The sequence below is a fragment of the Pipistrellus kuhlii genome, unplaced genomic scaffold (genome assembly GCF_014108245.1).
Source record: "Pipistrellus kuhlii isolate mPipKuh1 unplaced genomic scaffold, mPipKuh1.p scaffold_m20_p_13, whole genome shotgun sequence".
NCBI classification, from domain to species: domain Eukaryota; kingdom Metazoa; phylum Chordata; class Mammalia; order Chiroptera; family Vespertilionidae; genus Pipistrellus; species Pipistrellus kuhlii.
The window spans coordinates 12177872-12247002 of record NW_023425438.1 but is presented as its reverse complement, the minus strand read 5'-3'; the positions used below and the strand labels follow the sequence as shown (position 1 = coordinate 12247002).

At 56.7% G+C, this 69131-nt stretch overlaps 1 protein-coding gene across 3 annotated transcripts; it reads left to right on the top strand.

Moving 5' to 3' along the window:
• The first annotated feature begins 12895 nt into the window (after positions 1 to 12895).
• On the top strand, positions 12896 to 32411 carry FOSL2 (FOS like 2, AP-1 transcription factor subunit). Of its 3 annotated transcripts, XM_036434889.2 has the most exons (5): positions 12917 to 13854; positions 15953 to 16057; positions 23582 to 23833; positions 28842 to 28949; positions 31431 to 32411. In XM_036434889.2, the coding sequence occupies exons 1-5, from the start codon at positions 13753 to 13755 to the stop codon at positions 31941 to 31943; spliced, it is 1080 nt and encodes a 359-aa protein (XP_036290782.1). In that variant the 5' UTR covers positions 12917 to 13752; the 3' UTR covers positions 31944 to 32411. The 3 variants fall into 3 exon arrangements, with proteins under 3 accessions (XP_045436527.1, XP_036290782.1, XP_036290783.1); XM_045580571.1 differs by lacking the exon at positions 28842 to 28949 and having other exon boundaries at positions 12896 to 13854; XM_036434890.2 differs by lacking the exon at positions 15953 to 16057 and having other exon boundaries at positions 12933 to 13854.
• Positions 32412 to 69131: the final 36720 nt, after the last annotated feature.

The following is a 69131-nucleotide window of genomic DNA, read 5'->3' as shown; positions in this document are numbered from 1 at the left end:
TGCTCTCAGAGTCCAACCACGGCCTCCGCCTTGCAGCCTCCTCTGCCTTGCCATTTGGGTTTGCCCTGACTTTGCCAGGGACTGAGGGCGCGGGCAGGCGGGCAGGCGGGCAGGCGGACGTGTTACCGCTTGTCTCGGGGCAGAGAGGCTGTTGCGACAGAGTCCCTGAGTGCGTGTAAAAGTGCACGCGTGTAGCTCCGGGGAGCGGGCGGGCCTGCAGCTGCTATAGGTTGTTGGCCGGGAAGGGACAGCCTGCTAGCGAGGCCTGAGGAGGAGCCTGTGCTGGCGGCCACGGAAGCTCACCCAGGGCTCTGGCGCTACACGGACTCCCTTTGGGCCTTACACCTCAACGACTCCCCTCCTGGGACGGGGCGGGGGGCTCCTGGCACAGCTCGCCTGTACGGAACCAAGGGGCCACCAGGGTGATGATTGGGAGTGGGGGTTAGAGGGGCCCCACCCGGCAGCACCTGCCTCCCTCCACAGCATCCCCACCTCGGACCGTATCCTGTGGTCGAGACAGATGGCCACAGACCTGGGGCTCTAAACCAGCAGGGAGGTCCTAGCTCACAGCCCTGGAGGCCCGGCGCCCAAGGTCAGGGCGGGGCCTCCTCCGGTTTCTGGTGGCCGCAGCGTTCCGTAGCCGCATCGCTCCAACCCCTGCCGGGGCCCTTGCCTCGCCCGCTCCGTGGGTCCGAGCTTTTTGGCCTCCCTCTTATAAGGACACTGGTCAGGGAACGTGGGGTCCCCCCAGATAGCCGAGGAGGACCCCACGTTGAGATCCTGAACGTCATTACATCACATGCCCAGGGCCTGGGGGGTTTGGATGTGGACATGTCTCTTCCAGGCCCCTGCTCCGCGGCCTCCGCCACCCCGTGGTCAGTCGGTGGGCTGTGGCTTGGACCCCTCAGGGGCGGGGAGCTCATTGCGTCACACGTTGGCTCAGGTCACGTCCAGACAGGTGTCTTTATTTTAAACGTTCGCGCTGGCGTGGAGTTGAAATTCTACTCGGGAGGAACCTCTGCCCACTGGCCCTCGTCCTGGCCGGCCTGCAGAGCTCATGCAATACGTCCAAATACATAAACAATTCCCGCTACCGTCTGCCCTGACAATAAAACCAGAAAAAGGCCCTGACCCATTTGGCTCCGTGGAATAGAGCGTCAGCCTTCGGTCTCTGGGGTCCTGGGTTCGATTCCGGACAAGGGCATATACCTTGGTTGAGGGCACATCCCCAGAGGGGAGTGTGCAGGAGGCAGCTGGTGGATGTTTCTCTCTCATCCATGTTTCTGACTCTATTCCTCTCTGGAAAAAAAAAAAAATTAATATAATATACTTTAAAAAATAAATAAATAAAACCAGAAAAAGGATGAACCAGCTTCGACCTGACATCAGGATGGTGAATGAACCTTGGGGTCGGGAGACCTTGGCTCTCTGTAGGCTCTGTCCCTAGGACCTGGAGCCTCGGTTTCCCCACCTGAATGCCAGAGGGCTGGCTGAATCCCTGTGTCTGTGGGACGCATGTGGGAAATGCATCCTGAAGGTTCACCGTTTGTTTGTGCTGGCTTATGAAACGCTCTGGGAAGCCCTGAGTAAAGAGAGTCCTTAAGTCAGAATTTTCCAAACAATGAAAACACCACCTTCTTTTCTCAGCCCCCAGAACTTCCGTGGCTTGGAGAGCGCGGTCTCCGTGGTGTCTGGGGGTCTTGGCCAGCTTTCACGAGCTGCTGAGGTCAAACCAAACAGCGGAGTTCAGAGTTTCGAGTTCTCAGCCCGGCTTGTTGCTAAGCGTTTTGTTGGAGGTAACAAATGATCCGTTACAGGATGGGAGTCGAAAATCTGGGAAATGAGAAGGCCCTCCCGAAGCCGCAGACAGCCAGGGCGTGGCTGCGGGCCATGGCCTCCTCCCAGGGGCCCGGGCCTCTCTGGCCCCTGCCCGGCCCCGCCGAGACCTGCCTGTGGGAGGAAGCTGGGGTGGAAGGAGCGTTTCCACTGCTCTGCCTGCCATGCCCACTGGGATCCAGACCTCACCTTGACCTCAGACTCTACCTGCTGAGCCCTCTTTCACCAGGCAACACTGCCTCTGAAGCTGGCTCTTCCAGAGGTTTCTGCTGATGGTTCTGCTGAAGGTTCCAACTGACTCTCCTTCCTTTGCTAGGGAGGGATGTTGGACCTCATAGAGGTTGGATCTTATGAAATGGGAGCAAGAAGAATACCTGGATCTGCTGAGGGAAAGACTGTGCTGGTGGGAGGAGAATAGATGAGGGGGTGTCCCCGCCCCAGGAAAAGTTGAGGGTGAGTCCAAGTGGGGATGGGAGCGGGGGCTCCATCTCTGGGACCAAGAGTAAGACTGGAACCTCGAAGTGAACATTAAATACGAAGAACAGAGTGAGCTGAAGAGGCCACCGAGTTCATTGCCCTGTCCCTCCACAAGTGAGACGATGCCTGGGGTACTGTCTTCTGTCTGGAAGAACCCCCAGAAGGACAGCCCAACTGGGGTCCATGCTCACTACACTGGTTACCTGGGCAACAGGGGGTTCACCGAGCTCAGATACAGCTTCCGGGCTGTTGAGTATAGAGCGCCTGTTCACGCCAGTGTTATTTAACCCTCTCAGCCTCTGACACTCTACAGGGGCACGCACTGAAGTGCAGGGAGTGAAACATCTCGCCGGAAGTCAAGAAGCAAACCGAGTTGCAGGAGCAGCTCTGTCCGGCTCCCTGTCCCACCCTACAGCTCTCGGGGTCATTCAGTAACGCACGCGGCTCCTGAAGGTATGGGCAGTTCTCCCTGCGTCAGACCCGTCTCCCCTCTCCTCTCCTCTCCTCGCCTGAGCTGGGTCTGAGGGAAGGGCCCCGTGCTTCGTGCTTCGGTCGGATCAGCCTCAGGAGACATCGCCCACCCTCTCATGCAAGCAGTAGCCTTCAGGTATTGGGGTGGGGGAATGTTTGCCTTCTGTTAATGAAAAGAAATAGATGTGATAATAAGTCCATGCCCAACCCAGCGCCGTAATCAGAGTCCCTAACAATAGAGCTCTGTGTTTGCTCTCTGCTCTGGGTTTCGTTACCTTCATTGGCTGCAGCCGCAGCTCAGGAGCCCTGGCACGTCCTCCAGGGCGGGGCCGCAGGCACACTTACCTGGGGAAGGTCAAACCTGCCTGCCTTGAGCGCCCAGAACTCACCCTGGGAAGCGAGGTTCTGACAGCCTGCCTCAGGGTGTGCCAGACCAGCCCGAGGGAAATGTGCCCGGCTCGGGGGCTCCCGGGGCCGTGCCATGGTGCCCTGCACTTGGCATCAGGCGCCTGGCGTCTGGCCCAGCTCTGCCTCTGCACCGTGGATGACCCAAGGCAAGCCGGTTTCCCTCTCGGAGCCTCAGTTTCTACATCTGTCTAATGGGGGTTGAAACAAAAGGTCTCTCGTGTTCCTTCCAGCTCTGACGAGACAGGACCCTGTCGGCCCAGCTCTTCTCGGAGCTGCTTTATGCGTTAAGCACACGGGCCCTTGGCGAGTGGTGGCAGACCTCAGAGCTCCCAAGCTTTTCCTCTGGAAGGTGGCTGGCCATCCATTCCTGCCTCAGCTCCCTGAACCCTCCCTTTCTTTCCCGCTTCCTCTAGCTCTCGTGTGCCTGGGATCTCCCAGCTTGTGAGGCACCGGCAGAAGCGTTTTTCCCCTGAGCCTCACCACAGCCCTGAGGGGGAGAGGGGGGTGTGCGGGACACTAGCAGGAACTGCAGGCCAGACCTTCCCCCTGTTTCACTGCACTTTGCCCACAACTCCAGGAGTGCGTTTGGGAACAGGGCAGCGTACAGACAAATGGATGGCGCACGGATCTTTAGATGGGTGCACACATGCATACTCCTCCCCACAAGGAAGCAAAGTGAGGCTCAGAGGGAACCCGTAACGGCCCAGGGTCCCTTGGCTCTCAGCAGCAGAACTAGGATTGGGCCTGGGCCTCTTTGAACTAAGCCCACGGCCTTTCTGGGCATCGAACTCTACTCCTCTTTGCAGATGAATGGGTTACGTGTATAAAGATGAAGTAACTTAGTCAACATTTTGCAGCTCTGAGTGGCAGACCCAGGAATCAAACTCTCCATCTTTTGCCTATAAACTTAGGGCTATTTCTGGAAACATCAAAGCTGCCTCAAAAAACAAGTAGAGGCCTTTCCTCCCTCTCTCCCTCCCTCCCTCCCTTCTCTTCAGGAACATCCCCTGCCCTCTAAGAGCTTCTGTGTCCCAGGCGGGAAATCACATGATGTGCTCACTTGTGCAGGTAACAGAGCCACCACTCCCAGGCTCTCTGTGTCTCTAAAGGCACAGGGGAGGGGGTGCAAGTCCCATGTGGCAGCCCATGTGCCTAGTGACCCACCACTGATCCATGGAGTGCCCGAGTGGGGTGTGCTGACACCCAGAGGGTGCTCAGTTCGGACGCTGGTGGCACCTGGCCCCACTTGGGATGTCTTATACTTGGGGTGTCTAGCTGAGTCCGTGAGGCCTGTCTTTCCCATCTGAGCACACCCCAGACAGCTGGAGTGTTGGGAACTGCCTGAGTGTGAGCATTAAACTTGGACTCTTCCCATCCCTGGCTCTCAGGTTCTCCCCTTCCCCAACCTCTCCTCTCAGTCTCCCATTCTCTACCTGCCATCAGGGTGAGAGGCTTAAAGCTAGATTTTTCAGATTCAGGCCGCAGCCCATTATATTGGGGGGGGGGGGAAGGGGGGAGTCTTGCCCCAAGGACAGCATTCAAAGTCATTGGGAAAACTCAGGCTTATATGCATAGTTCAGATCATGTCCTCTCGTCTCAAAAAATTATCAGTGCTTTAGATTGCTCTCCCTTTCCTGCCCCCCCAAAATGTACACACACAATTTGAATAATTATAAAGGCAGTGTTTATTAAAATACATTTCATTTTCAAAATTGAGCTATCAGCTATTAAAGTATGTATATATAATTTTGGGACACACTGTACAAGTATAACACAATTCAGGTCTCACTTCCTCTCATAAATATACACACATGTGTATAAATACATATATATGTATATGAATATACATACATTTGAATATATATACACATATATGTGTGTGAAAATATCATTTCTTCCCCTTTCCTTGCTGAGATGTTTTGAATTGAACTTCAAACATTTCTATCATTTCATCTCTATTTCTTCAGTATACATCTAAAAAATATGGGTATTATCATTATATAAACACGGTGCATGCCATTATCCTACCTAACAGAATTCATGGGCATCATCCACTATACAGTCCAAAACTCCAAATTGTAAGTTTATAAAAACAAATTCACGGGTACAGGTGAAGCTCTGGCCCATCACTGTTCCCATGTCCCTTTCTCACTCCTCAAGTTGGAATGAAATGCAAGCCCCTCCAAGGTCAGCCCCGGAGAGTTCCATGGCTGGAGCTGAACTCACAGAACCATCTGAGTCAGCTGATTCCTATTCCCATCTGGCTTCTGAATCCTCTTGACGACGCCCACCAATCACTGCCTCCTGTTGAACCTTTCCCAGAACTTTCTGTGATATTTTCAGGCAGGATTTCTTCCCTTCCTCAAGCTGAGGTCACTTCAGCTCCCTCACCAGCCTCCGGACCACGTAAGCCTCCCTTTTTTTCCCCAGGGAATGCCTTCAGAGATTGGGAGACAGCTCAGGGGCATCCCCTCCTCCCCTCCCCCCAACCCAGACTATAAATCTGAGATCATTCCCCTGCTCTCAGTCAATCCCACCAGTCTCTTCTTGACCCACATTTGTATATTTTCCTGAACTTGGACTCGTCCTTAATGCTGTCAGCTCTGCAACCTCCCCCACCTTCACCTGTCAGCAGCCCATCAGACTCCCAAGGCCAATGTCCCTGCCACCACATTTACGAGGCCTTTTCTGATGTGTCCCGTCTGGTATGTTCTTACCCTCTGCCTTAACCAGAGAACCCTGGTAGCTGCCTTGTGGCATTTACTGTGTTCTGACTTGTTTTAAAGTTATTGGAGAATTTTTTCCTCCTTCAGCAGATTCCAAATGTAAAGACAGACACTTCCGTACTGGTCTCTGTTGCTGTCGTTTTTGGAACCTTGAGCAAATAGTAAGAGCCAACAGGAGGTGCTCTTTATGTGCTCAGGGTGCATCAGTGAAGACTCTTTTAGTTGTAGGTGACTGATACTCAACTCAAACTGGCTTGAAAAGAAAAAGGAGGTTCTTGTCATATAATGGAAAGTTCAGAAGTAGAACTACTGTAGGCACCAAGGGGTCCGTGGGATTAGGCAATGCCCTTAGAGACTTCTTATTCTCCACTGCTGGGCCCTTCTGGGTTGGCTTTCCTCCTTGTAGCCTCTCCTCGAATAGTAGCTAAGAGGTGGTCTCTCATTTGAAAAAGAGAGTTCTTTCCCAAGGGTTTCAGCCAAAGCCTTAGGTCTGACTCTCAGAGGCCATGCTTGGGCCCCCTGTACAACCCTGAACCAGTCAGTAGCAGCCACCAGGGAAGTGGGGTGTCCTGTCTGGCCAGCACTGGATCATGTGTTCCTGTGCCCATCCCTATGCCTCAAGGGTAGGGTCAACCCATGGCACACAGAATGGGAACATGGAGGTTCCCCAGAATAAAATCAAGGCACTCTTACCAGAAGGGGGAATAGCTGATGGGCCAGCCAAAAGGCAGAGAATCGGCAGAGAAGAAAAGCAAAAGGACTGGCAAGTGGGGGGTCAAGAGAACTGGGTGCACCATGCTCTGCATGCAAGGTTGGTTTGACATTGAGCCCATGACTTAACCTAACCTGAACCTCAGTTTCTTTCTCTGGTAAATAAGGCCACTCATGGGAGCTCTGGTTACTGCATAGGCTGTTGGAAAGGTCAGATGAACCCTTGTGCGGGGATGTGTCCGTGTGTGTAGACATATTTGATGTCATGCTAACAGGAAGATTTGTCAACACCTTCTATACAAGAATCTGGGGCCTGAGTGCACATGTTTGAATCCCAGCTCTATTTTTTTTTTTTCCTGTGCTACCTTGGGTGACTTTACCTCTCCTGACTCCAGTGTTCTTCATCTATTGAGTGGGGGTAATAATCGTAACAACCTCATAAAGTTGTTGTGAATATTAACCGAGTTAATGTGTGTGACTCAATTAAAGCACTGTCTGGTGCGAGGGAAGCCCTATAAAAGGCTTTTATAGGTGTCCTCATTGTTAATTGCTTCATGCCCCCACTATTTTGTGTGTTACCCTTCATTCTTCCCAGCAGGATTGTAAGCTGCCTGAGGGCAGGGCACATTCAGACTTCAGGCTTCTCTTATGCTCTTCCTTCTCCCCTAAGTGTTTGGTCAGAACTTGGTGGCTGTGACAGCCGGGCAGGGCCCTGGTTGACCAGATTAGAAGTGGGCAGAGATCTCCTGGAGCCTCTGGCCTGGGCATGGAGCAGGAGCGGGGAAGCTCCCTCCGGATAGCCCCTCCCCCTGGGTTTTCCGGTCCTCAGATGCTCAGAACAGGAGGGTGAGAGAGATGTGTTTCCAGGCGAGACTTGAAGGTAGCTGGGCAGGAGACCGCTCCCGATGGAGGACCAGAGGGAAAGCGTTTCTCCCTGTAGGACCTCTGTGTCTCCCTTGCTCCATGACAAGCCCATCCTCTTGGTGGCAGGTGAGGAAGCAGAGTTCTGGAGACGTCAAAAGACACCGCCCTGGTCACACAGACGGCCGTAGCGGGGCCGCCCTGCGACCTCTGCTTCCAACTTGAAGCTCAACCCAGAGCTTCTCTTCAGTGCAGATCTTAAGCCCAGAGGGGAAGCAAGAAAGCTGTCTTCTTCCTCTCTGCACCCGAAAAGCATTCCTACCGGGGGTAACTTCTCTTCTGACTCATAAAGATATTTCTGAATAAGATCACTAGTCACTTTATCTCTGGAATGTATCCGGCTACACACACACACACACACACACACACACACACCACAGGAATAACCCTGTTCCTGCCTGAGTCTTTCTAGGGCAACGACTGCTCAGAGTCTACAGAGCTGCAAGCTGGTGGCCAGGAAGGCCTCATTTGCATATATGCTTTCTGAGAAGTGTTGCACAAGCTGCAGTATACTCCTGAACGTAATCGAAGGGAGCTCAATGGTTTTCGTTGTTGTTTTCTAACGCACAGCAAAAGTCAATAAAGTGCCCTCATCTGAGGGGTGAGCTTGTTGGATTTTTTTAAATTCATACCCGTGTAATCACCAGCCAGATGCAGATCATTCGCATTAATATTACCATGACGACCGCCTCTAAAGCAATAGTATCTTGACGGCCCCGTTTTCATTTCTTCTCGTTGGTGTATACCCCATACCAGCAATGGGAATCACTAGTAATGGGAATCATGGTGGGCAAAGGTACATGCCAGGTCTCAGAGCACCTCAGCTGGGAGGGTGCCCTTGGGATGTAGAGGAGGCTGAGGAAGGCCACAGGGGAGGGAGGGAGGGAACACTGCTTATCCACCCAGCGGTGTTCCCCAGATGCTCATCTCTCTTGATCAGCATCTCTCTTTTTTCTGCTCCCCACACCAGAGGGACACAACCCATTGCCCTGGATTAGTGGCTGGGTGTATCCGCGCCGTTTAAAGAGAGGGGAGGCCCAGTCTGAGAAAGCCATTGTTTTAATGCCCACCCCCACTCGGGATGACGTGGGAGACTCCCTGATGGACTGTATTTCCCCATGAGGAGATACACCGGGATTTAATAGCATCTATGCTGGTCATCTCCCATTTGCCGAGTGTGTGCCTTCCCCCTCCACCACAAGACCCACTCTCCACACCCTTCCTCGCCCTTCTCTGTGCGCTCAGAGGCTGACCTCCCTGGACGGCCACTGACCAGAGATGGGGGAGGAGGTGGGAGAGACGGGCCTGCATCCCTTTGCTCCTCCCCTTCAGCTCTCTCTCCCGCAGTGGCTGCCTTTCCCTCCTGCCGCCTGGTCCTCGGTCATGGCTCCCGTGCACACAGGGCTCTTACATCGCTGTGCTCTCCCCTGAGCCACAGCTTCCAGCTGCTGTGAGGCTCTGAGTGTCACAGGTCCTCCAGGTGCTGTCTTAGTCCTGCCCACACCTCAGTCCGGAGCTTCTCCCTCAAAGCCTCTCCCTTTGAACCACTGGGCTGAAGTCTGTATCAGGACTCCGGACGAATCCAGAGGTTTCTGGACAAACAGAAACGCCTCCATATTAAATAGTCACTGATGATCAGGGGCCCCCGGCTTTCAGAGAGATTAAAACGCCATGAAAGCGTATGGCTTACTATGGAGAAAGGACGGCAGGTTCGCTCAGGTGTGGTGGGTAGAGGACTGTCGATGGTTAAGGGTTTGCTTCTAACCTGCCCAGGCTGGTTGCAGGGGCAGCCTGCATGCAAAGTCAGGTGAGCTGGGTCTGAGTTCAGGCTCTGACACCCACAGGCTGGGGGACCTTGAGAAGGCTGCCTTGCCACTCTGTTTGCTCAGCCTCCTCTTTGGCAATCCAGAGTCACTCCAACCGACCAGGGTGTTGTGAGGACAAGCGAGGCCACAGCTGTGGAAGGGCTTCATGAATTATCCAGCCTTCGGACATGTGGGCCAGGGCAGTCCCAGGGAGGCGGCCATTCTGGGGTTCTAGTCAGGAGCCACCAATTGGGCTGGCGGGACAAAGGAGGAAGCTGGCAAATGCAGGCACGGAGGCCCCAGAGATCCAGAGACAAAAATGAGAAAACACGATTCCTGCCCCTCACCCCTTCCCTCCCTTGATGTGAGCTTTCCTTAGGCTGAGTGACTGATGGGTGCAAGACTGTTTATTCAGCAGAGAATTAGGTGCATGACAAAGCCATGGACCAACCGGGTGAAGTCCATGCTTGCTGGAGACCAGTAAGAGAAACAGAGGCTGCCAGGGGCAGGCGGGTCCTGCAATGTCATGGAGGCCCAGCGGCTCTTCCAACCGGATCACTAGCCCACTCATCAGTTCTCCCGGGCAAATGCCTTCACCTCACTTTCTTGATCTTTGACCAGGAATAACACTCCCCTCAAAGGTTTGCTGGCAGGACTGCCTGAGCCAGTCCCTGCACAGTGTTCAGCCTGGTGCCTCTTGGTAAGCTCTCAGGGAAGGCTGGCCTCTGCTCCTCTTATTATGTTATTCCGGGGAGCCAGGGGACCCCTTCGCACTGGGGCGATCCCGCCCTGATCCCCCACAGAGGGAAGCTGGACTGGAGATCTGGCAGACACCCTTGGGCCAGACCAGCGCCGCTCAGCCCCCGCAGCACCGGGGCTCAGCTCTGTGCGTCCGGCCCTCGGAGGCCTGCAAGGCGAGGGCAAGCTGCAGGAGGCAGCACGAGGTCTGGAGCAGGGGAAGGCCGGGATCAAAGCGCTCCAAGGCAGGCCGGGGCGCAGCCAAGGGAGGCTGGCGACTTGCATCAGCACAGATTCCGTGATGCTCTGCAGACTTCTCGGGGCGGCCGGGCTTTACGGGAACCCACAAGAAAGGAAAGGGCCGGGGACCGGCAGGGCGGGGGCGGCGAGGGCGCGCCGGTGCGCTCTCCCGCCCGCGCGCTCCCGGCGGCGCCGGCCGGGCTTGGGCGCGCCCGAGGCCGCTCCCGCTGCCTTTCCCCTCCTCCTCTCCCCCGCGTTACTGGAAGGAAGGGCTGTGTGTGTGGGAGAGACCCAGAAGCACCCGGATTTTGGAGTGAGGGGCCGGGGAGGGCCGGGCGGCCTCTGCAGGCCAAAAGAAAACGAAAAGTGCATCTGGTTCGCGCCTCTTGGCCAGGCGGCTGCACTCTGGGGAGCCCTGGACGCCGGGATTGCGCCTCCCTCTGCCGACCCGCTCCCCCTCCCTCCCCTCTGACTTCGCAGAGGCTGCCTGGGCCCGCGAGGCGCGGGCGGGAAAGGGCAGAGAGAGAGAGGGAGGGGAGGAATGAGAAAGTGTCACGATTTCTTCGGCAGCGCCCTCCCACACGGTCCCCACCCCCGGTTTTCTGGGTTCTGCCGCTGCCGCTGGGGAGAGGGTTGATTGGTTTTGCGTCAAAGGACTGCATTTACTCAGTCCTGCTGGGAGAGGCACGTAAACAGCCTGGCAGGCGGAGCTCAGGGATTTGAAGACACACACACCTACCCCCCCTCCCCCCGAAACCCCGCGGCCAACGCGTTCCCCGTGTCCCCCGCGCCCCGCCACCGAGCGGGGGACCCCGCCCCGGCAGTCACGGGAGATCGGGGAGTCTGGCTCGCCTCGCCTCCCCGCGATCGTCCTTGGGGATGGCGCTCGGGACAGAATGTGTTTTATAACTGTAAACAATGACCCCGACTATTGTTTGGGATTACCGTATCTCGGGGCCACTGGGGCGGCCAGATGCCGCCAGCCGTCCCGGAAACGCCAGCGCTTTATATAGAGGGCCCCCGGGAGGGCTCTGAGTTCCCGGCTCTATTTTCTTTCCTAGCAACACCCCCACTTTACAGATAAGGAAACTGAGGGGCCGGAACCGTGATGTGTTCCAGGGCACGACGCGTCATCGTCCCCGCGCACCTCCCCGTGCGGTCCTCGCAGGGATCTGTGGGGGTGAAAGTGGCGCCCCTGGAGAGCTGGGTAAACTGAGGCTAAAGCAGAGCCTGGACCAGCCAGATCCGAGCCCCTGGACTCCTGGTACAGTGCTCCTCCGGCTCACCCCTGCAGGAAGGTTTAGGTTCCAGTGTGGACAGGGGCCTTAGAAGGGCACCTGTCTCAAGCCCTTCATTTTATAGGAGAAACTGAGGCCCAGAGGTCTCAGGAGAGGGGCTCTCCTGAAGCCAGTCCAACAGCTCCCAGACAGCACAGCCCGGCTCCGGGGCTCCGAGGCCTGTGCCCTTTACCCCGAACCTCGCCCCTTCCCAACGAGGCGGGAAGACCTAGGAGTCTGACTACTTTGCTCCTTGAACTTCGCTCCAAAACAGCTGCAGACAGTGCTCGCCCACACCTCCTCCCAGGCCCCTTCCCTGTTTATCATGGTTGTTGGTGTGTGTGTGTGTGTAAGTGTGAGTGTATGTGTATGTGTGTGTGTGTGTGTGAGAGTGTGTATATATAGGTGTGTGTGCGCGCGTGTGCTTTAATTTCTAACAGCCTGGAGTTTGCTTTTAATGCCCGATTGCCCCTATTAGCTGCATTCCAACTGCCCTGGCTTAGAGGGCGGTCGAGATGTCTTGAACTTGATTAATTTCGTCTTCTAGGCGAGTCCTATGAAATTAATTGGAGAGAAAGAGAGAGAGATGGGGGGCTGAGGCAGCAGGGTACAGCCGGCCACCGAAGGGAAAATTAGGCAAACAGGCCGGCCCCGCCCGGCGGCGCCGAGCCCTGCCCAGCCCGGCCGCAGGGCGGCGCGGTGCCCGGGTGCCCGGGGCGCCGCAGAGGGCGCCGGCGACCACGCGCGGCCGCGCCCTCCCCGCGAGCTGCTCTCCGCGCCCGGCGCTCGGCCCGGCGTTGGCGCCGCACGGAGCCGCCTGTCTCGCCCTCCAGGACTGTGATTATTCTCCCAAACCCGGCGCCGAGGCCCAGAGAACTTGGGGTGGCGGGGGGTGGAGGGGGGACTGGCGGCGCTCTCCGGAGCCCGAGAGGGAATCCCTGTCCCTACACGTCACCCGAAAGCGAGGGAACCCGCACTCGCGTCGTCTAACGCAAGTGACCATCTTTGGCAACCTGCGCCAATGGAACAGACCAAGGGCGCCAAGCCGGGGAGGGGTGTGCGGGGGCGCGCTGGGGCGGCTGCGGCTCCCCCAAACCGCGGGGGCCGGCCGCTTGCACCCCCGCCACCACCTTCCTTCCCCGCGCGGGGCGAGCTGCTGGCGTCAGCGCCGCCGGGAGGACGGGCGGGCGGGGAGGGGAGTGCAGCGCCCGCCCCCCTCGCGCGCCTCCTCCTCCTCCTCCCCCTCCTCCCGGGCCTCCTGCCCCCGCCTCCCCGCGCGCTCCTCCCAGCGAGGTTGACGTGAGTGAATCCACATGGTACAGGGGCTGGAGAATAAAGACTGTGGAGTTGAACTCGTGCCATTGTAGTGACTCATCTCGGGCAGAGCACAGGGGCTCCGAGCGAGCGAACCGGCGAGCCAGCGAGCGGCGCTCGGCGGGGACCGCGGGGGAGAGAGAGACGCGGCGGGCGCAGCGGGCCGGGCCGGGAGCGGGCGCCCGGGAAGGGGTGCGGGTCCAGCCGCCCGAGTCGCGGCGGTGCCGGGAGCGGGGCGCTTGCCTCTCAGCTGGGATCCCACCGGCTACGACGCGACGGGGCGCAGGCTGGGCTGCCTTCTCCGAACCCAGTGTCCGAGCCGCTGCGATACTCCGGCGGCGGCGGCGCGTTGGCCACAGGAAGTTTATTTTCAGTGTCTTTTCTAAAAAAGGAGGAAACAGAAGTTTCTCCTCGGAGCGGGCAGCCTTCCTTGTCGCCTGATTTTTGCCCTGCCCGACATCGGGGGTCCGCAGACCGGGCTCCCATTCTTTTCTAATTGCCCATTTTTGATAGAACCGGCGGCGCGGCGGTCCGGGCTCCGGCTGCGCGCGGGGGCGGGAGGGCGCGCGCAGGGGAGGGACCGAGGGAGGGAGGGACCGGTCCCGGCGCCGGTCGAGCAGGAAAGAAGTGCCGCGCTCGGCGCTCAGGGGCCACTGTTCCCGGGTTCGTGCCGCCGCCGCGGGAGAGCACCGGGAGCGGAGACTTCAGCCCGGGCGCAGCCCGCAGGGAGCGAGCGAGCGCGCAGCAGCCGGAGCGCCGCCGCCGCCGCTGCGGCCAGGGCGGGGAAAGAAAAACACGCTGTTTCCTCTGGGGCCCCCACCGCGGATCATGTACCAGGATTATCCCGGGAACTTTGACACCTCGTCCCGGGGCAGCAGTGGCTCTCCTGCGCACGCCGAGTCCTACCCCAGCGGCGGCGGCAGCCAGCAGGTAGGTGCGGGGCGCCGGGGTGCACCTGGCGGCGCGGGCGGGCGGGCGGACCCCCATGCCCTCCGCTCGCCGCCGCCTCTGCCTCTTTGGCTTTTCTTTTCTCCCTGTCTTGGCTTGGCGAGAATTTTTCTGTGGGCCACCACTGTGAGTGCTGGCTTTTCGTCCGGTCCTGCCCATCCCCATCACTTTTCTCTTAAAAAAAAAAGAAAAAGAAAAAAAAACTGGAGCGAGGAATGGGTTTGGAAGCCGGCAAACCTTTTCCTTCACGCTACATCCTACCGGGACAGCACCAAGCCTGTTACCTACTCCTTACTTCCTCTCCCGGGAATCCTGCACCCCCTTTTCCCTCTTTCTCCTTGGCAGACAAAAAAACAAAACAAACAAACAAACAAACAAAACACCTTTGTACTCTCCCCTGCTCCTGCAGGAGCGCCTCTCCCTCTCTGCCCCACCAGCCTTAGTGAATTTCTCAGAGACAGTGGGCTCCTTCTAGTCACTGGGAGGGGGGGGGGCCCTCTGGGAATCAGGTGCGAAGGTCTGGAAGGAGGAGGTGAGTCTGGGTTGGCTCTGGCTGGCCCCTGTGCGCCCCGTGCCCATCCCGCTCCGGTTAGGATCAGAGCAGGAGCCCGCACCGCTGTCAGAGGGGTACCCCGCCTTGAAGGTCCGGAGGCACCTGGGACAAGGACGCCCACGGAGAGAAGTGGGGGAAAAGGCTCCTGGGTGGTTCTGGAAGCAGGAAAACAACTTGCTTCTAAAGCAGCCGGACTGGTTTGCACTGGAGGGATTCTGCGTGTGATCTATGTGCCCATAAATACCAGAAAGGTGCTGGTGGGATGGTGGTGCTGGTGCGGTGCCTGCGGCAGCCCTCCCCCCCACACCCCACACCCCCAGACTTGTGAGGGAGCTGGCTTAAAAGGCCACTACAACCTGAAGCTGCTGGTCAGGATCTAGCCAAGCTGACTGCACCAAGAGTTGCTCTGGGAAGGCGCGGTGGCCTTGGCTTCTAGAAGCCTCAGCCCGAGGGACCCTGCTGGAGTAGAAAATGGAAACACGGTTCCCTTGGGGATCTGAATCGCCTTGCTCCAAAGTGGCTCCCCATCCCTGGTGAGTCCTCACCAAGGCTTTTCCGTGTCTTCCCTTTACCCCCCCCCCCCCCTGGCGCCCCCCTTACCCCCCCCCCTGTAGAGAGCCTGGTATGTGCATGGAGGGTGCAGTCAGCGCGCCCTTCGTGATGGGCACCAAGGGGATGAGTTTAAAACCTTATCGCAGACGTGTTTGAGGTTGTTTGCTTTCTAGCCCCGCTAGAGGTTTGTATGGAATCCAAACATCCTTAGGCAAGGGGCTGGGGTCAGGTATGCCCACTCCCTCCCAACAGATGCCCAAACATCCCTCTCCTCCCCGAATTGGGAAGGGGGGGGGGCTCTTTTGATTTCTTGCCTGTTGGTTGGCTGCTGTTGCTGTGGCGGTCCTCATTGAAATAACAACAACCTTGCCGCCTGGCCCCGCTCAGCCCCTGGGGCCTGCATGGGAAGTCAGACCGGACACCAGCGCCCCGATTGAATAATCTGTGTCACTAGGGCTTTGAGCCCAGGATGTGAGCGGAGGCAATTCCCTGTTTTGGAAGAAAATCAGACAGGAAACCGGTGCTAGGAAGAAGGAAGAGAGCTCGGTCCAGCAGAGTGTAATGGGGCCTCATTACCGAAGCAAAAAAGCAGCTGTTGGCTAATTCCTAGCATGCTGTAACACATGAGGGTTTTGCAATTAGTAATAACTAGTGCACGGGGTTCTTGACTATACGCCTGCCCTTGGCCCAGCAGCTTGAGCGAGGCGCCTTCAAAGCAGAGGGATTGGCAGGGGAATGCTGCTTTAGACAAGTTTCTCAGCCTGTCCACTCCTGGCTAGGGCGGGGGCTAAGGGGTTGGGTATGGATTGGGGGTGGTCCATCACCTCTCCGCCTTGGAGCAAATCTGTTCTATGGTCCTAAGAACTGACTTTGGAAGGCTTTTGTTCCTGAACAAGTCAGCGCCACGACCCCACCCAATCTCCAGGTAACTTTATTGCACCCAGATAAACCCTGTAATCACTTTATTTCTCTCAGCTTCCCTTCCGGGGAGACTGCTGGCAGTTAGCGATGGGCCGTCCTCCTCTGTGGCGTCTCAGTGGACCAATGCCTGTAAACCACTGTTCTCTGGTTTTCCCCTGGGCAAGTGAACGTTCTTTTTTCCTGATCTCTCTGTTTTTGGGGGGGGGGGCGCTCATATGGCTGCTGTTTACTCCACCCAGAACTTTCCTCTCCTCTCGAGCTTCCTAAAGCACAGGTCAGAGTCGTGTGTGTGTGTGTGGTGTGTGTGTGTGTGTGTGTGTGTGTGTGTGTACCGGCTGCGGGGCGAGGGGGGAGGGGGAGGGTACGGGGGGGGGGAGAGAGGAGACAACTTTTTTGTCAAAACCTCTGTTCTTGTGTATGGCAGGAACTCGAAGCATGAGAAATATTTCCTGTCCCAGTTATAGTTTGAATCTCTGAGGTCGGTCATTGGTGATTTTTATTCTGTCGGTGATCATGGCACACATCTCCCCTTCCTGGCTTTTTCTTTGTGCTGTTGTGTGTGGTTTTGTGTTTTGTTTTGTTTTTCTCTTTCTCTCCCTCTCCTCTCCTGACTCTCCTAGGAAAACACCTCCCAAATAAATGCCCTGCTTGGCTGCTCCACTATTACGGTTTCAGGCCCTGAGCATTACGCAATCCCGCCGGTTACACAAACACAGGTCATTTCATAACTTGTTTTCATCAGCTGGGTCCCCTTTTAATGAAAAAAATAAAAATAAAACCAAAACAAAAACAAGACCCAGACCTTTCCCAAGGCTGCCGTGTGTCTGCTCGGTAGATAACTTGTGAAAATAAATCAAGGTGGGGGGTGGGGGGTGGGGGGGACAGTTCTTTTTTGGAATCAAGGAATCCCAGACTACCTCTCGTCTGCAGCAACCACCCTTTCCCAGGAGACAGACACACACACAAAATTTCCCGGAGTGAACTGTTGCCAACTGTACCAGGCTGGGACATTCCTCACATCAAAGAACTTTTACCAGAAATGACTGTGATTCCCAAGTCAGCCCTAACCGTGCCTCTCTGGCGCCCCCTACGGGACAGTCTTAGAAGAGCCGTCTGGGGAGTGTATTTTTCCAGCTCCCGCCTGTTAACTGGGTGAGTTTTTGAAATTCTTAGCATTTTTTTTTTCCTTCTCTTTAGTTCAGGACAAATAAATGGCACACACTTAACAGCAGTTAACTCGGAACTGCTTGACGTTGAGATGCAGTTTAAAAAAAAATTTTTTTTTCTTTTCTAAATAAAACCTAATGTCTGTCTGTTCAGGAGAGAGCCCGCACAATGGCTTCCAATTCCGCAGGCTTGCTTCCTGGATGTGCTGTGTTAGGAGACCGGGCATTGTTTTGGTGGGGGATGGTCTTCAGGGTTTCGGGGAAAGAGGGAGGCATATATGAAGGTCTCCTGCCTTGCTTTTTTTTTGCTTTCTTGGCCTTGATCTTACAGACGTCATAGGTTAGGATCAAACACAATGTTGCCCCAGGAATTGGTCTGTTCCGCTGATTCTTGGTGGTGGAAGTCAGCGTCCCTTTCTCATCAAAGTGAGCGGGGTGCAGAGGCAGTCCTGCATGGTCTGGGTGGCAGCTGAGTGTTTCTTTCCCTCCCGCTGCATGCATTTCCATCCCCTTACTTCTGCCTGCCTTAGTTTTCAAGGTGAGGGTAGAGTTAGGAGCCCCATGGTGTCTGCTCTTTTCCGTCGTAAGACAGGCACGCCAGGGCGTACACGGCCGAATCACGGTTGTCCCTTCAGGATTGCTCCCGGAGGAGACTCACACACACAGGTGAATGCTGGTCCTTAGTCAGACTCAGAGAGGTCTCACAGCACCCCTCTTTTGGCATGGCCCTCAGCAAGTTCTTTTGAAAAATCCTTCCTGCTAACAAGTATTTGTCCTTGGAGGTAAGTTTCCTATTTGGAAATTACCAAGAGACGTGACATCTCAGGGAATCACAGTTGACGGGCCAGGTCTGGGGGGTCCGGCTGGGTCCTCGGTTCACAGCAGAGCGTGACTCCCAAGTCCGTTGGTCTCAGGCCTGGAGTTCGCCTGGGAAAAAACAGTGGCCAGGACAGGGCACCCCAACGCAGGCACCTTTGTCCTCTGTATCTTAGGGGGCATTTTCCTCTCCGTTAAGCAGGAATGAAAAGACTGGCTTTGAGGATTCAAGAAACGAACTCTCTGGTCTACTTGTGGAAGGAAAGGGAGAAAGTGGCATCATTACTTGGTGGATATGCATTATTCATGTTGTATACGGTATCTTTTGGTGGCACCACGTCATTTCAGAATGGTGACAGCTGCCCTGATGGAGGCGGATATGGCTGTTCCAGCCCCCACCTCCTAACTGTCCCCCATCAGCCCGCCGGGCCTGAGAGGGGAGCTCGAGTTCTCCTGCCCAGCACTGGCTCTTCCTGTCACAGGGCAGCTGCTGTGGTTGTAGGGGAGGTGGCGTGCCCTTCTCCTGGAGGGGACATGTCTGAGGGGCCCATGGAGTAGTGGAGAGAAGCCCCTGTGTTTGGAGTGGGGTTTCTGGTCCTGGGAGGAAAGAAAGGGGAACCCGGGGGAGGAATCCTGCAGCAGCCACCTCCTTCTTCTGTTCGTGCCTTTCCGTTTCTCCCCTGATTTTCTCCGTCCTGGCGGGGAGGTAGAAAAGGGCTGCAGGCTCTTTCCCGTGAACCTGGGAGAAGGAGGGCGTTCGGAGGAGGCAGGCTACCTGCCGTCGTGTTTTTACGCTGTACGGTTTGGGGAAACCACGCGTTCTTAGCAACCATTGCCATCGTGGCCTACGTGGCTTGCTCGGGAGGGAGTGAAAAGTCAAGGCCACGCTCAGTGTCGATCTGTGAAGATTGGCTGAATCCCAGGTGGAAGGCTTTGGAGGACATCCCCGAGTTCAATAAAAATGCAGAACGTCCGAGTCGAACTGGGCCTCACCAGGGTGGGGTGCTGGGGTTATGAGGGAACATTCGCACTGACCCTCTCATCTTTCCCTGAGCCAGACTCCTGGGATGGGGGACTTTTCCTTTTCCTGTGCTGGGAATCTAAAAAAAAAAAAAAAGAGAGAGAGAAAAAGGCGGGGGGGTGGGGATTCTTAAAAGCCATACCTACCTGATCATGGAGACAGGCCACAGGCATTCATGGGGTTCATGGCTTGAGCGCTTGGGGGCTCAGTCTGATCAGTCTGATGGAGAAATGGCTGGCCAAGGGGATGGGCCGAGAATGCCAGCCCCAACTGCCATCTCCATGCCGTTCCTGCCCTGCTCATTAGTGGCTGGGATAAGCCCTTCCCTGTCCGTGTTTGCAGGAAACAGGAGCCCAAACCCTAGTTCTGAGGCCCTTCTTTCTGTAGAAGGCCGTGGTTGTAGCCCTCATCTCTGCATCCAAGGCTGTTGTGTAAAGCGCAGGAAGGTCATTTCCCAAAAGCAGCGGCTGCTGGGCTGCAGAGACCTCTCCGATCTGATGAAGCGGACGGGGCCCTGGGCGCTCTGTGTTCCAGCTGCCTCTTAGGCAGGGGGAGGAGGACACGCGTACGTACTGAGCAGCTCCTGGCACCCTTGCGTCCAGGTGCTGCGGATAAAGGAGGGCCTGACGCCCAGGGACCCCCAGCGAGGCTGGTGAGGGTTCGGACTTCAGCTCGCTCGCGGCTAGAGAGGCAGGTGCCGAGCCAGAGCCCGTCCCCGTGACCGGCTGGGCCCGAGGAACGCCTCGGGCCTGATGTGCTGCTTTCTCGCTTCCTCTCTTTGTTCTTTTCCCCCAAACCTGAGCACGGGAAATGGAAATGTCCCTTCAGAAGAGGAGGCACCCAGCCATGGCCCCAGGATTTGTGTAAGGAAGGTTTCATGGAGCCCAGGCCCGCCTGCGTGTTTACACATTGTCTGTGGCTGCTGCATTCACGCTGCAGTGGCAGACTGGGGCAGTTTGCAACCGAGACGGCGCGGCCCACAAAGCCTAAAATATTTACTGCCCGGCCTTTCACAGCAAACGTCAGCCAAACCCCCCTCGGAGAGGTCAGCGGGGGCCAGTGTGCCCTTGTATGGGCATTCTTGCCCACCCAGAAACCGGCAGGATGGCCCAGTTAACTGCAGCATGCGGAGGGCTGGCCAGGTTGGAAGGCCACACAGACATCTAGCATCTCTGACCCTGTCCCTCGATGTGGAGCTTCTGGGGGAGCTGGGGGACCCCGGAGGAGCCAAGGGAAGTCCCGGGTCACCTCCTCTAGCCCCCGTGCTCAGCACACACTCGGTGCTGCCGCAGGAATCGAACCACCCAAATGTCCCCCCCCCGGGAACCTCGTCTTAGTTTCTGTTCAGTGGAACCCGTTCTTAGAGGTTTAACCCCGGGTGTATCTTGGGCCCTCCTGCAAGGAGGAATGCCAGCCAGGCCGGGACCACAAACTCCTCGCCCCACCTCTTCTCTGAATAACACCTTCAGAGGTGAGACAAGACATCTGCCAGATCTCACTTAAACTGGTGTGTGTGTCTCCCAGCAGAGGCTCCTCTGGGAGACAAAGCCTTCTTTATCAGCCCCAGGCTCCTCTGGGGATGGGATGGTATTTACAGCCAGGGTGTTATCCAGATGGCTGCAGCTCCCTCTCCAACGAGGTGTACCTGCATTTAGAGGCAGTCATTACCTCTGTCTTGCTTTTATTGCTGTCTTGTTTTGTCTAGACCAAGCCATCACTGCAAGGAATCTGGCTGGGGGCCGGGAGCACATTCCCTGCCATCGAGCCAGCCAGCAGGCTGAGGGACCGAATCCTCTGCCTCCTCCTGAGGGATCTGAGTGTCCAAGCTTTGCTACTGGTTTTCTGCTCCCCTTGGACTGGTTTTCTCCTCCCCTTGGGGGCTCCTTTTGGTGCTTGGAATGAGGAGTGCATTTCTTGGGTGCTTTCCGGAAAGGAAAGCTGACAGTCCTCCACCCCATCCCCCAACCCGCATGGGTGGAGGTCAAGGTCACATTAAACCCCGGATGCCTCAGGGGTCCTTCAGACCCACAGCCTGACTTGGGAGAGAAATGGAGTGAAGTGTTGGGTGCTCCCTGGGAGCGGGGCGCTGGCAGTTCTCCCCGGAGCCACCCGTGCAGAGCGCACAGACGATGGTGAGGATGATAGCCTGATGGCGGTGGTGACAGCAATGGCGATGCCACCTGCCATTTGTTGGCGGTGTTTCTCAACCCTGGCTGCACATTAGGATCTCCCCAGGTGGTTTTTAAGAATACCTTATCAGAACCCCACCCCAAACCAGTTATTTCAGGACACTAATGGCGAGGCTGGCTCCAGCCTTGGTGTTTTGAAGAAGCTCCCCAGACTGTTCTCATGTGCAGCCGGGGTGAGAACCACGCGTGTGCTTTTACAGCCTGTGATTACAAGTAGCTACTAATTTAACCCTCAGCACAGGGCAGTGAGTGTGGTGTTGGCATTCCCACCGAGGCAGGGAAACTGAGTCCTCAGACATGCCAAGGCCTCAAAGCCAGGCCTCTGGACTCCCAAGTGCAGACTCCCTGTCAACACCCCCCCCTCACCCACCCCCGTCACATCCTCCCCCTTCTGCCCCGCAGCCTGAGAAACAGCCGTCGGGGCCCAGTGCTCCCAGTGCTCCCAGTGCTCTCAGTGCTTCTGCACGCTCTCATGGCTCTGCCTCCGCAGAGCCTCGCCCGGTTGTCTGTTTTCTTCCTAAAGATCGTTTCCCCATGGAATCCTTTCTTGTTCACTGCATGCTTCCCTCCCTCACATCACACACACGCACATGCACGCCCACACCCACACACACCTTCTTTGCAGTCAGCTCCTGATAAAAAGCCCAAGTTGTCTGCCTTCTGAGGCAACACAGAATCCCCTTGCCCTGGGCAGCCCTCCTCACGGGATCCCGGGATCCATTGCACCGGAAGCATCACACAATCCCTGAATTGATTGCACTGGGTGGCATGCTTCGTGGAATCCCAGAATCCCTTGTGCTGGGTCCCTCTCTTCATTGAATGCTTTTGGCCCGGGGCTGTCTGGACCGTGAGGCAGCTGCTAGGGTCAGGCAGTTAGAAGGGGAAGGAGCCAGGAAGGGTTCTCGGCTCCCTCAGATCCCATGAGGTGCTCTAAGCGCCCCTTCATTTATACAGCAGGAGCTCAGGTGTCGTCACCAGCGGCAGAGACGGGGGGGAGAGGGGGGGAAGCTGCCATTGCTGCTAATACCACTGATCCTAGTTGGTGGGATTGGGCCCGAGTGGGGGAGGTGCTGTAGTGCCCTTGCTAACGAGGGCATAATGACAGCGGGATTGCATGGGAGGTTGGACAGAGTTTTGTGGGGCCTCCTGGGTGAGAGGATGCCCTGATGCTCTGTCTGAGGGCGGGGAGGGGGAGGGGGGGGCGGGGGAGTCCAGCACGTGGGCTGTATTTTGAGGGACAGCTTGGGCCTCCTTGCCGGGTGACCTGGCTGCATTGGCAGAGTGGCCTGGGAGACGTTCACCTCTGGAGCCTGCCATTCTGCCTCTAAAACGGCCCTCATGGTAGCTCTTGCCTGGGGGGAAGGGGGAGGATGGGGGGTAATCTGGGTAAACACCACCGTGCCTGTCGCTCAGTGTGTGCTTGGTGCGTGCTGTCACTGCTGTCGTCATCGGGCCCTTCCGATCAGGGGAGAAAGGGCTGCGGGCTCTTTTTATAGAAACAGGAAACTTCTGAGGACGAGGGTTCTTTCTTCTGCAGGGGAGCTCTTCCCCGAAAGCTACGTGTTGGTGGGAGGGGGGTGTCCCTTCCTTTCTCCCTCCTTCTCTCACTTTCTAGTAGCCGCCCCAGGAAAGGTCAGGCCCCCTGCCGAGGAGCACGCCTGCTGAGCGGTGCCGTCATCTCACGTTCTCAGTAGAGCGCTTCCTGCACGTGCTCAGAGGGCGCTGCAGCGTGGCCCGGGCGAACATTAAGAGAGAGAGAGAGAGAGAGAGAGAGAGAGAGAGAGAGAGAGAGAGAGAGAGAAAAGTCTGAGCTGGCAGCACCGGTGTCCCCCAGATGCATGGCTGAACACGGGGAGCTAGACCTGCAGACAGGAGAGGCACCGCATGTCCATCCCACGCAAGACGGGGTGGAGGGCAAGGTGGAGGTCAAGGGCAGTCAGGGGCGGTCTGGCCGCACACGCTACTGCTTCCAGTCTCGGGGGCGGGAGGACAGCTTTGCATGGCCCGGGCCTCACCCTGAGGGGATCACAGCTCCATTCCGGTCCTGCTCGGAAAGGGACGGGAGCAGGCACAATACGCTTCCTGACCCTGGGAACCATGCGCAGGTGACCCGGGGCCTCGGGAGGCTCAGCGGGGAGGCCAGCCCTCCTGCAGATGTGCACAGAGCTGGCCTGGAGGGAGCCAGAGGGGCCTGCTGAGTGTGAGCGGCTAGGGACCACACCTGTCCTCGAAGTCATTTGGGATACGATGACGTTACGTTGTCCCTGAGGGATGGAGTCCCCAGGGAGCCAGTCTGACAGGGGGCCCCAGGAGTAGGTAAGAGTCCCCTGGTTCTTGGACATGCAGGATAAGCCCACCTGTGTCCTGACCTCGGTCCCCCCCACCCCGCCCCCAGCATTGGCCCTGCTTCCTGCTGGCGTTCGCCTCTTGTCTCTGCATGTCCTGTCCTGCTCGGCACTCCCGGGCTCAGTCCTGTTTTTTCTCATTTCAGAAATTCCGGGTAGATATGCCTGGCTCCGGCAGCGCCTTCATCCCCACCATCAACGCCATCACGACCAGCCAGGACCTGCAGTGGATGGTGCAGCCCACGGTGATCACCTCCATGTCCAACCCGTACCCCCGCTCGCACCCCTACAGCCCCCTGCCGGGCCTGGCCTCTGTCCCCGGGCACATGGCCCTCCCGAGGCCCGGCGTCATCAAGACCATCGGCACCACCGTGGGCCGCAGGAGGAGAGATGAGCAGGTACAGCTCGCCGATCGGCGTGGAAAAGCCACGCCGGGGGCTCTCGGGGCCTCGTGACACCGTGTGCCGTTTTGCAGCCTGGTGGGGAGCTGGGTCAGGGTTCCGGGGTCACCGGGAGGAGAGAGAATGAGGGGCCGGGAGCACAGGATTTCCACCATGGAGGCCAGGTGGAGACCTGAGGTCAGGGCCGGCTCTGTCACCTCCCACGTCCCTTAGGATCTCTGGCTGCAGGAGGGGGTCAGGGCACCTGCCAGCCAAGGCTTGTTGCCGTTCGAATGCGGCCCGGGAAACACCCTGGAAGTGGTGAGGGGTCGGCAAATGGGAAGGACTGTTGGGCCTGCCTGCAGCAGTGTCCTTCTTGGTCCTTGGCAGAGTGGCCACAGGACAAGCAGCCAGCGCACCCTGGCCAGCTTCTCGGGATTAGCCCTGAACTATCTCCCGGTGTCTGGTGCAGGCAAGCCGCCCGGCTGACCCTAAGGGTGGCGCTCTAGGGCGGATCCGCCCACAGAGCTTTACCTGCCTCCCACCGAGGTGTCCTTGGCCTCCGCTTAAGCAGGATGAGTGCGGGGATGAGTGTTCCCGGGGCAGGACTGGGGTCCTTGGGGCCTGCCCAGCTGCCTCAGCTGACTCAGGCGGGACAGGTGGAGGGCAGGCAGCAGCCTTGTGTTCCTCAAGGGGCTCAGCGTGGAGGAACCAGCTGGCTGGGAGGAACCGGAAAACGGTGGGGCCTCTGCTCTCTAGTCAGCGTCCACCCGACACCCAGAAGGCCCCGTGTGCCCATCACCAGGGAGCCAGGCACAACCCAGGCCCCCTGATTCCAGAGGGAGCCCCCAGAATCATGCCTAATTCCAGAACGGAGCACCCCTTCCCCGATGACCCGACCGAAGCTCAGACAGCCCTGCTGGGCCACTCAGCAATGCGGGAGGAGCCTGGACTAGAACCCGGGGCCCGGGGCCCGGGGCTTCCTGCGCAGTGATCTGAAGCCTCACGCCACCAGGAGTCCGGCGAAGAGGACACGCTATGGTGGGGGAACCCCTTTTCCAAATACAGTGTTTACCTGGAGAGGCCCTCCCCTCGGGGGCCCTCCGCTCCCCGGTGCTCCAGGATGAGGACCTGTCACCACGGTCCTCTGGGTGATGGTGACCCGGGGCCAGGAGTTCCCAGTTCAGATACTTGGAATTACAAGGGCCGCCCTCCAAGGAGCCGGAAGCTTCTGCAGGGGCCCTGCTCCTCTAGGACAGAGCTGGGCCCTGTATCCGCTGTGTGCTGGCTTGTTCTGCTCGCAGCAGGACCCGAGAGGGGGGCCTGGGAGGGGTGTGTAAGAGATGCTGAAGCGACACAGCTCCCAGTTGCTGTTGGGCTTCTGCTGGGGTGGGTGGGGAGGTAAGTGGCCGGGATTCCCCTCGCCGTTGCCTCCATAACTGCATTAGCAGATAACGCAGTAGCAGCGGTCCTCGTGTCTTCTATAAGCGTGCTTCCTCCAGGAGCTCTGCAGTCCCCGGGGAGCTGGGTTCTCCCTGTGTGCGACTCCCGAGGGACAGCCAGGCTTGTGAGGGGGACGCTTCGGGGCAAAGCCAGATGCACCGAACTCTCTTCACCCTTATCTGGGCTCAGCTCACCCCAGATTTAGAAGTTGATGCCCGGAAGGGATTTTGGAGACCAGCTTTTTTTTAAAAAAAACAACAAAACAAAACACAACACGTTCCCTCTTTGCCCATTTTACAGATGAGGAAACTGAGGCCCAGAAAGGAAAAGGGCCTTGGCCCAGGGTCACACAGTTAAGTGAGTGCAGAGCCGGGACTGGCATCCACCTCCCTTGACCTCCAGCCCTGTGGTTTCCCCGCTGCACCATGGAGGCGTGCCCTAAGACAATCTGTCTGGGAAATTTCCTTCCTTTTTTTTGAGAGGGAGGGAGAGAGCCAGGAGCGTTTTTTGTTTCATGTCATTGTCAATTAGGAGTTCAGACAATCATCCGGCAGCTTGGAGGCAGCTTGGAGGAAACCCGGGCGAAGCCTGGGCGGTGGCATCCTCAGCCTTGGCTCTCGGTGGCTCCGAGCCCTCGGGTCTTTTCCCTGAAACTTGCCTCTGCCTTCCTGACCTCCCCCCCCCCCCCCCCCCGCCCCCACCCCGGGGGAGGGGCCGCCACAGGAGCCAGCCTGGTGCCTCCCTTCCCTCCTCCGGCCTGCCCAAGGCTCCCTCTGAGCCCAGGGCGGTGACAGACTGAGGAGACAGGGAGGGGAGGGTGTGTGTGGCTTGTGGGTGGATACCCGGTAGTGCTGACACACTCAAGCTGCAACCCTGTTGATGTCACCGCCCCTGAACGTTTCCTATGCCCACAGCTCCCACAAAGTTGCCCGCCCCAGACCACAGCAGATAGGAAAGAGACGCCTAGGCCAATGGCGAGGCCCAGGTGGTCCCGAAGCAGCCAGGGGGGAAGGGAGGCCCACGTGGACCATCCCGCCTTCCATCCGTGCGGGGGAGGGGTGGGCAGGGGAGCCTGAGGGGGGAGCCTGAGCCCAGGCCTGCAGCAGGGCCAGGGGGTTATCCTGGGAGCTGTGGGCTCAGGGGGAGACAAGCTGAGGAGCAGCAAGAATTCGGGGCCTCGGCAGAGCGGCCTCAGGATGTCAGCCAGGCGCTGGCCCCGCACAGGGCAGGGTGTCCGGGTCCCTGGCCTCTGGGTGTCCGGTCCACGCTGACTCTCCTGGGACTCAGAAAAAGCATGAGAGAGGGGACCTCGGGATCGCATCTTCTTCCTGGCGCTCCCTAGTTAGAGGATCCACACACTGCATCTCATCGGATCCCCACAGACTCGGTGGAAGGCAGGACAGGTCCTGCGGACCCCGTTTTACAGATGGGAAGCCCGAGGCTCAGGAGGTCCAGCGGTTTGTCCCAGGCCACACAGAACAGAAAGGCCGTGGCTGGGTTCTGCTCCCCGCTGGCCTGATACCTCCTAGGAGAGAGGGTAGGGAGCCCGTGGCTCTCTCGGGGGGGAACACAGGGTTTCAGAGGCTGGGACGGAGGCCGGGACTTGAGGGGAGTGGAGGTGGGACTCGGCTGTGGGGTCAGGTTTTAGGAAGGGGCCTGAGGACTCCTAGGGATGCTACCTGCTGGACTGCTTGGTGCATCACCCCACCTGGCAGCCGCTGCGGGGCTGAGGGACTTGGTGAGGAAGGAGCTGGTGAGAGAGGGACTGGCCTGGGTCTCCACCCGGGAGGAGGGAGCGGCAGGGGAGCTGAAGGAGTGTGGTCTGCCATTCTGGGAGGGAAGGGGTCCCAGGGCAGACACAGATGGGTAGGCACTCGGGCCCCCTCAGAGCCCGGGAGGCAGGGACCTGACGGCTGGGAGGCCCTGGCAATCTCCCCGGCCCCCACCTCCCTCTGGGCCCTGTGTCTGGCCTGCTGGGAAGGACTTGAAAGCTGAGAAGGTGTGAAGAGCTTGTCTGTGTCTGGGCAGTAATTGGCATGTTTCCATGCCAGTGTTTGGAGAATTTGGATACAGGGCTCGGGCAGCCAGCGTGGGGCCACAGGGTCACCTCAGTGTCCACAGGGGTGGGTGCGTCTTCTCTGAGGCTGTGCCCTGCTTTGCTGTTCCAGAACCCCCTGAACAGCAAAACACAGCACAGCAACTGAGCTGGGGGTTCAGGGAGCGTCCCAGGGGCCTACCCTCCTCCCAGGGTAGCCCGGAGCACCCCTCAGGGAGGGCAGCGCCTCTCCCCTTCCCTCCAAGAGTGTGTTCGGCTTTCTTACCCAAGTGCCCCGAGAGAGTGAGACTCAGGTCTGAGGCCCTCAGAGTCTCCTAAGCCCCCAGGGCTGCGCTTGAGTGTGCCGTCCGTGTGGGATAACCACACGTGAAGGTCTTCCCTTTTGAATTGCTGCCTGCCTTGGCCCGCAGCCATGTCCTGTGTCACCTCCGCCTGCAGGGCATTGGGACAGAGCGCTGGATGGGCGCTGTGTCAGCACTGCTGAGTGGAGCAGAGGGCTTGCCCTGTGGCATGAGTCACGGCCCCTCACCAGCCTCGTTGTAAGGAGCCGGGCTGAGCTCTGCGGGGAGGCTTGCTCACCCCCCAGACCGTGCCTGGCATTCAGAAGGTGCTTGCTTGCTGAGTGAGCGGATGTGGTGGGCAGGGGGAGCTGAGGGGCCTGAGGCTCCTCCTCCTCTGGCCCATCATGTCCCGCCTCGAGGCGTGTGCCAGGCAGGGCCGGGTCCTCGGGTTGAACCGAGAGCAGCTGGCAGAGGAAGTGGGGAGTGGGGTGGCATCCTCCCTCTGGCAACAGACCATCCTCCCCCCTCCCCCCCAACCTGCAGGGTGGCTCTTCCTCGGGGCCCAGCCACTTAGCCAAATGGGGATAATGAGGCTTGCAGAGCAGGCGGGCGGGCGGTGGGGAGGGGTAATTAGCCCGGGTTTGGAAGAAGCTGCTTTAGTGGGTGGGGCCGGGCCTTGGCTGGCACGAGGGGACTCCCTGGGGGAAGCAGCCGGCTCCCTCCTCTCGCTGGCCTTGGCACAGGACCGGGCTGACATGACAGATGCTGCTGCCATCATGCCTGGGCCGCGTCCCTGACCCATGGCTGCCCTGTTCCCCTTGGGCACGTGGGCCCTCACCTATAGGTGGGTGCAGCCCTGAGTGACCTCTGAGCCTGGCTGAGCTCCTCCAGCCTTTCCGCCTCTCTCCCCAGTCCCAGAGGGGCTTCCTGCCCTGCTTCAGATGCAGCTAAAGGCAAAACCGGTTTGGCTCAGTGGATAGAGTGTCGACCTGTGAGCTGAAAGGTCCCAGGTTCAATTCCGGTCAAGGGCATGTACCTTGGTTGTGGGCACATCCCTGGTGGGGGGTGTGCAGGAGGCAGCTGATCGATGTTTCTCATCGATGTTTCTAACTCTCTATCCCTCTCCCTTCCTCTCTGTAAAAAATCAATAAAATATATTAAAAAAAATGCAGCTAAAAAGAAACGAAAAACCTCAAAAGCTGGGGACTGTCCCTGAACCTAACCGGGACCTCTGCCTTGCCTCTAGCTGTCTCCTGAAGAAGAGGAAAAGCGTCGAATCCGGAGGGAAAGGAACAAGCTGGCCGCTGCCAAGTGCCGGAACCGCCGGCGGGAGCTGACGGAGAAGCTGCAGGCGGTGAGACATCTGCCTGGGGAGGGGGTACCTCCGGGTGGGCTGCACGGGGCCCCAGGCTCCTGGCCTCCCACCTTCTCCTGCCCACTAGTGGCCGCCTGCAGATGGGTTCGTGGCGATGCACAGTCCTTCCTTTGTGCCTGTTGGTAGCTCTGGCCTGGTTAGAGGGAGCGGGACGGAGGGAGCTGGCCTCTGGCACCAGCCTGGGCCCGGGAGAGAAGAGCTGGCCCGCTCAGTGGGCCCCAGGCCCTTCCTCACTCAGTCCGAGTGTCCCCTGCCCTCAGACCTGCCGGGGCTCCCGGGTGAGGGACGGCAGACTGTGTGGGCACTGCCAGGCCCCAGGAGCCAAGGCAGGCCTAGACCTGCCCCTGCCAGGGCTGCCTCCCAAGCTCCCAGCCTCCCCCATGCCGCCTGCCAGCAGGAGTGGCCCCACTCGCACAAGTGGCTGGTTTGGGGCCGGGGACACCTGCTGTCGGGTCTTGATGCCCTCGGGAGTCCCTCTCCCCTGCCACCTCGTTGCCCACACCTGGGAGCTTGTGGCGCTGCCCCGAAGTTTGACTGATCGATGTCACTCAACTCACTCAGAGCCTGCTCCACCGGATGGGCCGTCCGCCACGTGGGGAAGCCCCCAGCTGGGACAGGCTCTTCCGGGCGAAGTGTTTCTCAGGGAGGAGATGCGGGAGACCCTGTCAGTGGTCCTTACAGAGCCCCGCCAGGGTGGGGCTTTGGAAATCACCCGTGACCTGTGCATCCCATCACCTTACGTAATCCTCCCGGGTACCATTGGGCAAACGGCTACACCTCTCTGAACCTGTCCCCTCGCCTGCAGAGTGGGTTGAGGATCATATCTGCTTCAGAAAACTACTAGAGGATGGGACGAGAAAAGGCCTCTGAAACGTTCCCCTCGGTGCCTGGCACCTGCTCCAGCTCCTCTTGCCCACCCTGGGGCCCTCGCGCCTGGGTACCGCATGTGCCCCTCGTGGGTTCTGTGATGCCTGTACTAACGCCCCCTGGAGGTGTTCCTTAAAGTCGGGCGGGTGAGGGGGAGTTTTCTGTCGCCACGTGAGGCGGGTCCACGAGGGGCCAGCACTCCTTGCGGGGACCTCCCCTCCCGGGAGAGCCCTCTTCTCTGCCAGCCACCCAAGGAGGCAGGCCCTCTGGGTCTACGCCGGGCGCTCCTTACCACACACCCCGCTCCCCCGCCTCCCCACCCCCGGCCCAGCCACCCAGGCCCCTGAGCCACATCCTCCACAGGAAACCTCTCAGAGGCTCGTGACGTGTGTCAGACCCTTGAGACAGATGGAAACTTTTTTCACTCCGGAATAGGCTGCGTGTGCTCCGTTCGGTGACGCTCCGGCCCCGTTTGCCTCGTGCTCAAACGGGAACCCGTGTGCGGGGAAAAGTGGGAGGAGGCCGTTGACACACACCTTCTCGGCTGCCATGACTACCCCTCCGTGTGTGCGTGTGCGTGTGCGTGTGCGTGTGCGTGTGCGTGTGCGTGTGCTGCTGCTTTGGCTTTGTGTGGACGGAGGGGCTGAGGTCCCTGCAGGTGGACCCCGCCATCCTCAGGTGCCTGCCCGGCTGCCAGGCTCCTCACCCGCCACACAGGGGGGCTGACCTGAGTGCCCGGCAGGTTCTCTGAAGTCCGAGCGAAAAGGGGAGGAGGGGCTGCGAGGACCCGGCCGCGAGCCGGGCCGTGCCCTGGGCTCCGGTGCTGTCCTCCTGCCTGGAGTTCGGTGTGTGCTCCGCAGGCTCTGGGCTCTGGAGGCAGATGCATTGGGGTCAAGTCCAGGCTCCCTACCTGTTGGCTCTGTGACTCTGGGCAAACGGCTACACCTCTCTGAACCTGTCCCCTCGCCTGCAGAGTGGGTTGAGGATAATAACCTGCTTCAGAAAACTGCTAGAGGATGGGGTGAGAAAAGGCCTCTGAAACGCTCCTCTCTGTGCCTGGCACCACGCACGCGCTCGGTCGCTCAGTCATGGCCATGCCCGGTGACCTTTCACCTTTCCTTCGGGCTGTCTGCCTCCTTCCTCAGGCTGGCGCTTTGGAAGTAAAGGGAACCTTGAGCCTCCAGGTGACTCAGCAGCAGCAACGGGGTCTGCAGCCCGGGGTGCACTGGCTGCTCCCACTATCAGTCCTCTGAGGACATGGCTGGGTTTCCTTTCGTGCCCGGATTTGTTTTTTAAATATATTTTATTGATTTTTTTTTTTTTTACAGAGAGGAAGAGAGAGAAGTAGAGAGAAACATCGATGAGAGAGAATCATCGATCCGCTGCCTCCTGCACACCCCCTACTGGGGATGTGCCCACAACCAAGGTACATGCCCTTGACCGGAATCGAACCTGGGACCTTTCAGTCCGCAGGCCGACGCTCTGTCCACTGAGCCAAACCAGTTTCGGCTCGCGCCTGGATTTGCACGGCCTGCTCTGAGCTGGTCCCGGCAGGTTGGAGCAGCCCCTGACAGCCCCCTCTCTCCCCCGCAGGAGACGGAGGAGCTGGAGGAGGAGAAGTCGGGCCTGCAGAAGGAGATCGCCGAGCTGCAGAAGGAGAAGGAGAAGCTGGAGTTCATGCTGGTGGCCCACGGGCCCGTGTGCAAGATCAGCCCCGAGGAGCGCCGGTCGCCCCCGGCCTCCGGGCTGCAGACCCTGCGCGGGGGCGGCGGGGGCGCCGTGGTGGTGAAGCAGGAGCCCCTGGAAGAGGACAGCCCCTCGTCCGCGGCAGCGGGGCTGGACAAGGGCCAGCGCTCCGTCATCAAGCCCATCAGCATCGCCGGGGGCTTCTACGGGGAGGAGCCCCTGCACACCCCCATCGTGGTGACCTCCACGCCCGCCATCACTCCGGGCACCTCGAACCTCGTCTTCACCTACCCCAGCGTGCTGGAGCAGGAGTCGCCCGCCTCGCCCTCCGAGTCCTGCTCCAAGGCGCACCGCAGGAGCAGCAGCAGTGGGGACCAGTCCTCGGACTCCTTGAACTCCCCCACCCTGCTGGCCCTGTAACCGGCGGCCCCAGGGGTCCTCGCCGCCTCCGCCTCTGCCTCCTCCCCGGGGATCAGCTCCTTCCAGCGCCCGGGGCTGCGAGGGCACACGGGGCCTGGCCAGCGAGCTTCCTGGCTCGGGGACCGAGGAGGCACGGGCATGAGGCGCCGGAGGACCAGCCTGGGTGGCCCCCGAGAAGTCCCGAAACCTCCTCCCTCGTCCACCTGGCAACGCAAATCCTGTTTCTTGAAGCGCCTCGGAGAACTGAGCGGGCTCGGGCATCTCTCTGAAGCTGGTGTGGACCATTCCTGTCTCCGGAGTGACGGTGCCCTCCCATGCCCGTGGCCTTCCGGTGTCACCTTCCCTCGGTGTGCCACTTCTGCCCCCCACCCCCTCCCGCCAGTGTCAACTCCACTTCCTCTCGGTTCTCATCAGACTGGCCATGACATTTCATCTGGGTGGTCTAACTATTAAAACTTCATTTCTGGAGACGTGGCAGCAGGTGGCTCTTCGGCCGGGGCGGCCTTGTCCAGAGGGGACGATGTGCAATACAGAACCTTCCTCCCCCGACACTCCCAGACACCGCCATCCCCCGAGGCCCCGCCCAGCTCCACGGGCCCCGGGGAGGCCCAGGACCTTCCCCCCACCATCGGAGATGTCTCCCTCGGCTCTCCGCGCAGCGGCTTAGCCAGAAGACGGGATGTGAGGGAGGCAGCCAGGGCGCAGGTTGTGTTTGCCAAATGCCTCGTGAACAGGCCAGGAATCGTGCCAACGAGCGTCCTCCTTCACCTGGTGTCTGGAGCAGGACGTCTCCTGTAATTACCGCCTCGCGTCTCTGCCCCTGGACCCTTCTTCTCTGCCGACCGGGGAGGGGTCCCTCCCTCGGAGCCACACGTCACTCACTCCTCGCCCCAGCGGCTCTGCCCTCCCCGCCCTGGCTCTCGGGGTGACGCCACCCACAGAGATTTAATGAGCTTGGGCCTGGACCCTCCCCAGGTGGCTGCAGGTGGCCCCTCCCCACGCTTCAAAGGCACCTGCGCCTTGGATGGAAGGCAGGGGAGGGAGGCGGCGGCCGCCCCGGGAACCCCGCTTGCCCTGTCCTGGCTGCTCATCTCTCTGAAGTGCCCGTGGCCAGTGGATGAGTCGAGTGCTTTCTCTTTAGACTCCCCACCCCCCTCCCCCCAGTGTGCTCCTCGGGTCCTACGGCCAGCCCAGAGCGGTCGGTTGCTACGGCTTAAGGCTTGTGCACCATTCCCCGGGGGCCGCTGAGATGGGAGATGAGATGAGATGCTCTCACTGCCAGACAGCTGCCCCCCTTCCCACCGCGGGAGGAGTGGGGAGCTCCTTCTGGCCCTGAATCAGAGCAAAGCTCCGCGCGGCCCCGGCCTCCCACCCTTTCCGCCTTCTTCTCACAGCCTCTTTGGCCGTCCTGGCCCAGCTCTGGAGATAATTGTATGATAATTTAAACGATGTCGCTGTTATTTAAATCAAACCCAGTGGGGAGGGGGTCAAAGGAGGGAGAGGGCAGTGGCCCTTGGAGCACACCTGCTCCTTCTCACACCTGGGCCTCTGTGCGGGTCCGTTTCGTGTCTGTCACCTACTAGACACGAGAGTGGGATGGTGTGTGCTTCGAATAGGCAGCCCGCCGGGCCTGCAGGCCACGTGCGGAAGGGGAAAAGGGATGTTTTCTGGGCCCACTTTGCAAACGTCGTTTCCCACCTCCCTTGGCTGTGACGCTGCCCTCCAGGTCCGGAGGCTCTGGGACGGGTGTGCCTAATTAGAAGGGGCAGGAGGGTTTCCGCCTTCAGGCTAATCAGAGAAGAAGCCGGCCAGGGGAAGGCCAGCTCGGAGGAGCGTCATCATCTGAGCTGGTGTTCGTGGCCAGTGGGAGCTCTTTCTCTCTCTCTCTCTCTCTCTCTCTCTCTCTCTCTCTCTCTCTCTCGCTGCTTTCTAGTGCTTCATTTCTCAGAGCCCCTTATGCCCCAGTTTGCACAGCTCTGACCCCAAGGCAGGCCGCAGTCTGTGACTTCGGGCCGGGCTGGACATTCCTGAGATGGAGTTTGGCTTCCGTGCAGGTTTCCAGCTGTGTTGGCTTAGGGACCAGCAGCAGGCAAAGCCCCAGGCCCTCCGGAGCCTCGGGCTGCATCCCATCCGGGGCCCTCGCCCTGTTCCAGGAGGCGGCTGGGAGGTCTGGGGGGAAGGAGGCTGTGGCACCTTTTGGGAGCCCATCCTCAGGTGCTTCCTCTGGCTTGTTCTCCAAGTTCATGCACACACACCCCCGTGCTCCAGAATCACCAGACAGCAGGCCCGCTACAGGGCTCCCGCTACGGGAACAGCTGCTGTGGGGTCTTTGCACGGGGGCTGGGATCGCCGTGCTGCCCCCGTGTCCCCAGCAGGGAGGCAGCTGGCGGGGCTCCCGCTGGGCTGCTGGCAGCCCTGGGACCGCTCAGGGCAGGCATCTGACAAGCAAGCGTGAGCACGGCCTTGGCCACCTGGCCGGCCTTGCTGGGAACTGTGCTCCTGGCCGGGGGACGGGGACAGCTGCTGACACAGGAAGGAGAGGAGGTCCCAGGTGAAGCTTAGGAAATCGCCGGAGCCAGCTCTACGCAGAGCATTAACTCACCGGGGAGGTTTCCAGAAAGACGCCATTGTTCTGCCTATGTGCAAGGCCAGGGTGTCCGCTGGCCGGTCAGACCAGTGTCTCCAAGCCAAGAGCTATTAGAGGCTGCTGCTGCCTGCCTGCCTCAGGCTTTGGGGAAAGGAGTGTCCTCTGCTCCCACGTGCCTCTGAGTGTGAGGGTGGGCTCGGCTCCACATGCATGGGGACTTCTCTGCCCCTCGATGGACCAACCGTGCCCCTGGCAGCCTCCCCTTCCCCCCATTTAACCTTCAGGTTGATTTCCTTCCTGACCAGACATCTGTGAGGTCCCTTTAAGAAGGAAAAGAATTAGCACCTACTCTGTGCCAGGCACTGTATTAGGCACTTTTAAGTAATACCCTCTTTCAGACGAGACGAAGGAATGAGGACACGCCTTCGTAAAGATCCCCAAGCAACGGATAAACAAAAAGCTGGAGACGAGGAGGTCTTCCTTCCAAAAGCCAAGGCGAGATCGTCTTCGGCCTGAGGCTTACTCCCGAAGACCCGTCCCTGGCCCGATCCTCCCGCCTCTAAGGCTCCTCTTCTCTCTCTCTTGTGATGTGCCCCTTCTCACTCCTCAGACGGCCAGAGGGGTAACCTGAGTCCTTATAGATTTTGTGGACCAATAGGGTATGTATAACTTGCTTTTAAAAAAAAAATGTAAGTAAATGGGTCTTGCTACTTTTCTGCTTGTGGAGTCTTTTTGGCATTTATCTTCAAAGCCAGCATCTCACTATTTATTAACAGGTTGGGGTATGTGCGTGTGAGTGTGTGTATGTGCACATGTGTATGTGAGTGTGTGCGTGTGCGTGTGTGTGCGTACATTTCCAGGTGTGCCCGTGTCCTCCTGCAGCTTTCCAAAGGAAACCCAGTCAGCCCACCGTTCATTGGACATTCTCCTCCTGCTTCTAGTGCTTTGGCCAGACATCAGCAAAGGGTTTTAAATTTTCCAGGGCTCACACGTACAGGAGGAGCGGGGTTAAGTTTTTGAGGAGGGTGTGGGAAGAGGAGGGGGAGAAGAAACGGACGTTTATTTTATTATTTATTTTAAATGTTTACATCTTTTGTGCTGTACCAAGCCTGAATAGAAACAGATAGCATTAAAGTACTCGGTTCCTCTCTCCCTCTCTTTCTTATTTTTTTTTTTTAAATTAGGCTAATGATGCTTTTTGTTTATTTGTTTCTGAAATGATTTGTGACTTGCGCTATATAAACTGTATAAAAAGGTTCTGTTTTTTTAAAAAGATGAATTGTCACTCCTCTGGGGTCAGTGGTTCCCGCCCCAACAAGTCTACATCGGGAGAGAACACAACAAAAGATCCTGCCCCGTCCCCTAAAAACTATTGTCTCCGTACGATTAAACGTCTATTCCAGTTATTTCAGTTTGTGGTTACTTGCTGTCGAGGGAGAAAACCTTCACTTTTGTACACAGAGTAGGTGTCGGGAGTGGGAGATGTACATATATATATATATTCCGGTGTACAGTGGGAAGTGGGGAGTGTGGTGTGTCCCTATTTGAGATGTTGACGACGTGCTGCTCTCCGATCCCGGAGGGAACCACCTGTGCAGATCCTCATAGCCTCATGGGAACCTGAGCACCGGCCCAGCATCCCTTTTCCTCTGGGAGATGGTCCCAGGGGAGCGGCTCCCCATGGGCCGCTCTGGGCAGGACCGTGAGTGCCACGGTCTTTGTACGGTTCTGAAAATGGAGGCGTGTATCTGCTCCGAAGCATCCCTGGCGGTGTTCTTGTCCTCGTTTCGTTCCTTTACTGTAAGACAAGCCTCCAGTATTTGCACTAAAGAAGCTTGTTAGAAAAAGCTTGCTGCTGTGGAAGAAAGAACATATTGAGACTTTTTTCCCCCTTTGCTTTTTTTTTTTTTGTTTTTTTTTTTTTTTTTTTGTTTTTTTTTGTTAGCTTTTCCACTTTCAATTGAGTAGCATTTTGTAGAATAAAATGAATTAAGATCGAAGAGCCTCGTATGGTCGGTTTATTCCACCTCTTCTTCTCCCCTCTGCTGTCATTCTCCCTCCCAGGCTGCCCTGCCGTGGGCTTTGTGGGGTGCCTTGGTGTTTCTGGTGGTGAGGGAAGCAGGGAATGAATGGTCTGCCCGGAACCTCTCTCTGCAGCACCTGGAGGTGGGCTGCTGGGCGGGGCCTGCAGTGCCTGGCCTCCCGCCTCAGGCTGCTTTCTCCTCTGGACCCTCCCAGGCCTGTTTCCGGCTTCTCTGGCCTGATTCTCAGCTCCCTGCCAACTACCACGGAGGTGTGAGCCAGTAACAGTTGGAGGTGCTGTCCCTTCCTGGGGGTGTTTCGCTTGAAACCCAAGAATCTTCACAGAAGCAATGGAAGGTATCACTCAGAGGGGCTAGGGGGTCAAATAGGAACCCGCATGGGAAAGGGCCCTGCCAACAAGCAGGTCTCCCTTTTCAGCACCAGGAGACACACGGTGTTCGGTGCGGCACACCAGAAGCGTCAGCCAGCCCCCCGCGTCCTGTCCACCAACCGGGAGACCCGGGCAGCTGGGGAATGCTGCCCCGTGCCCTTTCCTGGGGGCGTGAATGGTGGGGAGGCACACCAGGCCTTAGTTGATGCTCGCAGTGTCGGCAGCTGCTGAGAATTAGCCCAAATCTGCCAGGGCCAAGCTGGGCGTGCAGGCCTCAGCCTCTGGGGCAGTGGTCGGCAAACTCATTCGTCCACAGAGCCAAATAGCAACAGTACCACGATTGCAATTTCTTTGGAGAGCCACATTTTTTAAACTTAAACTTCTTCTAACGCCACGTCTTCAACGTAGACTTGCCCAGGCCGTGGTATTTTGTGGAAGAGCCACACTCTCAAGAGGCCAAAGAGCCGCGCATGGCTCACGAGCCGCAGTTTGCCGACCACGGGTCTGCGCTATCTTGGTCCCAACCCGCTCAGGGACCTGGGCTGATTGCAAACGCCATTGGTTACATTTCCAGCAAAGCTGGGCTTCAGGGATGAGCAGGGCCCACGCCCTCGGGAACGGGGTCTTGGCGAGGGGTCCAAGGAGGCTCCCTTTCTGCCAGGCCTGGGCCGTCCCGAGGGAGCACAACTTCGTGGCCAGGCTGTCCTTGCCCACGGACGGCCTCCACGTCAGGGAAAGGGGAATTCCTCCAGGAGCTGCTGCCTTCCAAGACGCCCAGCCCCGTCTGTCTCTTGGGAGGCTGGGTGAGACGATGTCTGTGAAGGCCTGGGTGAGGCGCTAAAAAAAAAAAACAGGGAAGAAGCTTACGTGGTTAAAGCCCTCAGCCCTCGGTTATAAAGCGGACGGATGCCACTTGATTATAGGACAGCCGCTGCGGCTGCGGGGCCACGTTTGGAATGGCAGGGTGTGATTTCCCTTCGGGCCTCTGTGTTTAAAGATGGATGGGCTCCGTGGACGTGGGCGGCCCAGCCCCCGCCGGCCCCGGAGAGCAGGAGGGCTGGTGGCCCCCGCTCCGGGCCAGCCATGCATCCCCCCCATCTGGACACCACTGGTTCTCCCGTCCTGGCTCCCGTGACAGAGTCGGCTCCTCCCCCGACGAGGCAACAAAGGGCTGCCGTCTGGGGAGCCAGCTGGGAGCTGCCGGGACAAGTCCACTCGCCTTCCTGCCGTGCAGCCGGCCCGGCCTCGGCCTCTGCAGGGCGTGCCCGCCGTGGGGAGGAACTCTGCCCACGACTCTGCCGCGGGCGGGTCCTCCTGCTTCCTCTCCGCTGGGCCCTGGTGGACAGACAGACGCCCCAGGAAGCCATGGGGCTCTGTCCACCATCTGCGAGGTGTCTCTGGAAAGTTCCACTTGTTTGGTGGAAAAATAATAAAGCCCTGCCGCAGGCTCCACCTCGGGGACTAGGAAGTCCTCAGGGGAACGAAGCCCCTTCCGCAGGGCCCGTGCAGCTGAGGGGAAGCAAGCCCAGAGCGTTCTCGGCCTGTTTCCGTGGGGCTCAGCCGAGTGTCTCTGAGCCATGGAGAACATGGGCCTGCCTATGCAGGGAGGACCCATTCCTGCCCGAGGGCAAAGTTTAGGATTCCTAAACTTCTGGAACCTAGCTCTGTCTTATCCCATAGGCCCGTGGTCGGCAAACTCATTAGTCAACAGAGCCAAATATCTATAGGACAATGATTGAAATTTATTTTGAGAGCCGAAAACCGACTTCTGCACGTGGGCCACGAAGTTTCAATTGCACGTGGTATTTTGTGGAAGAGCCACACTCAATGGGCCAAAGAGCCGCGTGTGACTCGAGAGCCACAGTTTGCCGACCACTGCCATAGGGCCTGTCAAAAGGGTTCTGTGTTATTCAGGGGGATGGGACCTTTTTTTATTGAGGTGAAGCTCATGTAACATAAAAAGCAACCATTTAAAGTGAAAAATGTAGTGACATCGAGTGCTATGGCCACCATGTTGTACTACCACCACCTCGATCTGGTTCTCACACATTTTCCTCAGCCCAAAAGGAAACGCTGACCTGCTGAGCAGTCCCTCCCCGTCCCCTCCTCGCCCTCCCCACTCCTCTTTCTGTCCGTGTGCGTGCATACTTAGGCAGCTTTTGAGAATCCCAGTGACTCGACTGGCTGCCCTAAATACCATTATGAAACACGAGCAAGGAAACTAAACCAATGAATAGCAATATAGTTTGCTCCTTGCTTTCACACTTTACGGATTTCCTAGACCTTCCCATTCGTGGTCTTGCTCAGAAGCCCAAGAGAGGAGCGTTGCTGAACGTGTTGGCAATTATCAGCTCCGGGAGAAATTCCTTTTCCCTTACGCACTGGCGTATCTGGTCCACTGGCAGCCAGTGTTGCTACCTTGATCCGCTGCATAAGGCCTGCGTTTGTCTCAAGAGGAAGACGGAGCAATCCTGAAAAGACAGACTTTGTTCCCCGATGAGAACAGACGCTCTTTTCACGTAAACATAGGAGAACCGAGTTAAATTCACTTTAAAAATGAGGATGTAGGCAGAGGCCATCACCATCATAGTCTTACGGGTTTGAGGGGGAAAATGCCTCATTCATTCAAAGACGTGTTTGTGTCCCCAACTAAGTACGTGGCACCGGGGAAGGCCTGCAGGAGACAGTTGTGAAGGACACGATCCTTGGGTGTGTGTGTGTGTGTGTATGAGTTCTTGAGGCGTCTCTGCCTCCCCCTCAGGTGTTTTCCTTTGAAATGTCCGCAGAGCACACACCACAAGTTCCCTGGAGGGGGTCACCCTCTGGTGGGAGTGGAAGGGCGGGGGAGAGAGGCGTTGACAGTGGAAGGCGCTGCCTGGGTTGGCCTGTAGGTAGTGGGGCTTTCTGAGAGGATTCTCCAGTGGAAGGGCCCTGGGTGGAAGAGGCGTGGATGTCTGCACAGGATGGAGTGGGAGCAGGGGCCTGGCTGAGGGAGCGGTCTGGCAGAGACTCAGTGGGAAGGGAAGTGGGCGGCAGCTTTGGGGCCGGGGAAGTAGTCCCCGTATGTGGAGCTCGGGCTGATGTCAGGGAGGGATGGCAATGTAATCTGAGATTTTGAGGGCCTGAATGACAGTCCAGCGTAGTGCCTGTTTGCACCACAGAGGTAGAGGTCTCATGCACGTGCACGCACACGTGTGTGTGTGTGTGTACACACACACACACACACACACATGCCCTTGGCAAGTAATTACAGGTGCACCGAGTCTCTCAAAGAAGATGTACAAGGTGTTGTGGGTGAACACAAGGTTTTCTAAGGAAAGTAGCCTCCCAGGGGATCTGATCATAAATTCCTACCTCAGCAGGTCACGGTGGGCAGTCATGCCCCAGGCGCATAGATAGCTTTTTAGTAAAAGTTTTATCTCTGCCTCAAGCAGGCCCTGACCATGGTTCTTGTGGATCTTGGTTAGCGTACCAGCAGTCAAGTCCTTAAAGGGGCTGCTCACCCTCAAGAGAGCACCTGACCTTGCTAACTCTCCTACAATCAAATCCCTGCCTGCTTTCTCCCACCTCCGCCTGCATCCCCTCCTTCACTCAAATGCATAAAAGCATAAAAGCAGCCGCAAAACTTATTCTCAGGAGCATTTCCCTGGCCAATGGCATCTGTGTGGCTGAAATAAACTCTCATCCAAATTCTCTACGGGGTTGGAAGTTTCTTAAGTCCACAGTGTCCTTAGTGCAGGTGCCACTGAGACTTTTCCTAAAATAGGAGGTTCCGTTGAGGAATTGGGAGCTGCAGGGGGTTATGAATGGAGGGGCGTGGGGCCCAGTCACTCTCTCGGAGGACTCCTGCAGGATGAGGTGAGGGGTGGGGAGGAAGGGGTCTGGGCAGGCAGTCTGTAAGGGACTCAAGGGGGAGCGGGAGGGCAGGAGGGAGCTCCTGGACATCCAAGCTGTCTGGTTCCAGAATAGAAATTTGGAGGCCCAGGAGGAGCCTGGCAGGGCAGGGCAGCCCAGGCCCATGGCGAGGAGCTGGCTGGCTTGCAGGTGCGGGCATCGTGCTGCAGGGCCAGGGCAGGCCTCGCTCAGAGGCGGGCAGGACGGAAGACCCAGCTGGGAATTTCCTCTGGAGAAAATCCCAGAGCCTTGCAGATCGGCACCACCACCAGCTCGTTTCCAACCTGGCCTAGCCTCGGCTCTCTGTGCTTTCCCGGCCTGTTGTCTCTCTTGTTCCCCAGAAGGCGGCTCAGACTGCTTCCTCTCTCTCAAACCTTCCCCCAGCCCCCTCATGTTCCACAGATGAGGTCACCTCCCACTTCATAGAACATGGGGGCCCTCAGAAGGAGGTTCCTCACCCAGCCATGGTTAGATCCGCAGGCCTGCCTTTCCTCCTGTACCAACAGAGAAGGGACCCTCTGGGCCCCCAAGGCTCCTGCCTCCCCGACTCTAGATCCCACTGCCTTCCTTCTTCTCAGGGATCCTTGTCAATCATTTTCCTCCTCTGCTTCTTCTGCCACTGGCCTCTGCCTCCCCAAGGGCCCCTTCCCATCAGCCTTAAGTGAGGTGCAAGGTCACCCATCTTAAAAAAGACAAGAACCCTCCCTTGACCCCACCCCCTCTCCGCCTCCCAGGCCAGAGTCCCAGAGGAGGCATCTTTTCTTGCAGTACCACTTCCTCACCTCCCACTCTTCCCTCAGCCCACTCAAGTCTGCTTCCATCCCCACGCCCCTGGACTACTTCCCTGTGACCGAATCCTGCAGACACACCCCCCAGCCTGCATCTCCTTGGCTGTGGCCCCACAGCCCGCATGGCTGACCGCTCCTTCTTCGGCTCGCCTCTTCCTGCCCTCGACTCTCCTTTCTCCCTCATCATCATCCAGCCCTGCCTCACCTCCTACATACATTTCCAATCAGAGTGTTCTATCCAGCCCCACTGTCACCATCCCCACACAAGCCCTCGGCATCCCTCACCTGGGCAATTCAGGCGCTGTCAGTCCTCCCTCGGCAGGTTCTGTGTGGTCACTGTCTATTTCCTGGGGCCCTGGGGTTGTGTTAGGGATGAACTGCGGAGACTCTGACAGGCCCCAGTGAATGCTTTTTGCTCTCTGGTACATTTCCCTCCAAAGCCTTTTGCTGTCCGGTACATTTCCCTCCAAAGCTCAGCAGGATTCCAGTCCTCATGCCGAGGAGGAAAACGCTGCGTCCCCTCCTTCCACAACCACGTCAACATTATGGCTAAATGACAGAAGCAGCCTTGAGACCCGCCTGCAGACTAGCCAAGCAGAAGCCCCATAACTCAGGATACAAAGGGAAAGCCACACCAAGAAGGGCCTTGTGATGTGCATCAGCAATGTTAGGGACACAATGCCGCACACGCTTGGCTGATACTGGAATAAAAGTTGAAATAATGGCCCGGCCACATTGGCTCAGTGGTTGAGTTGTCGAACCATGAGCCAGGAGGTCATGGTTTGATGTTTTTATCTCTCCCTCTCCCTTCCCTTCCTTTCTGAAGTCAATAAAGATTATATATATATATATATATGTATAAAATCTTTATTTTATTTTTAATATTTTTTAAAATTGTTTAAAGTATTACAAATAGTACATATGTCTCCGTTCTCCCCCCATTTACCTCCCTCCCGCCTCCCCCACTTCTCCCACCCCCCCGGCACATGCCCGCACCCCCCTAAGTGTCTGTTTATATTTAATTTTTTTTTTTTAATGTCAAAATAAACGAAAAAAGAGTTTAGCGGGCTTTCAATCTGTCAGATTATGGTTTGTTTTTCTTATAGAAACACACAGCTAAAGAGCTAGTGCCACCGTGATCGGAACATGCGCACTGCACAGGGACCTGGAGTGGCTTGGGAAGGAGACACACAAACCGTCCTGTGCCTGGCCACACCAAGCCACCACGTGCACTCGGATGGGAAGACTTCTAGTAGATGTATGAGGGCACCGCTGCTCTCTGAGGCTTCAACTAGAAGACGAACCATCAGGATGCACACCGACCTCCTTCCACACCTGCTTCCCCTCTCATGCGCCCCCACTACCCTGCCGACCCAAGATCAGGGCTCTCGGGATGGTCCTCCTCTTTGGTCAAGTCCCGCGGTCTCTCCTGCCAGGCTTGCTCCTGGATGTCTGAACGAGGAAGTTAGAGGCGTCCAGAAAATCCTTGAACAAGTATCCTCTCAAGACTGTGGTCTGGCTGAGCAATCTGATTTTCGGCGTGTCGGGAGCCACCTATTACTAGCTGCTTCCCTGCACGTGTTTCCTGGCTGATCCCCCATTCCACTTCCAAGGCAGGCAGGTGACTGCGCTGACCAGGACCAAGGTCACGTGGGCGGAAATGCAGCAGAGAAATGCAAGTGCTCCCACTTTTCAAAACAGGATCTTATATCATTTAAGACTTCCCGCTTTGTGCAGGGTAAGTCCAGAATGTGCAAGATGGTCCTTTGGGGTCTGGCCCCTGCTTATCTCCCCAGCCTCAGCGGGTCACACTTCCACAGTGAGCACCCTGGGCTTTCTCACTTCCCTCAGCACACGCTGCTCCGGCCTTCCTCACAGCTGCGTGCAGTCTGGAAAGCTCCTGGCCTTTCTCTTGAATTGACAAACTCCTATTCATTCCTCAGGGTTTCGTCGTCGTCGTTAATTCTCACCGGAGGGTATTCCCCCCGCCCCCCCCATTGCCTTTCAGAGACCGTGGAAGGGAGAGAGGGAGGGACAGAGAGAGAAAGGAACGTGGATGTGAGAGAGACATGTCGACTGGTCGCCTCCCATACCCACCCTGACAGGGGCGCGTGCCCTTGACCAGGAATCGAACCCGAGGCCCTTCGGTGCTCCGGCCGACGCTCTAACCACGGAACGCAGCGGCCGGGGCTCCTGTCTCAGGTTTTGACTTAGATAAAGGTCACTGCCTGGGGGAGGACGTCCCTGGCCCGTGGCGTCGCTCGGAGCACCCCGCACCCTTGTGGCTATTGATTATTCTCAGGATGCACTAGGCACCCCTGTTCCCCGCTGGAACAGCAGCTGCAGGAGGGCAAGGGAGATGTTGCCTTCCGGCACATCCTCAGGTCACCAGGGTCCCTCATCCGGATGAGAACGATAACTTTCTATTAAAATGCAGGTCTGCTTGAAACCCTGGGGCGGTTTCTCTGCTCGCTTGGGTGAAAGGCCAACTCCTTCCTGTAGCTCCCAAGGCCCTGCAGGCCCCGCCTCTCCCCTCTCCCCTCTCCCCTGCTCCCTCCCCCTCCCCCTCCCCTCTGCTCCCTCCTCCCCACCCTTTGCCATTCTTCTAGTCTTTCGGGTATTGCAGGGCCCAAACTTTGCCTTCAAGTCTCCGGACAAGCCATTTCCGGTACACACAACTCTCACTCACCCTTCAGCTCTCAGCTGACAACTGCACTGATTGGCTGATGGATCGATCGATTGATTGCACTGAACAGTTCATTCATATCTTGTCCTAGGTGCCAGGAAATGTGCTGCGTGGGGAGGAAACAGAGTGAACGAGACAGACCACCCCCAGTTTCCTCCACGTTATCTGTTCCTGACCGTTCTCGCCCCGAGGTTGGGTTACCGGTCTGCCCTCGGGCTCCTCGCTCAGGAAAAAGCCCTGGCGTCTTTACCACACTGACGTAAGGATGGTCTCCGCTCGCCCATTGGCTGTGGTTAAGTGACTCTAGGAACCATCAAAGGCCTCGGCTCAGGGTAGTTATGAGAAATGGGAAACGGCATAGAGTGGATGAGCTGAGAGCAAGGGCTCAGGGCAACGAGGGGGAGGGGGGTCGGGGGGCAGGGCCTGAGAGGAAAGAAGAGGCCCCTGTGTCTCCTCCTTCCTCAGGGAGCTGCAGAAAGTGTGGTCAAACCGTGTGCTTGGAGCCAGGCCTGAAGGGTGATACGTGGTACCGTTCTGTCTATTCCATTGCCGGAACTGGTAAGCCCAGACAGACAGGAAGCAGGCTGGTGACAGCCCGAGGCTGGGCAAGGGAGGCAGGGGCTGGGGGTGGGGGGGTGGGTCTTTTTAAAAATATATATATATTATTTATTTTTTACAGAGAGGAAGAGAGAGGGATAGATAGTTAGAAACATCGATGAGAGAGAAACATCGACCAGCTGCCTCCTGCACACCCCCTGCTGGGGATATGCCCACAACCAAGGTACATGCCCTTGATCGGAATTGAACCTGGGACTTTTCAGTCCACAGGCCAACGCTCCATCCACTGAGCCAAACCGGTTTTGGCAAGGCTGGGGGGTTCCTGATAAAAATGGCAGAGGTGCCAAAGCCGGGTTGGCTCAGTGGTAGAGCGTCGGTCTGTGGACTGAAAGGACCCAGGTTCGATTCCGGTCAAAGGCATGTACCTTGGTTGCGGGCACATTCCTGGTAGAGGGTGTGCAAGAGGCAGCTGGTCGATGTTTCTCTCTCATCGACGCTTCTAGCTCTCTCTCTCTCTCCCTTTCTCTCTGTTAAAAATCAATAAAATATATATTTTTTAAAAATGGCAGAGGTGGTGGTTGCACAACACTGTGAATGGACTGAACACCGTTGAGATGTACACTTTCCAATGGTTGCTTTTATATTACGTGAATTTCACCTCAAGAAGGAAGCGAGGGAAAGAGAGAAGGAGGAAGGGAGGGAGGGAGGGAGGGAGGAAGAGAGGGAGGGAGGAGAGGGGGTGGGGGTATTTCCTTTACGTCGGCCAGTCTTGAAGTCAGACTCGTCAGTCTCTGGGGAGGGCTGGGTCTGCTCTGACAGGAGAAAGGGCCTCCCAGAGCCGCCGGGTTCTTCTCGAGGGACAGGTGAGCTGGGAAGGCCAGGACACTGGCCGGTGTGCGCGGGGCATCGTGCAGGGCGGCCGCTTCTCAGACACAGGGACCGGGTGGTGGGGCTAGTCGGCCATTGGAAGCGTGACGTCCCTCAGAGTCCCGCATCGGCTGCGTTTCCTTGGACAAGTCACCTCCCTTCCTGAACTTCCTACCTGTCATCTCCTCCACGGCGCTGCTGCCGGGATCAGGTGCCATAAAGCGCTGACGGTGACTCAGACTCACTCGGCCCTGCATAATGACGATGGCATCACGCTGCAGCCATCCTTCCTCCTCACAACACGAGGGAGGAGGAGCCCAGAGCGGGGAAGAGACTCATCCAAGGTCGCGCGGCACACCCGGGGTCGGCCTGAGCTCCCCAGGCGGTCATGCCCACCCCTGCTTGGTCAGGCCTTTTCTGAGGATCCCTAACTGACCAACCAGTTTGCCTCTCACACCCTCATCACCTACCCCACCACCCCCATGTGGCGATGGGCTTGGAAAGCAGCAGGCTGCCGCTGTTTCCTCGCTCTGCCACCACGGGATGCAGATGGGCACAGAGAGGTGAAGGTGCCTGGCCACACGGACACAGCCAGGGAGGAGCTGAGCCAGGCCAGGGACCTGCCTCTATGCACCCTTTGCACGTGTTTTTACCAGGTAGCCACTTGTCTCTCCTTTTTGGTTTGCATGGCACACGGTCACAGCAGACACTATTGGATGGAAGGCACAAGTGAGGGTAGCTCCCAGATGCCCAGAAGAGCGTGGGCCAGGCCGGGCCACGCCCGCAGTGTGGCTGTGCCCCCCTCCCCAGGTTGGCAGCGAATGCCTAGGGGGGGTGCCGGGGGAGGGGGACCGAATCCCAAGCAGCGGGTGAGTGGCCAGGAGGCCGTTTGGAGAGGGAAGGTGACCTCTCTTCATCAATGGAGAGCGCGATTCTGGGAGACCAGGAGCTGATTGGTCCCTCCAAACCCTCAGGGGACAAGGCAGACCCTTTCGGAGTGTGGGGTGCCCAGTGGACAGTATTGACAGGCTATTGGCAAACCCCCCTCCTGCCAATCTGGGTTCCAGGTCCCCAGAAAGACCCAGGCCAGTTGCCAAGAGGCACGGCCAGCACTCAGCCAGCTAGCTGCTGGACGCGGGTGGCTGGCCGTCACCCATGGCCGACACGGGCCGACCTTGACCCGGCCTGACAGCCCACTTTGGTCACAGCGGCAAAGGGGCCGGCTGCCAGGGAGGCCCGGGCAGGTGTCTGGCTGCCTGCCCAGGTCAGTGGGGGCGCCCCAGTGACCTCGCAGGGAGGGCAGGGAGGAGGGCCTCAAAGCACATAGACCTCGGGGCAGGGAGCTCCAGAACCTTCCCGTGCCAGGCCCTCCGTTTGCTGTGTCTGGGAGCGACCTGCCGGCCCAAACCTGCATCCCTTCCTCCAACTCTCTCCCGGCCCAGCGGCAGGAGGCAGAGCTACTCAGCAGCAGCCCAGCGGCAGGAGGCAGAGCTACTCAGCAGCAGCCCGTCCTGACCCACTCTGGCGCGGGGAGGGGAAGCCAGGCCTGAATGGACTCCGAGGTAGTTCCCATTTCCTCACAGGCTCTTGGTGTGAGGAAGTGCGAGTCGCTCGTAGCCCGTTCTTTCCACATTCTGAGCATTCCAGGGGTTGCATTTCCTCTGGACCATTCCAAGGGCGGCATGGTTACCCAATCTGCTTGCATTCCTCCCGTGACGGGGAGCCTGCCACCTGACAAAGCAGTTCCCGGCAGCTGCCATGCGGAGCGTTCATCCTCACACTGGCCGGCCCCCGCCCTGGGTCCCCTCTGAGTCCTGACAGAAGCTGGCCGGTCCCTGTCCGCGTGGCTTTAGGAGACTGGGAGACAGTGATGGGTCCCTGTCTCTAAGGGGTTAGCAGGAGGAAAGGAACCCGCTCAGGGCCCAGGGCAGCAGCAGGGTGGCCCCCTAGGCCGTCTGCAAGGCAGACACACAGCCTTGCTAGCGGGGGGCACCAGGGGTGTGGTGTCCCTGGAATTCTGCCACTTCTAATCTCATCACTTCCCGGTTGGGATCCTTTAAATCAGTTGCTGAGACTTTCCGAGCTTTAGTTTTCTGCTCTGTTAAGTGAGAAAATATCTTATTGTTCTGTGTTGCGGTTCAAGTGACATCGCCTATGGAAAAATGCTTTGTCCACCGAAAGCTGCGCTACGAATCACTAACCGATGCCCGTGGCTTTGACGTGGGCCTCCCCGGGGGGCTGGCGTCGTCCCCGTGAGTCAGCGCGCACCCTAAGAGGCCCCAGCCTCTTCCCCGAGGCCCGTGGCTGGTCCCTGGCACCGTGGGGCTCACAGCTCGCCCGTCCTGCCCCAGGGCCTCGGCTGGCTTCGGAGACCTGGAGAGAGGGGTGAGCTGCTCAGGTCTGGGTTTGGAGTGGGAGCCACATGGGAGGGGCCCAGTGGGGTCCCCCCCACACTCTCAGTGGGTCCTCCTCTCCCGGGGCTGCACCTGCACAGACTGGGCACAGCACAGCGGCCACCCCTCCCTGCCCAGCCTTCAGTTTGGACAGAAGTTCACTGGGATCCCCCAAGGAGAGGGGTGTATTGGGGGAAGCAGGGGAGGGGCTCGGGAGGGGGGAGGCGCAGCCTGATGACCTTAGAGGCCTTGTGAAGGGAGGCTGGTGTTCAGTCCAGCCCCGCCCGGGCCCGAGGAGGCCCTGGCGAGGGAGGTGCCCAGCTGGGCAGTGAAATATGGGGCTGTCCGCTGCATCGGGGCCCTGGGCTCCTTCCTGGCAGCGAGGCACCTCTCGGAAGATTCCGTGCCGCTAGTCCCCGGCCCAAGACTCCGTCCGGGCTCCCCGGCGGGCCGATCCTGCGACTGGGCAGCGGCTGCGGTGGCAGAGTCACGGGAGCTGAGAGGCCAGGAGCCTCCACAAATAGCAGCCTGTCGCCACCACCTAACCCCGATCCGGTTTATCCTGAGTTCGCAGCAGCTCCCGTGGGATGCACTTCCCAGGCGGGGCCAGGCCGTTGGCCCGTCCTTCCTCATGCCAGGGGGTGCCCTGGAGGAAAGGGGGCGAGGTCAGGATTGCCGGGGGGGGGGGCGGGTGGCAACCCCAGGTCAGGCTGGGGGTCAGGCCGCCTGTCTCAGTGGGTCCATCCCCACCTAGTGCAGCCCCCCACCCTGGGCAGCCGCAGGGCTAGCAGGGACGTTACCCACTGTGCTCAGACCCCAGGAGGCACTGGGCAGCACAGCCTCCTCTCTCTGCCCATCCATCCTCCGGGCTCGGGCTCCCCAGCCATACAGTGGGAACAAGTCCCACCCCTTACCTGCCTGGGGGGACAGTGAGCAGGAGTGAGATAATGTCTGCACACTCAGCCCTCTGCTGGCTGCTGGCTGGCTGCAGGAGGCAGCCTCAGCACATGTGGATTCTCACTGCCTAGCTTGTGCCTGGCTCCCTCTGGGGGTCCCTGCTGCTTCCAGTCCCCACAGGCCGTCCTAGGCATTGCCATGGCCGAGGGAGCTCTCTGGGGCCCGAGGCCTGGGCTTGGGCCTGGATTAGCTCCCCGAAGCCCATTTTCCAGGGTTCAAGGAGCCGCCACCCGCTCCTGGCATTCTGGTTCAACCAGGAGCAGGGTGGCTGGGTGTGGCGGGGCCTAATGAGCAGGGTGTGCCCCCAGGAGTTGTTAGGAGGGGGTGGCAGCTGTGGGCGGGTCCCCACCCAGGGCCGATGGGCAGGCCGGCTTGCACAACACTCACCTATGCGAGGGGCCCCACATCCCCGCCTCGTGTGTGTGTGTGTGTGTGTGTGTGTGTGTGTGTGTGTTTATTTTTTAAAAAAAAACAAACGCTCCACTTTGGTGGTGGGGGTGGAGTGTTTCCAAATATTTAAAAAGACAGAATGCGAACACTTTCTTAAATCCCCACATCTACAGGACGAGGAGTGCGGGTGCACGTTTGTAGGATTCTCACCGATGACAAAGAGGGTAGCGTGTCCCGGTGTTAACCGGCTCCTGCTCTCCCTCGGCTAACCCCTTTTGCCATCACTGGGTCGTGGGGGGCGGGGGAGCCTCCTGCCTGGTGTCCTCGACGCCTCGTCAGGGCCTGCCTCCTGCCTCCGGCTCTGCGGGAAACAGCTGCCCGCGGCCTCCGTTGTCCTTTCCCGGGCGGGAGGGTGGCGTGTCAGGGCCTGCCTGGTGTTCGGGCATCAGGCTGTCACCTACGACCTCTGACAGCTCATGGAGTTTGCGCCCCGATCGGTTTTCCGAGTGATGCCCGAGTGGACTCAGGGCGCTGCCCACTCGCCGTCGTGTGCCTGGGACCGTTGCCCTGTTTGCGAAAAGCGGCCTCCAGCAGAGTGCCTTTGGGTTTGAGTGGGGGTGGGTCTGCGGAGAACACTGCTGAGGCTCCTGTGTGTGCACTGGGGGGCCTTGGGGTGGGGGTGAAGGAGCGGGAAGGGGTCCTGCTGGGTTTGGAGACTGGATTGTGGAACCGGAGGTCTCGGCGGCGGGAAAGCCGGGGAGACACAGGGCATGTGGGCCTGCGAGGAGAACCGAGACGGGAAAATGTGCTCCTGCTCCTCAGCTGATGCCGCTGGGTCCGGCAGCCTGGGGTGAGACATGAGAACACCGGACTTCCTAGGGGTGGGGCCCGGGACGGAGGCTGTCCCTCTCTCAACCTGATCTGTGGTGGAGAACCGCTAGCAGGGTCGCCTAAGACCATCGGAAAACACAGATATTTATTTATTTTTAATAAATATATTTTATTGATTTTTTACAGAGAGGAAGAGAGAGGGATAGAGAGTTAGAAACATCTGTGAGAGAGAGAGAGACATCCATCAGCTGCCTCCTGCACCCCCCCTACCGGGGACGTGCCCGCAACCAAGGTACATGCTCTTGACCGGAATTGAACCTGGGACCTTTCAGTCTGCTGGCTGATGCTCTATCCACTGAGCCAAACCGATTTCAGCGGGGGAAAAAAACAGATATTTACATGACGATTCATAACAGTGGCAAAATTAGTTATGAAGTAGCAATGAAAATAATTTTATGGCCGGGACCGATTTGCTCAGTGGATAGAGCGTCAGCCTGTGGCCTGAAAGGTCCCGAGTTCGATTCCGGTCAAGGGCATGTACCTTGGTTGCGGGCACATCCCCAGTAGGGGGTGTGCAAGAGGCAGATGATCAATGATTCTCTCTCATCGATGTTTCTAACTCTCTATCCCTCTCTCTTCCTCTCTGTGAAAAATCAATAAAATATATTTTTTAAAAATATAGCTCTCACTTAAAAAAAAAAAATTTTATGGTTGGGGGTCACCATAGCATGAGGAACTGGATGAAAGAGCTGCGGCATTAGGAAAATTGAGAACCTCTGTGCTAGAAGGAGGCCAGGCGATGGTTTAAGTCTCATCCCGCAGGCCTACCGTGAGAATGCGGGAGCCACATGCAGCCCTTTGGCCCCTTGAGTGTGGCTCTGCCACAAAAATACTATGCCTGGGCGAGTCTATTTTGAAGAAGTGGCGTTAGAAGAAGTTTAAGTTTAAAAAATCTGGCTCTCAGAAGAAATTTCAATTGTTGCCCTGTTGCTATTTGGCTCTGTTGACGAATGAGTTTGCCGACCACTAAGTCTAGAGAATTCAAGGCCCCTTCCCCCAGCTCCGCTTTCTCTGAACGTCTGCAAAGAGAGCAAGTTGTTGGGCATTGTGGCCAGACATACAGAACGGCGTGGTCCTCTGCCTGGGACAAAGGCAAGGTGGACCAGCCCTGCATCCGTGTCAGGGAGGCTCACAGGGGAGCACAGGCCAAAGGGCTTCGGGGAGCACAGGCCAGGGTCCCCAGAGGCAGTCCCTTCACTGACCCAGCGTCCCCATAGGGAGGTCTGACCTGATTGCTTAGCTGCTGGAGCTTACATTCATAATTTTAGTAGCTTTATCCTTTTCTGCCTTTGAATCGTTTCAAATAAGTGATGGGCCAGAATTGCTAGCTTATCAGAATTGCTTACATATGTGGTTGACCAGTTTAATTCATGTTGTTCGATCAGAGTTACAAGCTCCTCATCTAATCCTTCCAGAAATGCTCAGTCCCTTCACTGAGCCTGCCGGCAGCGCCTAGAGCATGTGGGAGGGGCCAGACCCCTTGACCCGCTGTGACTGGATCAGGAGGTACCAGGGTCCAGGGTATCTGGTGGGAATGGGGGCAGACCTGAGAAACCAGGCTCTTCCGAGTAGGATTCACAAGAACTTTTTCTTCCAGTGGCACAAGCCACGTGAGCATTTGAGACCTCCTCCCCTTCCAAACCCAGTGCCGTAAATCAGATGGTTACTCTGCCTTGAGGGGTCCCACGACCTGCCAGCAGCCAGCCAGCACCGCGCTGGGTGACCTGAGGGCGGAGCGTGGCAGCCCTCCAGGTCTTATTTTATGTTATAGTGTATTGTGTTGCGGTGAAATAGACGTAACATGCGATTTACCGTGACTCTTCTATTTCAAAATATTACATTAAGAAATTACCGTAAGTTGTGTTTGCATGCTCATACATAAGGTTTGTTAGGTTGTATATGGTAGCATATCTGGTGTGTGTGTTCAATTGTGGTCTAATAGGCATCACCTACAAATGAGCATTTTAACCGTTTCTAGGGATTAAGTATGTCCGAATTGTTTTTGCAACCTCTCTCCAGAACTTGTTCTTGCAAAACTGAAACTATACTAAACACAGCTCTTCAGTTCCCCCTCTCTCTGGCCCCTGGAAACTGCCTTTGTTCTCTATGGAGGCATCCTTCACACACTGTGTGATGGATAGACCTTCAGTGCAAAATTCGGTGCATTTTGACAGATGCATACACCAATGTAACTACATCTCCAGCTTCTCCCCCATTTTCTCCTTTAAAAAAAAATTATTAATTATAATGATAATCAGCACGCTGTACATCAGATTCTCAGAACTTTTCTGTCGATCCCCACCCTCTACCTGGAGGCAACCAATGTTCTGATTCCTATCATCATAGATTAGTTTGGCCTGTTCTAGGACTTCATTTAAATAACGTTGTACCGCATGTTCTCTTTTGTGCTGCTTTCTTTCAACGTAATGTTGTTGAGGTCCATCCATGGAGCATCTATTCGCGGTTCGCTCATTTCTATGGCTGAGTATTAGTCTGTTGTAGGAGGGTGCCTCCGTTTGTTCATTCATTCACATCTAGATGGGCATTTGGGTTGTTTCCGGGTTTGCTCCCCATCTCCCCCCCCCCCCCCCCCTTCCTTGTGAATACAACTGCGGTGAACATTTTTGGACAAGTGTGTTTTGGGTGTTTTTTTTTGTGTGAATATGTTTTCATTTCTCTTGGGTGCATAGTTGGGAATGGAATCTGTGAATCATAAAGTAGGTCTGTGTTTACCTTTATAAGAAACTGCCAAATGTTTTCCACCATGGTGGTACCATTGTACACCCCACCAACCTCTGAGGTTCAGGCACTCCAGGTCTTCGCCAGCATTTGGTGTTGTTGGCCTTTTAAGTTCAGCCGTTCCAGTGGGTGTGAAGTGTATGTGCCCTGTGGTTCTCATTTGCATCTTCTGATGGACACAATGATGTTGAGCAATTTCCATTTGTTTATTGGCCAGTTGTAATCTTCTTTTGTGACATGTCTGGTCAAGTCTTTTGCTCTTTTTCATTTCTTGTGTTTGTGTGTTTTTTCTCTCTTTTTTTTTTTTATTAATCTATTGGTATTCTTTATATATTCTGGATATATATGGAACTTTATCAGATATGTGCAGGGTATCCCCCCAAAAATGTATACACTCTTTAACAGCTGATAGCTCAGTTTTTAAAATAAAATGTATTTTAATAAAACACTCCCTTTGTAATTATTCAAAGTGTGTCTCTTTTGGGACACCCTGTATTTCGTGAATATTTCTTTGTGTACTAGCTTGTCTATTTTTTTAAAAATGTCTTTTCATTTAAAAAAAAATTGATGAAGTCTAATCTAAGTGACTAAGACTAATGGTAATAAAAGTGATGACGGAGAGGGGACCCAGCCTTCCTGGCGGGGAGGAAGCAGGGGGCTCCCCATCCAGTTGGTTTGTTTTTCTCACTTAGGTTCCAGCCCCGCCCTCTGAGTCCTAGTTCCCTTCTAGTTAACGCACCTCTCTTGTCACGAGCAATCAGAGGACAGCATGGGGGGGGGGGGGGCGCCAAGTGACACCTCGGATAACCTCGTGGAGCGAGGCTCTGTGAGCCCATTTTCAGGTGCAGCGCTGTGGGAGGAGCTGAGGCTCTGAGTGAGGACACAGGCCTGTGGTGGTTGCAGAGAATATGAAGGCAGGGCCGCCTCGTGCTTCGCGGTCCTGGCATTGTTTTCCATGCCATCCATGTGCCGGCTACACCCATTTCAGGTATGGGGAAACTGATGTGTCAGCCCTATTCACCGAGGGCCAGGACTCTAGATTGCATGTTGTTTTGCTTATATTAGCAGGTTCAGCTCGCGCCTTAACTCCAAGAATGTAAATTAGACATTTCAAAACGCATCGAATTAATACATTCCTTTGCTGTGATCCCATTTCCATTAAACGTTCAGAAATGAGGCACATGGAAAGTGGAAAACACACCGAAAATATGTGCTTGACTGCACTCTGGATTCGGGTGTACAGGAGAGCGTGAACACACACACCCAATTGCACACACACCCAGTAGGCTGGGCCCTGGATTAGGGCCCTTTCAAAGCAGCCGAGGCTGAGCTGCCAAGTTCAGGGTTGCCCCAGGCCTGGCTGTTCTGGGGTGAGGGCAGGGGTGCCACAGAGTTCTGGAGCCCCATGAGGGCCTTCACCCTGCGCCCACTACTCAGGCCGCCCAGACGGTGGTGGGGAAGGCCATCATCGCTCAGGGGTTGGACGCAGGGGGCCTGGGTCACAGGACCTCAAGCCCGTGGCTGTGCTCCTCTCCAGGGTCCTGTGACCCCTGACCCTCACAGGAACCCCTGGCACATGCCTCAGCGCCCTGCTCAGGGAGCACTGAACTCGTTCACCCTTCCGGCAGTTGGGCCATGACGCGCATGGGCCTCTTACTCATCCTGAGGTCATCAGTCATGTTTCCAGGAGTGTGAGTCATTCAGGGAGGCGGGGTGGTGGGGGAAGGGGCAACTCCAGGGTGGGGGTGGAATGAAATTGAAGAGGCAGCTGAGACCGGTTTGGCTCAGTGGATAGAGCGTCGGCCTGGGGACTGAAAGGTCCCGGGTTCGATTCCAGTCAAGGGCATGTACCTTGGTTTCGGGCACATCCCCGTTGGGGGGTGTGCAGGAGGCAGCTGATCGATGATTCTCTCTCATCGATGTTTCTAGCTCTCTGTCCCTCTCTCTTCCTCTCTGTAAAAAATCAATAAAATATATTTTAAAAAAAGAAGTTTAAAAAAAAAAGAAAGAAAGAAAGAAAGAAAGAAATTGAAGAGGCAGTGAGTCCCAGAACAAGCCCTCATCCCTCTTACTCCAAAGCTGGAAATGCTATTTTTTTTTAAATATATATATTTTTTTATTGATATCAGAGAGAGAGAAACATGACTGCTGAGAGAGAATCATTGATTGGCTGCCTCCTGCACGCCCCACACTGGTGATTGAGCCTGCACCCCAGGCATGTGTCCTTGACCGGAATTGAAGCCGGGAGGGACCCTTCGGTCTGCAGGCCAATGCTCTATCCACTGAGCCAAACCAGCTAGGGCCGGAAAAGCCACTCCTTTGGAGAAGGGATGTAACCTTAATCTGCTCCAAAGTAGGTGTGTGTGTAGAACAGTGGCAGTGTAAGCCGACAGGAGACAAAGAAGTGTCCCCTTCCTGGGTAGCTGAGAAAGGCTGGCAGCCCGGAGGAGGGCGGCCGGTAGGATACCTTTTGGACTTACCAATAAAATAGGAACTCACATTTGTCTAATGCGTTACCCCATTTATCTGCCTGGAAACTGCTCAGCAGGGTGCCGTGAGTGGCTAATGCCCCAGCCTGGGAGACAGCAGAGCTGGGACCAGCACCCAGGCCCTGACCAGTCCAGCATCTACACCCCTGGACTGGGAGGCATCCTCCGACAAGGGGCTTTGCCAACCTTGGACTTGTTTTCTCTTCAAGATAAGCTTCCCACACCTGGACCCATGTTTTTGTATGCTGTGCTCTCGGGGGTCTCGGTAGAGGGCGCTCCTGGGGAGGTTCAGTCCCAGATCAACCCTCTTCCCTCCTCCTTCCTGCTCTGGGGCTTAGCTGGCAGTCACGGGTGGGAGAGCCAGGAGACCAGGTAAAATGGAGAGCTGGCCAGCCGGGACTGTGAGAGGCCCCAGCCCGAGGAGGTGAGCACAGCGGTCAGGCATGTCAGTGATGGACAGGCCCAGGGTCCCGGTGTCTCGCCCCCTGTGCCCGAGTTGCTGCTGTTTCCCGGCACATTCTCCCCAGAGGACAGCTGAAATGCACCCTGAATTTCCTGGAAGAGGAAACCCTGCAGGAAATGCCCAGAGAAAGGGAACTCCCGTTTTGTGGGCACCTGCTCTGTTCCCAGATGTTGTGCTGTGTTTTGCGTGGCTTACCTTTCTTGGATCTTCACAAAAATCCCCCGGGAGGCTGATCGTAGCATCCTCATTGTACTGAAGGAAACTGAAGATGCACAGGTTATGAAACTTGGGCTGCATCACCAATGAGTAAGGGAAGGAGGCAAAATTAGAATGTAGATCTGACAGCCGCGTGCTCTTGCGACTGAATCATTCTGCCTTCGAAAGTCGACAACGACGCGGGAAATGTATCTCAAACCACCTCCTCTCAGATGCTAACCTCAGATCAAGATCAAAGAGAAGGGCAGTGTCACGGGGGAATAGCCTCTGGAGACCAGAGCCTCCCGCCAGCTGAGCTGTAGCCCCCACGCCGGAAGTTCCTGCTGAAGTCCTCATGTGCTTGGAGAGAGGTGACTGAGTTAAAATGAGCTTATTCTGGTCCTAATGCCACGTGGCCAGCGTCCTTTACAAGAAGAGGTTGTGGCTCCAAGGCTGAGTGTCAACCCAGGAACCAAGAGGTCACCGGTTCAACCAATAGGTCACTGATTCAACCGAGAGGTCACTGGTTGAATTCCTGGTCAGGCCACATGCCCGGTTATGGCCTCGGTCCTCAGTAAGGGGGTGTGCGAAAGGCAGCCCATCCATGATGTTTCTCTCCCTCCCTCCCTTCATTCTTCCTTCCCTCCCTCTCTCTCTAGAAATCAATAAAACATTTTCTTTACAAAGAGATTAGAGCTTGGAGAGAGGATCGTGGGAAGACACAGGGAGAGGTGGCCTTTGGTAAACCAAGGAGCCAGGCTTCCAAAGAAGCCACCCCTGCAGACCCCTTGGCCTTGGCCTTCGTGCCTCTAGAAGTGTGAGAAGGTACCTTTCTGTGCATAAGCCGCCCGGTCCTGGCTGTGGCAGCCCTAAGCGCATTGATGCGGAGCTCGTCCTAAAAGTCACCTCTGTGCTCCCAGCCCTGCACGAGGCAGGCACCGAATCGGCGGTGCTGAGCGGCCGGAGGAAGTGCCAGGAACAGAGAGAATTCGCTTTTTGATTTTTGCAACCAGCCTCTGCCCTCCTGTCGAAACTTCCTGTTTCTGAGGAACAGAGATTTTCACAGATCCCAGCGGACATCCAGTAAGCCCAGCAGCGATTTCCAAATAGTTCTGGTTTTGGTGAGCTCAACGGTATGAATCAGAAGCGGGCAGAGCGGTTTCCCTGGAAATATACCTGAGGTTATGGGTTAGAATGAGAAGCAAAGATGCGTTTGGGGATTCGCTGGCAGCAAGGAAATGCTGGCGATGCTGGCACCCTCAGCCACGGAGGGAGGGTCTCTCCTCCCATGTGGACAGGAGTCGCCGAGGAACCTGGCATCTCCCCAGAGGGCCTGGGCAAGGCTTGTCGCTCCAACAGAAGCAACCGCTGGGTACCTAGGGCCCATCCTCAGGATTTTTGTTTGTTTTGTTTAAACATATTTTTATTGATTTCAGGGGAGGAAGAAAAAGGGAGAAACATCAGTGATGAGAAAGAATCACTGATTGGCTACCTTCTGCAGGCCCCACACGGGCATCCAGCCTGTAACCCAGGCATATGTCCTGACTGTGACCTCATGTTTCATAGGTTGACCTCTCAACCACTGAGCCATGCTGGCTGGACTCAGTCTCACGGTTCTCAGAGGGGTCTCTTACTTGAAAAAAAGAATTCCAGGGATGAGGGTGGCTCCTAGGAACCCTGGTCATCTGGGGGGGAACAGGTGGTAGCCTAGAGGGGGACCTGGCTACAGTCTCCCCTCCTCCCCCTCCCCATGAGCCCTGGTAGCTTCCCCAGACACCTGGTGCTTGGAGACGCTCCATCACACTGCGGGAAGCCCCGCCGTGGACTCAGGGAGCCAGGGTCTCGATTCTGCGATGGATCGACAGGGCATGGGAGAAAGGGTTGAGGCTGGGTGGGCCCCACATCCCAGGGAAGCCAGCTGTTTTTAAGGGAACGGGCCACGGCTGAGGAGGAGCTGTGAAACATCGTGGAAAGCACTTTCAGCAGGAGGAGGTCCTTGCAGGCCCGATGGTGGTCGAGGTTGGAAGGGGCTCAGGGCTCAGAACTCAGCCGGAGGGCCTCGGCAGGCCTGGCTTCTGATTCTGGCTTGGCCGCTGGTTGGCTGAGGGGCCTGGGCACGCTCCTTTTCATCCCTCCACTGGGCAGTGGCTGGACCTCCGACGGTCCCTGGGAGTGGCCTGGGTGGTGGTATGCGCCTCACGACTAAAGGCAGCCTGGCTCCTGAGTGAGCCAGCTGCCCTCTGGCTGGCTGGCTGTCCTGGGTGGGACCTTCAGGGCCCCCACCCGGAGGACAGCAGCTCAGCATCTCTTCCATCTCATTTTCACCACATCCTGCTTCACCTTCTCTGGAACTACTTATAATTCCCCAAACCTTCCCCCAGCAGCAGCCCGCTGTGCCTGCAAGCAGGATGCTCCCTCCTCGGCCTGAAACTCCCTGCCCCTCCCTTGTCTGGCTCCTGCCTACGCCTCCCACACGACTTACCCCAAACATCCCCTCCCCTGCCCTCCTTCCCTCTTGGGGCGTTTTTTCTGGCCGCTCTCTTGAATGGGAGCCTTGCTACTGGCCTCCAGTCACATCTGCACTGGCCCCTGCACACTGGCCCCTGCACATCTGGCCCCTGCACACTGGCCCCTGCACTGGAACCACCTTTTGCTTCCAGGCCATTCCCCGCCAGGTCCTGTCAGTTCTCCGCCCTCCCCAAGGCCTCGTCCAGAGTCTGAAGCGCCACAGCTCACAAGCGGGGTGTTGAAAGAACTTGCTAACTGAATGGCTCCTGGGTCTGGGGGCGGTCTCAGCAGTGAGTCACAGGGCCCGTCACCGTACCTTGCCCCCACCCACCGGCCGGGTGAAACACTCCCCACGGTGACGTCCCCTGATTACCCTGAATTCTCAGAATCACCCATGCCTTCCTTCTTCTCCTTTTGCTCCTATCTGCTTCTCATCCCCCTCCCCCTCCTTCCTCTCCTTCCCCTCCGGGGGCGGCACAGCCAAATAAGGCCATGTTCTCTCCCGCCCCCTTCCCCGTGTACTGTCACCACGCTCACCCAGCGGTGACCCCGGGGTGATGGTGAGATAGAATCATGAGCTCTATCCCCAGGTGGAAGATCAGATCGCAGGGCGATGCCTGGAGCTGGGCAGAAACGGAGACTCGGTTGCTGATGTGGGACAGGGTGCTCTTCGCTCTGCTAACGGAGTGGAGGCCTGGGAGGGGGGTGAGAGGGGAGGGCGCTGTTTCACTGGGAAAGCCTGGGCCAGGGAGAATGGGCGGGAGGTGTGGGAACCTGGCAGAAGGTTTGGCCTCTCAAAGCCTCCACATTCCAAGACAACTCCCGCCTCCCACCTGTGGTCCCTTGGGAAGGGCAGGCCTCCGCTCCCAACCCAACTCAGAGGGTCGGCAAGAGCCCGGAGGGGACAGCCTCACGCCCCACCCAACCCCAGCGGACATCACTGCCCTTCCTCTCCTTTTCTGTCTTTGCTCCCCTTTCCTTTTCCCTAAGACATCTCACTCAGTGTGTGTGTGTGTGTGTGTGTGTGTGTGTGTGTGTGTGTGTGTTGGGAGGGGGGGGGTCTGGCCATTCAGACCGCGCCTCCAGGTCGTTGTCATTTCCCTGTTGGGTACCTGTCCCTGGGAATTGAAAGATCCGTGAGGACCCTGCTTCTGACACACCTTTATGCTTCTGGGATCTTGAAGAGAACAGAAGTGATCTATGTGACTCTTTAAAAAAACACAAACATCAGAATAGAAAGCAGCGCTGGGGCTGGAGAGAAATGATACAGAGAATAAAAGGATTGCTACCTCCTGTGTCTGCCTGGTGGGAATTGCATGGCCTGAATTAACCCCAGGAAGGCAGGTAAGTCAAAGGATGGTTCTTGGTTGGTTCTTAAGTAAAGTAACCAGGCGCCCCACTTTTGGCAGGACAGTCCCGATTTTTAACAATTTGTCCTGCGTCCCGAGGCATTTTAAAAAAGATTCTTTCCAAACATCGGGACTTTTTTTTAAAAAACGCCGAGGGACAAATTGTTAAAAATTGGGACTGTCCTGCCAAAAGCGGGATGTCTGGTCACCTTATTCTTAAGGTGCAGAGAGGGGCTCGTTGGCCACACACTGCTGCTCCGCCCCCATCGCCTCCCTCGGCACCCCAGCTGTCTCCTGGGCGGTGAGCCCTGGAGGCCAGGGGCTGTGCATTTCACCTCTGGATCCCTGGTGCCTGGCACAGGACCTGGCACGGTAGGTGGACCGATCGTATCATTTATCATCCAAACTGGGGCACTCCAAGAGTGAGAGGGGGCTGTTAACGATGCAGGTGTAATGAGCGAACGACCCCAGGGCTAATGAGCGAACGACGGAGTCTGAAAAAGATCGAGGCGCTTGGCACGGAGGCACCGTGGCTTCCTGCATCTGCTGATGCCGCGGTCAAGCAGAAAACGCGCTTGGGCACATGCTGCATTTTAAAGCCCGTGAACCATGTGGCTTAATGGGTTGGGTGCCATCCGGTGCACCAAAAGGTTGCCTGTGGTCAGGGCACAGACCTGAGTTGCAGGTACGGTCCCCTGGAGGGGGCCCGTGGGAGGCAGCTGATCGACATATTCCTCTCTCTCTTAAAAAATAAAATCAATGAGTCCATCTTTGTTCTCTGGCAAACGAGGACTCCTGTTACCGAGGGAGCGCTGGGCTGAGACGGAAGGGCGCTGTGGGAGCTGCTCAGAGCACCCTCCACCAGGTGCGTTCCGTCGCTCTTTATTGCGTTTCATCCTCACACCTGCCCCGCAGAATGGACCCTCTTGTTACTTTTTGCAAGTGGGTCCACTGAGGCTGAGAGAAGTGAAATACCGTGCCCACCGCCACGCAGCTGCCAACATCAGAGCTGCCTCCCAGGCCCGAGACTGCTGGACGCGGGACAGCGTGTTTGGATAGCCTCCACCCGGCTTTGGGTGCCTTCTCTCCGGAGAGCGCTTCGAACAGAGGCCCAGGCGTCCCACTGAGAACAGCAGCCTGCTTGCCCCTGCTCTGGGCCTTGGTGGCCCGCAACCTCCCGTCCTGGGGGCTGGGACCAGGGCCCTGTCCACATGGGAACAGAGTTTGCCTCCCAGAGGCCAATCCCACATCCCATTGCAGGGGGGCCTCCTGGGTGGCACGGCGGCCGGGCAAGAAGGTGCAACGTGGGCTCCTCATGGTGCCAAGCCCTCCAACCTCCCCTCGGGGAAGGCTGGGAGACTTGAGGGTTGTACCTGGGCCCTCACGGGGAGTGGGTTAAGGGAAAGAAGGCAAATCCAGACACCTAATCAAATGGTCCTCTCTGCGTCCTGCTCTCCCCACTCGCACCCCACCCCCAGGGGGGGGGCCATTTCTCCAGAAAGGCTTCTGTGGCCAGTTCCTGCCCATCCGGAGAGCAGGCCCGGAGGTCTGCCGTCTCCAGCTTAGGGTGGACCATGCCATCCCAAGCAGCTGGCAGGGCCTGGCCAGGCTAAATGGGGAAGAGGAAGGCAATGCCAGGATGCTCATTCCCTCGCAAGATTCCCAGGAGCCTAGGCTGCGAGGGTTCCTGCTGTCGCCCTGGGCAGTTGGGGGAGTGAGAGGAGGTGAGCCTTGGCCAGGCACTGGCACTGGCTTGGCCAGAGCCCTCTCCCAGCTCACCCTCCCCTGTTTGCCCTCTGCCCTCAAGCCGTTCTTCAAACAGGCCTTGCCCCTTGCTGCCAGCCTCTCACAGCTAACTGGCGCCCTCTAGTGGCAGCCTCTGGCCCAGTTGCCCCTCTGGGTACATCTCACACAACTCCCTCCGGGAGGAAGCAGGCCTGAGTGTCAGTCCCCCAAACCTAGGGCTTCTCTTCCAACCCAGACACCTGATACTGATCCGGGGACAACAGACAGAGAAAGGACTGTCCCAGGCAGGTTGGGCACCTGGTCCCCCTCTCCGGCTAGAAGCGCCCCTGCCCCACTGCCGCTCCCAGAGACACATCCGTGGGAGCGGCCCCCTTGAGTAAACGAGAGAGCGCCATGAAGGCCTTAGCAGGAGGCCGGGGAGAGCAGGTGGCCGGTGAGCATCTATTAGCCACGCTGGGCAGCAGCCAGCCTGCTGCGGGCCCCAGGTGAAGCCACTTGGGGAGCAAGGAAGGGCTCCAAGTCCCGGAGCTGGCGCCTCTCGGAAGGGCCAGCGTGGGCTCCTGTGGTGGCTGATGGGATGGACCCAAGGCGGCCCTCCTCTTGCCATTCTGGGTCTTGCTGGGGAGTCCAGAAGAAACCAGACCTCCCCTCTCAGAAGAAGGAGGTCCTGACAGGGTGCCTCTCTGCTGGTTTTGCAGACGGGCCACCCCTCCCCTACCCCCCTGCGCCAGCTTCAGCGATGACCTCTGATCCGCTGGCAGGTGAGTGTGTGGGCGGGCACCCGGCCTAGCTCTGTCCCCACTCCCCCTCCCCCGTTTCCTCATCGCTGCCTCCTGGCTCTGGGGACAAGGCCTCAGGTGGTGTGATCGCTGCTGACTCCCAGGCTCTCTGACCCGGGCTGAGGAGAGGGGGCAGGCACCTGTGACCCCAGCGCCAGGCCCAGGCCCAGGCGGGCCCAGCATGGGGCCTGGGTCTTCGCTGGGCAGCAGGTAGGGAGGGAGCGGGCACACACACACATAAGCTATGGAAGGCCCCAGGGTCAGAGCCAGGCTCTGGAGGCAGAAGAGGGAGCCCGGGGAAGACCCATAGGATGGGAACAGCAGGCTGGGCTTGGGGGCTCCCAGGGGAGAAATGGGGGAGGGGAGGAGCTGTGTGTGTGTGTAGGTGTGATTCAGGGAGGCACAGAAATGACTTTGGCAAAGCCGGGGAGATTTGGGTGCTGGGTTCTCCTTGGGGTAGGGAGGACGGGGCAGGCCCGGCACCTTGTGTGGGAAAGGAAAGAGATTTGAGTTGGTTTTTGTGTTCCTCAAACCAGTTTGCCCACATCCTTGGCATCTGTGCCCTGGGCACGACCTGCTGGAGTCAGGCATGTCTGGGCCTGAGGGGCCGCGGTGCCTACGTGAGGCCATGGGGTCACCGGGCACTGGGAGGGGAGGGAGGCCTGGACTCTGCCTGCTACGCTCACGTAGAAGGCCCCTCCCTGCACCTGAAAGGCAAAGCAATGTCCTCCCGCTCCTCTCTCAGCCCAACCCCACCCCCACCCCCACCTGCAGGGTGTCAGTCTGAGGGCATCTCTCCTCGGATCCACCTTTTCTCTCCTCAGGGCCCTCGCTCTGCACAAGGCTTTCTTCTGCTCACACATAGCTTTGGATGACCAGCAACACACACACACACACACACACACACACACACACACACACAGAGAGAGAGAGAGAGAGAGAGAGAGAGAGAGAGAGAGAGAGAGAGAGAGAGAGAGAGGCATTGAGATTGAGTCTGGAGCAAAACAAAACACCTGGCTCTGCCATTTACTAGCTCTGTGGCCTTGGGCAGGTCAAACTCTTTGAGCCTCAGTTATCTCCCCTGTAAACTGGGGTAATGACACTTAATGGTCCTTATCTCATTGGGTTGTCATGAGGCTCAGGGAGATGATACATGTGCAAACCCTGCACAGGCTTCACCCAGGGCAGGGATTGTTATGGCAGCTCTCATAACACACACACACACACACACACACACAACCCAAACACAACCCTCACCCGAGAGTGGGGACACGGGCGCGAGGGCTGCTCCCTTGCCCGGCCCTGCTATGTCCCTCACTCAGTAACTACCCTATTGAGCCCGCTGTGTGCCAGGACCTGTTCTAGGCACACAGGCGGTATGAATGACTGAAATGCAAGATCTCCACTGTCTTGGAGCTCATAGGGGAGGAACTCCCTGTACCCCCGCAAATCTACCCAGCACACACTCTGACTTCTCCCCTGCAGCCACAAACCTAGCCCGGAAGGCCAGGCCACATTAGGCCACTGCGAATCCTCTTCTTAAGTACCTCACGGTCACCTGACAGTCCGCAGAAGCCCTCGGGGGGAAAACAAGGCCACCCTGACACTTGCTAGAACACTCAGAGCCTTGTGGCCAGAAGAGGACAGTCATTAAGTCTAATTGCCCATTTTCCCAGATGAGGAAATTGAGGTCCAGAAAAGTTAACTGCCTTGCCTTAGGTTATGCAACTGGTCACTAACCCAATTACTCATCCAGTCAACAAACATCTATGGATCTCCGACGCTGTGCCACCCAATGTTCTGGGCACTGGGGACAAGGCTCTGCCTTGGTGGGGCCTTCATTCTGTCAGGAGGTGACTAAAGATATAGATAAGGGCCCTAGCTGGTGTGGCTCAGTGGGTAGAGTGTCAGCCTGCTGACCAAAGGATCCCTCCCAGGTTCAATTCCAGTCAAGGGCACGTACCTTGGTTGCAGATTCCTCCCTGGCCTGGGCTCATGCAGGAGGCAACCCATCGTGTTTCTCTCACATCACATGGATGTTTCTCTTTATATCTCCCCTTCCACTCTCCCTAAAAACCAATGAGAAAAAAAATCCTCAGGTAAGGATGACCAACAACAACAAACACAACAGGTAAGCTAATTACAGGCAGTGCTGAGTGCTGAGTGCTGGGCAGACAATCCGACAGGAGAGTGGGAGGGGGCTAAGGGAGGCTCAGGCATTTCAGCGGAGAGACCAAGCAGAGGCTGGAAGGACTGCAGAGAACCCCGCCCCTGCACTTACAGGGCAAAGCTCTGCCCTCCACCCCGCCCGGCGGGAAAGGAAGCATCAGCAGAGAGAACCGGCTGTGAGACCCGCGGGGAGAGCAAGGCTTTCTGAGCCCAGAGCAGGGCAGCCTTGGCGTGGGGAGCAGGTGGCCCTCCTTGCTGCACAGAGCCAGGGGATCGGGGCTGCTGTCTTAAATATGTAGACTTTATTTTTTAGAGCAGCTGTCGCCAAGCTTTTGGACCTCGCTCACCACCGGTTGGCGACTGCTGTTTTAGAGCAGTTTTAGGTTCACAAAATTGAGCAGGAAGTATAGTGGGAAATTACCTAACCCCACAGACACCCTGTCCCACTCATGTACAGCCCCCGCCCTCATCAATATCCCTCCCCAGAACCTACATGGACACGTCATTATCACTCAGAGTGCCTAGTTTGCATTAGGGTTCACTCTTGGGGCTGTGTGTTCTGTGTGCTCAGACAGGTGTATGATGGCCTGCACCCGCCATTGTATCAATAGTATCAGACAGAGTAGTTTCGCTGCCAGGAAATGCCCCATGCACACCTCTTCTTTATCCCTCTCTCTTAATCCCTGATCTTTTTACTGTCATCATAGTTTTGCCTTTTCTAGAATATCATGTAGTTAGAATCATGTCGCCTTTTTAGATTGGCTTCTTTTGCTCAGTACTTTGCAGTTAAGTTTCCTCCATGTCTTTTCATGGCTTGATTGCTCATTTCTCCCCCTGCCCATTGATGAGAGAGAGAGAGAGAGAGAGAGAGAGAGAGAGAGAGAGAGAGAGAGAGAGAGAGAGAGGGAGAGAGAGAGAGAGAGAGAGAGGAACATTGATGTGAGAGAAACATCCATCCATTGCCTCCCATACACACCCCAACCAGAGATCAAACCCACAACCTTTTGGTGTATGGGATGATGCTCCAAACAACTGACCCACCGGGCCAGGGTGATAGCTTAATTCTTTTTAGCACTGAATAAAACCCCATTGTCTGGATATGGCGGCTGTTTTTGTTTAGTTCTTGGTTTGGGGTGTGTGTGTGTGTTTTGTGTGTGTGTGTGGTCGTTTATCTAGCCTTTCGTTCAGCAATTTCAGCCTTTTCATTCCCCAGTGATGGGACAGAGTTAGGATGTGGCAGTTGCTTGCAATGGGACTAGCTGGGAACCATGTGGCCTCCCTGGGCCCCAAAGCTGCACTACCCCCAGTGCCCAACAGGTGGCCACACATCCCTGTTCTGGCCAACTTCTAGCTGCAGTGACTGCGCAGGACCCGGAATTCTTGGGAGGTTCTGGGAGGGTCCAAGATAGAAACAGTGGCTCTTTCCCATGGACCACGGCTCTCTGTAGGCAGCCTGGGGAGCTGAGCTACATGGTTTGGGGAAAGGAGAGAACTTGGAGCTTTTTGCCATTTCTGTTTAAGGAAAGAGTCGTTCCCACAGTACTGTCTTCTAGAAACTTCCAGGAAGTCTGGCCCTCACGATGGGATCTGATCCCAAGTGAGTACTTCCAGGTGCAAATAGCCCTATTGACATGCGGAAGGCTCCCCCAGGGAAAGGAGAGAGGGTGCTGGTGCATTGCTCTTGGAACTAGCAGCCTAGAGGGAGAAAATATTTCTGTGGAAGGAGGCAGTGAATGAATACACAAAATGTGGTATGTTCACGCAGAGGTGAACTGCTCAGCCTTAAAAAGGAATGGGATTCTGATACTTGCTACAAAATGGACAACCTTGCAAAGCTAGTAACAAAAGGACAGTTATTGTATGACTCCACCTCTAGGAGGTACCTGTAGAGTATAATTTTTAAGACAAACGTAAAATGGTGATTGCCAGGGGCGGGGGAGGTGGCTGGGGAGTTGGTATTTAAGAAGGAAAGAGCTTCAGTTTGGGGAGATGAAAAAGTTCTGGAAATGGATGGTGGTAATAGGTGTATAACATGTGAAGTTGTACTTAATGCCACTGAATTGTACACTTAAAAAAATGGTTAACATTGTAAATTTTATGTTATACATATTTTATTATCATAAGAACTTTTAAAAAAATCAATTGATCCAGGACCATAAAGTCCACAGAGTCCATTTTGTTTCTTCCTGGCTGTCCACTCAACCTCCCTCTTCAACAATCTGACATGAGGAGACTCCCACCCACCACTTCAAGGTCATAGTTTTGCCTTTTCTAGAATATCATGTAGTTAGAATCATGTCGGAGACTTCACTACTTTGAAAGAAAATTGAATCTCAAGTGGCAAGACTTGTGTTAGCGCTTAATAGCTAAGCCTCAGCCTCCGTATCGATATCATCGGGAAATAATACTGGCCCATCCTAGTCACAGGTTGCAGAGCCATCACAGGTCCAGTGAGGTGACATGTGAAAGTACGTCATAAGCTCGAACACAGATAAGGAATCGTTAGCACTATCATCCTTATTGCCTCCTAGGTCATTGGCTCCATTTGGGGACAGCTCTAATTGTTGGAAAGTTCAGGCAGAATTGTGAATGAGCAAAGGTTGCATTGGTATCATCTCACCTCTACGTGTGTCTTGGAATGTCTCTCTCCTTTTGGCAACTTTATACTCCATAGCGACGCTAACCTCCTGATTATAATATATCGTATCCCTTGAGAGCTGTGTCAGGGAAAACCCATTTCTCCTGTGTGTCTCCTCTCCCCTCACATGGCTGTCACACTCACAACTAGGTGTATGGGGATTCCCCACCTCCTATCTCCCTGCCAAGCAATTCTGCAACACCAGCTGGGTATCCTACAAGTCAACCCAATTCTGACACTGTCTATCCGGAGGTAGTGTCAGATTCTACAGGTTAAGGCTCAGTCCCACAAGACTGTCCCTCTCCCCCACTTCAGGTACTAATTGCAAGTATTGCTTGTCACTTGTGTGCTGCGGACCAATTAGCTATAAATCAGAGGTTCCCATGATTAGCTATAAATCTTGGGTTTGATTAATTTGCTAGAGCAGCTTACAGAACTCAGGAAAAACAATTTACTTGCTGTTTTTTTTTTTCTTTGTTTTGTTTTGCTTTTTAGAGAGGAGGAGAGAGGGAGAGAAAGACAGAAACATCAGTGATGAGAGAGAATCATTGATCGGCTGCCTCCTGCATACCCCTTACTGGGGATTGAGCCCACAACCCAGGCATGTGCCCTGATTGGGAATGGAACTGTGACCTCTTGGTTCCTAAGTTGATGCTCAACCACTGAGCCATGCCGGCCAGGTCAATTTTACTTTCTGTTGACCAGTTTATCACAAAAGGATATATAACTCAGGAACAGCCAGATGAAAGAGATGGGTAGGACATGGTATGTGGAAAGGGGTGAAGAGTGTCCATGCCCTCTCCACTAACCTGGAAGCTCTTCAAACCCCATATTTTGGGGCTTTTAGGCAGGCCTAATCACATAGGTATGATGGATCATTAATCCCATCCCCCACCCGATCCCTCTCTGGAGGATGGGAGGTTGTTCTGAAAGTTCCAAGCTTCTAATCATGCCTTTATCTTTCTGGTGACCAGCACCCATCCAGGAAACACCAGAGTCACCGCATCAGAACAAAAGACCCTGCTGTCACCGAGGAAATCCCAGGGATTTAGGAACTCTGCGTCAGGAACGGGGATCAAAGACCAAATATTAGAACAACAGATGCTTCCTGTGCTCTTATCATTTATAAATTGCAAGGATTATTTTTTAGGAGCTCTGTGCCAGGATCCAGGGGAAGAGACCAATACGATTCTTTTTTTTTTATTTTTATTATCTCACAGGAACTAAAGTGCCACCTCCTCCAGAAAGCCTTTCAGATACTTACTCTCTCTTTTCTCACCTAGCTAGGCAGGGTTTCATGGCTTTATCAATGGGTACAGAGGTGAAATTATGAAAGACCTAGATTTGGATTTGCCACAATTTACAATGCAAACACTTAACCTCTTTGAGTCTCAACATCTCTCTGTTGTGGGGACCTGATGTGGTGGGGACCAGACATGGTGGGGATCTCCCTTTTTCATGGAAAGAGAGATGAAAAAACTAGTTCTAAGTGGAGGTGGCCAGGGATTGAGAAATAATAGAAATAAAAGAAAAGAAGAGAAAAGAAAAGAGGAAAGAAAAGAGGAAAGAAAGAAAGGAAGGAAGGAAGGAAGGAAGGAAGGAAGGAAGGAAGGAAGGAAGGAAGGAAGGAAGGAAGGAAGTCACAGAAATAGATTTAAAGCTGGGAGCTGGGTGGGCCGCCATTCTCTC

What these genes read in the sequence shown, in the direction of transcription:
- FOSL2 (XM_036434889.2), top strand. Translation starts at nt 13,753, where the DNA reads ATGTACCAGGATTATCCCGGGAACTTTGACACCTCGTCCCGGGGCAGC. An exon ending in GCGGCGGCGGCAGCCAGCAG is followed by an intron (nt 13,855 to 15,952) that starts GTAGGTGCGGGG and finishes TATTTCTCTCAG; the next exon opens with CTTCCCTTCCGGGGAGACTG. An exon ending in GTTCTCTGGTTTTCCCCTGG is followed by an intron (nt 16,058 to 23,581) that starts GCAAGTGAACGT and finishes TTCTCATTTCAG; the next exon opens with AAATTCCGGGTAGATATGCC.